Source organism: Scleropages formosus, chromosome 8 (assembly GCF_900964775.1).
Source record: "Scleropages formosus chromosome 8, fSclFor1.1, whole genome shotgun sequence".
Lineage (NCBI taxonomy): Eukaryota > Metazoa > Chordata > Actinopteri > Osteoglossiformes > Osteoglossidae > Scleropages > Scleropages formosus.
Window position 1 is genome coordinate 4610433 of NC_041813.1, and position 72089 is coordinate 4682521.

The 72089-nt window shown below is 43.2% G+C and overlaps 2 protein-coding genes and 1 long non-coding RNA gene across 3 annotated transcripts; 1 reads left to right on the forward strand and 2 right to left on the reverse strand.

Moving 5' to 3' along the window:
• Positions 1–460: 460 nt before the first annotated feature.
• On the forward strand, positions 461–29249 carry fbxo11b (F-box protein 11b). Its single transcript, XM_018724967.2, has 22 exons — positions 461–1306; positions 17222–17349; positions 18238–18319; positions 18530–18674; positions 18901–19030; positions 20723–20806; positions 20968–21103; positions 21191–21297; positions 21484–21595; positions 21713–21819; positions 22407–22544; positions 22861–23078; positions 23688–23868; positions 24094–24216; positions 24381–24466; positions 24832–24908; positions 25489–25632; positions 26781–26891; positions 27057–27164; positions 27401–27509; positions 27642–27740; positions 28071–29249. Exons 1-22 carry the CDS (start codon positions 1219–1221, stop codon positions 28198–28200), a joined length of 2643 nt encoding a protein of 880 aa, XP_018580483.1. The 5' UTR covers positions 461–1218; the 3' UTR covers positions 28201–29249.
• LOC114911049 (uncharacterized) lies at positions 2328–3418 on the reverse strand. Its single transcript, XR_003797860.1, has 2 exons — positions 3022–3418; positions 2328–2527 (listed from the first exon to the last, which is right to left on the reverse strand). It is a non-coding gene; the product is annotated as an uncharacterized LOC114911049 (long non-coding RNA).
• Positions 28608–38465, reverse strand: msh6 (mutS homolog 6 (E. coli)). Its single transcript, XM_018724966.2, has 10 exons — positions 38120–38465; positions 35847–36049; positions 35305–35477; positions 32481–35055; positions 31559–31842; positions 31053–31170; positions 30869–30958; positions 30573–30727; positions 29967–30166; positions 28608–29612 (listed from the first exon to the last, which is right to left on the reverse strand). The coding sequence occupies exons 1-10, from the start codon at positions 38371–38373 to the stop codon at positions 29531–29533; spliced, it is 4134 nt and encodes a 1377-aa protein (XP_018580482.2). The 5' UTR covers positions 38374–38465; the 3' UTR covers positions 28608–29530.
• Between the last annotated feature and the right edge of the window lie 33624 nt (positions 38466–72089).

Below are 72089 nucleotides of genomic sequence, written 5' to 3' on the forward strand. Positions count from 1 at the left end.
TAGAAACAGTATGATACTGGAAGGGATTAGCCCACTGAAGATCTAAAATAAGACAGTCGTGGTATTTTTGATCTCGCAAATGCAAGTGGCGCAACTTCCCTGGATATACAACATGGGTAACATACTGGTTCCATGGTGGATCCTGATCAAATTGTGCACGATGACTCCATATAATGCGTTTATATAAGTGAAGCCAGATAAAAAGTTGATTGACAAAGATTTATGTGTCTTAATTATTCCGAGTTATGCTTTTTAAAATATCCATGTCACATTATTAAACTTACTACACCTTGTAAATTATTAGTCATGCCACAGAAGCCTCAGATTTTGAAGTCAGATTGATTTAAAAGGTTAATTTTTAAAAATATATAGTAAAAACAAAATGGAACCATTATGACATGTACAACAAATTCCTCGTGCCAAATTAAGTTTGCAGAGCGAGATATAATGTGTCAGCTGTTTGGAGTGGTGCCTTTACTACATCTTTATTGCATGTGTCACAGGTACTGCATAACTACATGAATTCCTGTGAATCAGAATTATAGCACACAGTGATAGCAGGAAAGATATTGCAGACTCGCAAAGCCTCTGAAAAACCTTAATATGTAACAGTGACAAATTCTTTTTATTTGTTTTTTTTATCTTTGGGGTTGTATTTCTGTATCCATAATGTTTGGCATTCAAGTCAGGATTTTGCCAGTTATTTGAGATGAGTGGTCCTATTTGTAGCTATATGCCAGAGGTATGAGACGGGCACAACGATTGGCTGAGGGTATTCCCTTTGCGCGTTTTTGATACGGCCACGCCTATTTGTTGTCGTATGCAAGACACATGAATCGGACAAAGGGATTGGCTCAGATTCTTCTCCTGTTATTTTTTAGAAACGATTATTCCTATTTGTAGCTGTTGTGCAAGATTTGCGAGTCGGACGCAGCGATTGGCGGAGGTTCTTCCCCTCTGCTTTTTTTTTTTTGTATGTATCCCTGAGAGTAAATGGCTCCTCCTGCTAGAGAGAGACGGAGCTGAAGGAGCGGAGAACAGGAGGGGAGCGCTAAGAAAAACATAAATAACAGCCATTTGAAATCACCCAGTGTCGCTCGATGACGGCTGTTTTACTATAGGATGCCAGTGGGATTTTGATTTAGCTTCGGATGTTGCAGCTTGGTCTAAATTAGAGGGAAGGGTTCGAGTTTTTCTTCTAGATAATAAACTCCCCAAATGAACTCCGTCAGAGCCACCAACAGAAGACCCAGGCGAGTGTCGAGGCCGCGCCCGGCGCAGCCGGAAAGAAACAACCAGGAAAGAGGTACGAAATATCATTTTCTACAACGCACCGCTTTTAATAACTGTCTTTCGGAAACTTTCTGGGGCTGCGGCTGCCTGACGTGCGGCTGCCACCGGGAGCACGGCCGCTTTCAGGGCGGTCCGTGCGCGGCCCCTCGCCTCGGCTCGGCCAGCTCCGCCGCAGAAGGAAACACGGAGGCTTCTCGGGTAGGAGCCCACTGGCCAGGCCGCGCTTTGTTCACCGCGCTCGGCCCACCGGATCCCCGCCGCTCGGGACAGCTTCTCTCACCACCAGACGGATTTTTAAACACGCGGATCATGCATTCAGTCACAAACGAGGCGGTTGGCGGGCGACACCCCAGCTCGCTGTGTGTTAAGGGTTAAATGTTGTAGCCAACGAGATATCTACGTTCTGGGTGGGTTTTTTTTTTTTTTTTTCCCCCCCCTGTCCACTACCACTAGGCTGCCATTTTCCGTCCAATAATACCTGTTAGCTCACGGACAGAACAGCTGACGTTCGGCTGCCGGGGAAATCACTCCATGTCGGTAGTATGTTGATAACGTCAGACGGACGGGATGGGCGACGTGTTTGGTTTCACACGTACGCGTCCGTGTCGAAACACCCTGCCTGCCGCGCTTCAGTCCTTTGATCCCCCGGCTATCTGCGCAGTTAGGCTGCGCTCGCCGTGCAAACCCCCAGTAGAACTCACATTTGGACATTTAACTACTCCCCCCCTCCCCTTCGCCGACATGTGTGGTGTTGGTGGGGGTCCATACATACACCGAAGGACGGGTGTATCGCGGGACCTTTTTGGGGTCCTCACCTGCGCGGACCGTTCGGGCACCATTGTGCGGAACAGCCACCGACCGGAGTTCGGACGGCGAACGCGCCGCTTCACGTTTACATGCACGCGCAGGTCGTTTTCTCAGCGTCGACGGTCGCCGTGTGAACGTGACGTGTCACGAGCGGCCCAACGGACGGGATGAGCCGTTGAACACGGAACGCCGGAGCCATTTGCGGGCGTATTTATCCTTTACGTCAGTTTTTTTTTTTTTTTTTTTTTTTTTAAATAGTTTATATTAAATAAATGAGCCCAGAGGTGTTGAGCTGGCAGCAGACAGCCTTCGGACGGGCGAGTATGCAGTGAGTTGCCGAGCAGGGCTGCGTACCTGTGTCACAGAGTGTCAGTGTGTGTGACAGCCGGTGGCCTCGGTTCTCTCCCCCTTCTTCTTCGTTCGTGTGCTTTTGGAACACGAATAAATTGCAGTTTAATATCACTATGTCAAGCATTCCAAGGTAGGGGTAACACCGCAGGTAAATACACACTTCTCTAACGTGCTGTTTATTGTCTGGTTCACTGTCAAGCAAAATAACAGGAGCGCAAATGCATTTTCCCTCCTGAATAGAACTGTTGGTCCACAGTGAACCCTAATCCAAAACCCTTGGGGCCAGAAGTGTGTGGGAATTCTAATTTTTTTTTTTTAAATTTCATGAAGACAATTCTGTACATGTACCGTCTATTACATAATACCTTGAAGAATTAATATTTCTGCAGTGATACATGAATTTCTACACTAAGTGGGGTAAATAGGTAAACAATATTACAGTTTTTATAGTAATAAACAGTACAGGAAATAGTGAGAAGTACAGACCAGCGGTATTGTAGTACTTCTCATTTCTGAGGAAAACGTTCAGTAAAACTTCAGACACATACAAGTTCAAATATAGCCAAATACCTGCATGTATACACGCGATGAATGTTCATTACATCTGGTTGCTTGAGGATCTCGGAGGAGAGGGTGGCGCCAGTTTTGCCTTTGTCGTCGTCATCATCGGGTTTTGTTTTTTACAGGTTTGGCTCAAAACTTAGGAGAAAACATTTGGTTTTGAGCTCTTCAGATTTTGGAATTGTAGACCTATGTACAGTTTGCAGAAATGGTGCTCCCCCATTGAAACAGTTAAACCCTGTGATCTGTGGTTCTTAATACTTCTTCTGTTTGACAGGGTTTGCTGCCAGTGCTTGTTTGAAAACAGAACAACTCTGATAATGTTGTCTTGGGGCAGTAGACTTGATTGATGACCACTGTCCAGTTCTGTACCTGCTGGCTGGGTTTTTGCCCCCCAGTTATTTGTCAAGACCCCTGTTGCACCACAGCTGTACCTCTTTTTGTTATGTATACATGTCTTGAGTTAAATGTACCCATGACTTCATAAATGTTCTTGATTTCTTTGTATTGTTTGGTCATTGAATGCATTATTGTACGGATTGAAATGTATGTGAATGTCCTGTAATTGGTTGTGTGTGTGTGATTGAAGGTTTTTGCAAATTTTATGGTTCAAACGGTTTCCGGTTGTTTTGGTGGGGCTGACTGGAATAGGCCCGCTGTGTCTGGACTTGTTGTTCTGCTTGTTGTTATTTCATCGATCTGTTTATTGGCAGCAGATGATGTGCAAGGTCTGGCAGAGCTGGACAGAGCCTGACCATATTTTCTGGCAAGAGGCATTCACGCATTAAGCATGCATTTCGAAGCATTATGGGAATTAATGTCAGGTAAAATGACATGTTCTTGAAGTAAACTTTCAAATATTTAGATAATCCTAACCCTTTTTGTTATTGTTCTGACCTGGTATCAGCAGTCCTTGATATAGCTTTGCATGTAAGGCCTTGTGTTTGCATACTTGGTGATGTGCAGTTGTTGTTCTTCAAAGTGGCATTCCAACCAGGAGTCCAGCAGTGCAAGCAATGTGTGTAATGTGATTTGTTAAATGTAGTACCCAGAGAGCTCTTAGAAATGGATAACCTGCTAGTAATGGGCAACAGCAAGGACCCTGGGAAGGATGGGATTCCTTTACAGCTGTATATGCTTGTCAATTTGGCTTGTGTTTCTCAGGCATGCCTTACAATCATTCACAAGGAACTGAAATTTTGAATGTTTTTCCTGTACCAGAAAAGTACATTGCCAGTGTTTGTTTTTGTATAGATTGTGGGAATTGTCCATAAAAGGCTTGGTATAATAGAATTGTATAATTTTTGGAGGTGGCTGATGGGCTTTAAAGTTGTGACACATGGGTATGTTTTTGCTTAACCCATTATAAGTGTCCACACTGGGCACTTAAGATGTCTCCTCACATTGCCAGTTTGCTAAACTATTTTCCATGGTGCTTGTGTTGTAACTGTCAGGGCTTTTTGGCCTCTAACCCAGGCCTCATTGCGCCTGAGGTGGAGCAAGTATGATTTAAAGACATCTATCGGACAAGGACGTTGGGACATACAGGGCATTAACTCAACACAAGTCGTACTTCATCCAGCAGAACATTTGCCAGTTGAAGAAATGACCAAGAGACAGAGCAGTAGTTGGGGTTTAGACTGCCTCAACATTTTAGACTGGTGGTGTAATGTTTTTTGTTTTTGCACCCTTTCCACCTTATGAAGTCTGTAACTGCGTTAAAAAGGTTATGTTATATAATCTTTTGAGATGTTTAAGCATGGGTATATGTAAAGGGATTTGTATGAATCCTTTTTAAAGACCTTTCTCTTTAATTTGTGTTTAGGGGAATGCCTACAACTGTCAGTTGGATCACTTAACATATATTTTTGTCACTTAGGGTTAGCGCTATCATCAGCTGGTTGCATTGGACCATTGCATTCCATGACAGGCAATTTGTATAGTCTGTTGTGCAAGAATATAATCAAACCAACGTTTTGTCGATGACATTGATTGCTTGGTAAACTGACTAGGTCAGGGTATACAAAATAGATTTTGATTTAAGAAGGAAGAAAATCATGATCATTTAGTTAATTACCGTCATGTAATGTGATGTACAGCAGTTGTCTTTCTTTCTGACAGATTACTGTAACAGCATAAACATGGCTCAAGACTAATAATGCTAAAGTATTCTAAAATTAGGGACAGTAGGTAGCACAGTGATTAAGGACCTGGACTTGTGGCCAGAATAATGCAGGTTCAGATCCCAGGAGTCATGTACTTAACCTGAATTACTTCAGTAAAACATCCAGTTGAATGGGTGTGAAAAGTTAAGCTCTGTGAGCTTTTGGATAAAATAAAAAACCATCAGACTGGGAATCTTAAGCAGTGTAAAATGAGTAGTACAGCTCTCTGTGGTAATGTTTTTTTTTTTTTTTTTTTTTTTTTTTTTTTTTTTTTTTCCTCCCCTTGAGTATGGCAAGCCCTTTCATTCAGGCTGTGGTTTCTTAGCCTCTTCAATGACCGGCTCATAGTACTGTGACTCACTGGATTGAGTTTGAATATTTTACACGATGAAGTGGCATCACAAATGGCACCATTCATATCCTCTCTCTTCATCAGATTGCATCGTAAATGTCTACAGGACATAGAAGGCGCGGTTGGAATGGGTTTGGACAGAATGTGTTCGCTTTGGAATGGGTTCATATGGAATATGTTCATTTAAGTGGAATGGCACGTGTTCTGCCAGTTGAGTGCCTGCTCAGTTCACTTGTGTTTGCAAGTCTTTGTGAAATGTGACATTGTTTTTTGAACTTTGAAATGGAAGTGGTTTACGTCTAACATTGAAAATGGTTTGCTTTGGATAAAGACACTGTTCTTGATTTATTGTTTGAAAGTTGCTTTCTGTTCCAAGTGGTAAAGCTGGTACTTCATTAAATGTTCTTGTTGATTTCTTTGAGTCTGGAGCTTCAATGCCTTTAACCATGAGGTATTTCTTTGCTGGTTGTTTCTTGAAATGAGCTATGTGTTTCAGTTAATAGTGCCTGCTTTTGTCTAAAAGCTGTGTTTTATGTCAGTGTTGCTTCATCTGGTCATGGACCTCTAACTGAAGCCATGCTCACCATGTTTCCTGGCCACCCAACCCTCATACTGTGGCCTTCTAAAACCATGACACCTGACCATCATGCTCAGCAGTTGTCAGTAGTATTCTTGGGGTGCTATGCAAATGTTATGTTTTGTTTCTTGATGTTGCTTGCATAAATATGTTTCTTTTCTTGACTGACCTGGGCCGACTGCTCCACGCTCTGTATACCTGTGAGTAATCGCACGTAATGGGTTTGGGTCTAACCAGATCTTTACTGTTGCTGATTGGTCTCAGTATGATTGAAAACAAACCACTTTGCCATACACCTCTGAACATCTAATGGCTTCAGCAATGCTTTTTGTTGTTCATCTGACGGAGGGCAGGTTTTTGAATGTTTCTTGAACTTCTTGGGTTTTGATGGAGATGAGCTTGAAATTTAAAAAAAAAAAAAAAAAACCTTTTGTGGGGTAAGTTTGGTTAAGTTGATTGTGTGTAAACCTGACACAAGCTCAAATTTGCTGCCTGTATCAGCACTTTAATCTTGAGTGCCCCAAGACAAGAATATTTAGCAGTGAAGTCATGTTTGTGTAAAATTGCTGAGGTCTGGTATTGATTGATTGATTGTGATCTGTTATGTAGTGGTTGTGCTGCTCTGTCCCTCCATCAAGGATACTGGGTGGCTGGTTGGTTGATGGTGGGAATTTGCTTGTGCCAGCTGGGTTGAAGGAGAGAAGAGCAGTTATGCTTGTTTATGTGTTGATAAGCAAATGAAAAATAGGTGCTTATAGTTTGTTGACATGACAACAAATGGCAAAATTAGAGAATTTTTGTGGAAGGGGGTTGGAGCTATGCCTCCTTAAGTAAGAACAGGATTGAGGCTACTGGCCCAGACTTTTCCTTTAGCTTCATATAGCGTGTGAGTGAGAGAATTTAAAAACACAAAGAGAAACAAAAGCTGCCACCATTTCCCAAATAAAAACAAGACCTTGCCAGGGTGACATAGATTCTGGATGTGAGAGATTTGCCAGTTCAGTTACAGAGGTGGCATTTATGGTGACAGGGCAGTAGTTGTATCCCCCTTGTGCATTGGTGAAGGTGCTAAAAATCTGTGCTTGCACTCACATTTTTACGACTCCCCAAGAAAGGTTAATAGCAATGGCTTTTCCTCCCATCTGGGGTAGAGGCTTTGGCATGACCTCTGACTTTTATCTTGTTTAAGATCATGCTTTGACCCTCAGCCTTGGATGCTGCTGTTCATGAAGCTTTTCCTGCCTGTTTGTATTATGAGGCATAACTGTGGCAATATGAAGCTACTAACTCCCCAGCCCCTCTCTGCTCTTATGTGTAACCATCTCGGTCTTCTTTTGCTGTTTGGTATCACCGCTCTTGTGTCCCAACTCCTGTTTGTCTGCATCACTCCTTTTGGGCTCGCTGACCAGCTTTCAAACATTTTACCTGTGTATGTCTTCTGATTCTGGTTCTGGATGTCTCAGTATGTGTTGCCTTTGATTATGTAGTTTTGTTGTGGGATAGGAGGTCAGTAGAAAGCTGGCTGGTTGATTTTCTCACTTAAGAATCCTGGTTAAGTTTAATGTTGTGAGTACTGGGCATGTTAATCCTAATTTGTTTGTCTTAATCTGTTGTGCTGGCTTGATGCTTGATACTGGCGGTGCCCACGTTGACCGCAACCGGTCAGCCTTCTTGATTCCGACTGACTTTAGAGGCAAGTGCATGTGAACAAGCCATGGCAGTGAAAGAAGCACTGCTTTTCATTGGTGGTAAACTGTATATTTCCCCGAGACTCCATTGCTGTTGGATTCAAGGTTGACTTTGATTACTTATCGCACTGCTGAGCTAATTCAGTCAGTTTTTATTGAGCCGAAGCTGCTTTTGACTCATCAGGGAGGAACTCTTTCATTCAGTTTTTATTCTGGTCAGTAATTTATCAGCATCTTATGGCATAGATATTTCTGATGGTTAGGGTCCACCTGTTTACCTGAAAGATGCTTTTAGTTTTATTGTTGATATGGGAGCTGATGATGAGCAATTTTGCTGAAGTTGGGTGGGTTTCATTTTCTTCAGTCTGCGGTTTATTTATAGTCAGCAATGACTAGCTTCCTGTTGGAAATAAATTCATCACTTTCCTTACCCTCTTAAGTGTGATAACCCTGCCTGCACTAGAAAAAGCAATCCCATGGACTGCGATTAACGTGAATGTCAGGACTGTTGTGCTGCTTTTGTGGTTGGGCATGGGCTCCGTTCTGGACTTTTACTCTGTAAAGGGCAGTCATTCTTGTCACATCCACAGATGCAGCAGTCAGGCGGTGGTATGAGTGTAGCTGTTTGCATTCAGCAATCTGTGGATCTGTGCGTATGTCTATGCGTTTGCTGGTTCTTCTGACTTGGTATAGATACTGTGCAGAGGGCCACATGTGTTAAGAATGTGCATCTGCAGCAAGTGTGTGCCCACAGTTCACCCACGAGGATGCTGTTGTGGCAGAACAGTTGGCCAGACATCCTCAGTGTTTGTAGTGGTTACAGGCCCAGTAGCCTGGGAGAGACTTTCTGCTGCCTGAGCAACAGGCATTGTGTTGCCTGAGCTCTTGGCTGCCTTGGGCTGAGGTTACTCGCAACAGAAACACGGTAGACACAGCGCAGCACGACCACTATGAGCTTGCAAGTTTCTCCAGGTAAGCCCATATTCTGAAGCCTGCTTTAAAACACCAGATGTTCCTTAATCTCCTGTTGTGTTGTGAATGAGCTCATTGTTTAATAATGCCTTTCTCTGTAGTTACTCTGCTGTCTCCCTTGGGTGTGTGGTCTCTGCAGAGCATCAACAGCAATCATGGAGAACAGTACAGAATAGCTTTTATCAGTTCCCTCATTAAACTGGGAGGTTTACCACTGCAGGTCTTAAAAGGATAGGGGAAAATGATGCCCACTTTCTCCCCACTCAAAATTTTGTTTTTTTGTAATTATAACTAAATTTGTATTTTATCTGTGTAATGTCTGGCACCTTATTTTACCTTAAATGTTTTATATAATCAATGATGGCATTGTTTTGTTATACAGGAGACATTTTGCAGTATAATACTCAGTGAGCATTATCCATGCTGCTGCTGTCAGAGTGGCGTGTCATTTTTATCATGGCCTTTCTCTCATAAATTTCATACTGACGTTAACACCTGTTGGCATGTCCCTGCTGTTAAGCCATGCACTGATTATGATAATTAGGTGGTAATTCTAGTTCAAATGGTACCTGAAAACAAATGTTCTCCAGATGTACTTGTATCAATTTTTGTATTGTCAACAGAAATTGTGAGGTCTCTGGGATTTATCAGAAGCTGGCAAGATATTTGGCAACTGAAAGTATGTGTATTGTCCAAATGATGCAGTACCCCCCAATCCTTTTGTATGTTCATTTATCAGTAACAGTGGAATTAAATGTATGAAATGTTTATACCAGTTGCAACTTTAAAAAAGAAAAAAAACCTACAGGACTTCAAATCAAATGATAAAATGGATATAAATAGTAAACTTGATTCACCCTGTTAATTCAGCAAATGAGAACTAATGGATAAAAAATGCCAGTACATGGGGGGTGAAATGTCTCAAATGAATAAATGTTTGAATTCAGAGAATCCTACACTTTGATAGTAAGTGCTTTATCTCTAAGAGATGGGGTCATTGACACCACTTTGGAGTCCCACATGTCATGTGTGCTAGGATACCCTGTTTGTACTGTGTGATGACCAGTTAGGCTTAATAAAAGCAAGCCATGTCCCAGTCATGTGCTGAAATATAATTTTTTATAGTACAGTCATGTATGGTATTATTTATAGCACAAATTGGCTCGTATATATTTGGTAAATAGGAAAAAGATGTCAGAATAACACAAAACTCGCGTTGGCTGAATGCAGCGGCCTGCTGAAGAATATGCATGGTGCTCAGTTCTCACATCTGCTTTGTTTTGCAAGTGTTGCTTGTGAGGTTCTCAATTTTCTTATTTTCACTAAATCTTATTACCATAAATTGAGAAAGCAAGGTGACAATGTGCCTGAATGAAAGAACATGTAATATCATTTGATTACCAGTTTTAATAATGCTTTGGTTATGAATTTTAGGTTTTGAATAGTCTTCTCCAACCTCATTTTCCCCATAAGCCCAGGTATTTTTGTGTGATGTTCCATAATGCAGTGTTTTACAGGAATGAATCTATGGAGTTATAGCAGAAATTACTGTTTCATATGATCTTTTCTGTAACCTGTCACTGCCTGTCCTACTCTCCACACTGCTTGGAGACAACAAGGCAGTAAGGTTGTACTTTCAACCCCCAGATGCCATAGCAGTCAGTGGTGGTCATTTATAGTTTGCCCTCCTGTTAATTACATTTATAGCTACATCCTCCTTTATGTTGCTAATCACTCCTGTCACAAGCTCTGCTATGCGGTCTTGCATGGTCATTAAAGGAATATGTGGCTGTGCTTGTGTGGACTGACATGTTACTTCCATAACTTTGAATCATCATGGAGAACAACCACCAACCAATGATCTGGTTTTAACTGTGGTAGCACTCAGCTGTTAATAAGAAATATGGAACAGAAAAATGGTTGGGATTTCTTGCACCACATAATTTAGCTGTATGAGATTAAACTTTGGCCTCTAAAAGTGTGTACTTATGAGGTTGACTAATGCAGCATTGTGTGAATGAAATTTTCCAGGACTACTTGTTTATCTGTTATTTTCTGAACTGCTGTTGTCGTTCTTTATGTGACACTTTTTTTCAAGGTGACTTAAAATGTTGCACTAAATAGGTGGGGTTCAGGGTACTTTGTAGCAAATGGGTTTTCTTCATCATTTGCAGTACTTTGTATCAAACCGAAGATAACTGGCACTTTGTAAACCCACTTGCTGCATATGTGAGATTCTTTGTCTATATTTTGTCTAGAGCGATATCAGTGTCTGCTTTTATTGTCCTGTTTTGCAGTACCAGTAGATGACTGGACTGAATTGGCTTCCTCTGATACATGGGCATGTAAATGTAACCTTTGGGCTTTTTCTCAGTTTGTCATCTTTGAGCTCTCTTCTGTCCAGTATTGTTCATTTTAGACTCTAAATATGCATATTGTGATGCTTAGTTTCCAAAGAGCTTCTTAGGATTTTTTTTTTTTTTTTTTTTTTTTTTTTTTTTTTAAATAGTTGTGAATATATTTGACATCTCCCACTATTCATAAAGAAATTCACCCTTCCCACCCCAGAATCTGCGATCTTTAAACCCATCAAATTATTTTTTTGGTATATTAAGTTGCTAAAAAACCCACTTTTTTTTTTTCCTTGTCCTCCAGGGTTTAATTTGATATCCTTGCATTAAACCATCTTGTCATATGTTTCACATTGTATGTTTCATGCAAACTGATCACATATATTGATCTTATCCTAGCTGTTCTTGAGAATACAAGCCTTGTTGTTTGAAGTTCTTTGCTGCTTGACAGATGGATTGTACTGATGTGACTAGTTACATTCCCATCTGATGCGCATTGACCCCCGTTACAGCTGCTTAAGCGAGTACAGATAATTAGAACTTCTTCAACAGCTTGTGGCTTTTCTGTGCCTTGGCATTGCAAGGCATTATTAAGCCCAGATGCACAACAGCTGCTGAGTTGCACAGCTTTCCATTGTTGCTCAGTCCCCCCCCCCCCCCCCCCCCCCCCCCCCCTAGTTGCTAAAATGTTAGAGATCTCCATCCTCTGTTTTTTTACATTAAGCACCTCCCTCTGCTTCAGAAAGCTATTCAAGCACAAAGTGTTGAACAACGTCAGCAGTTAATCTTGTGCGGTTGAACACAGACTTTACAACTGGTTTAAGTCTTTGCCACCCCCTTATTGAAATAGTACCAGAATACATACGCCTTGGCACCTTTGTTGATAAGTTGACTTTGGAGGAAAATGCAGATATATCAGCATGTCTGCTGCATTTATTTAGTGTATTTTACAGAGCTCCTATTGAGGTTTTTTCACTTCCTGCAGTTTGTTAAATACACATAACAGAAATAGACCAAGCAAGATGCTGAAGGTGGCCAGCAAGCTAATAAGTGTACAAGAGGAGCAGCTGGTAGATTTATGGAGTAAACTGCTAGTGTGGAAGGCCACAGTAATTATTTGCTATAGTAACCATCTTTTAAATTAGTTTCTTCCATCAAGACAATGGTTTAGGTAACAAATCTGTGGGTAATAGAACTAGGTTATATTTTATGCATGCAGTCTATCTGCATAAGTAATTAGCTCAATTAACTTGCTCATCTGATTTTGTTTTGTTTGTTTTTTATGTTTAATTATATGAATTGTATGCATGTTTTTCCAAAACAAATTTCAATTGTGACATGAAGTTCAAGCTGAAGAGACTTAGTGAAGCAACCTTGAGCTGGAAATATGAATTGCTTCAGGAGAAATAGTGTTATACTAACCAAAAAAAATATTAATTATAACAACAAAGTAAAGCTAAACGAAAATGCTCCTTGTCAGATGTCTTATGTTAATGCTAATTGCTCATGCACTGTGTTAGGTGTGGTGCCTTCACGTTATTTGGATACACATGTATCTAGGGAGAACAGTGAAAGAGCAGGAGAATGCTGTGTTTGTAATGTTAATACACAGTCTACAACTGCTTGTCCCAAGTGGGGTCGCAGGGAGCCGGAGCCTAACCCGGCAACGCAGGGCGCAAAGCTGAAGGAGGAGGGGACACACTCCAAACGGGGGGCCAGTCCGCCAAAGGAGGACTCGAATTGCAGCCCCACAACAGAGCAGGCCCCGGCCAAGCCCACCACGCCACCCTGCCCCCCACGTAATGTTAATAGTGCAAAAACTCTTGTCTGACAAGAACTCAAGGACACTGAATTTAGTGCATACCTTAAACAGTGGTAGTGAGGAGTGTCAAGGCTACCTGTGATCAAATAGTGATAGAAATTGGGATGTTTCAACGTGCAGCGTACCTCTGTTCCTTATCTCGTTTGCACCAAACAGGCATGTGGAATGCAACTTTTTGTGCCAAGAAGGTGTTTCCTAAATTGTACTAAAGTCTGGCTCGTGGCCAACCATGTTCCAGGCACGTGGGCAGCTTGGTGATATTCACTGGGGTTTCAGTCTGGAATTGGGATGGGTTGTGGCAGGATGCCCACCCTTTTCCCTCCATCTGAGCGGTGTTGGCAAAAGCTAGCCAACGGATGACGACCGCAGTGGATTTGTTTTTATCGTCAATGTTTACCCAAGGAAATTCCCTCTCTTCTCACTCATGTGGGATACATGGCAATCCCTCATGTATTCTAGCTATTACTTGTTCAGTGCTGAGTTTAAAATAATTTCTCCAAGTCAAAAACTGAAATGATCATCATGTTTAAAAGAAATTCAAAACCTCATTTGAATAATATGGAGGTCTGTGTTGGTTATTTAGTAGATGTCACAATTTATCTTTATGAAGAACAAGGTTTTACTTGGATGAGTCAAAAGATTCTGAAACAGAGAAATAAGATTTTCCTGCTGCTGCTCTTTGTAAAGGGTGGTTGCAGACAGATGGGTGTTGGCTAAAATGCCTTCTCAAATGTGTATCTGTCTGTAATCCAGGACTGAATGGATAAGTAGCATTACTGCATTCTAATGAAGTTATCCAGGAAACCTGCAGTTCTTGTTTAACTGTGTGGATAAATGACGTTGCAGTTAATGCTATGCTTGCACAAGGCTCTACCCAGGTTTTATGTTTTCAGTCACATTATTGATGCTTTTTCCTGTGATCAGGCAGCACAGTGGTGCAATGAGTAGCGTCTCGCAGCACCTAAGTTTTGCGAGAAGTGGATTCTCATCTGTTCGGAGTTTGTGTTCTAGTGATGTTCGTGTGGATTTCTTCTGGGTGCTCTGGTTTCGTCCCACTGTTCAAAGACTATTTTCACTATAAGTCATGGTTCTAAATTGCCTGTACTGTGAGCATGTCTTCCTCTGCTGTATTGCTGCATGATTGACTGTAGGTAGTGTTTCTAGCATTGTAAATCTCCTTAGGTGAAAAAGTAGTATTCACTGTAACTCTAGAGAAAAGTGTGTGCCAGATGATTAAATGTAAATGACTGGTCATATAATGTTACTCCTGGCAATGTGCTGGGGTGAGTGTGGGGGCTCTGGAGCATGTCTGTGCACCCTTAGGCTTCATTCTTCACTTCACTGGCTTTAGTAAGAGCAAGTAAACGGGTTACTAACTGTGAGGTGCTTAGAACCGTTTGCATTTGTAGTTCTTTGGGATAAGAAGGCTCTGTTAAGCAAAGAAATTCTAAGGGGAATACTGCTTAATATCAGTACAACTGTTCAACCTTGGTGCAGCCAAGAAAATGACTCATTTTTATCTGAAAAGGTAGCATATTGTGTCAAATGAAATATAGCGGGTAGAACATGTAGTAATGTAAAGTTTCCAGGTTTAGATCCAGTAGTACCCTTCAGCAGGGTACTTATCCTCAACCATTTAAATAAAAATACTACCTTTTAAAAAGGTGACTTCACATTGTAATTCAAATTTGTGATTTCTTTTTAGAATGAAATTAAGCAGTGCTGTTAATTATTTTGAAAAGATATGTTGAAGTATGTCTCATGGACATGTTTTGGCAGATGGGGTATATATTTAAAAATACTGGCTGGTCATTAGGTAGCCTGGCAGCCTGATGCATGAAAAGTTCATATTCTTGTAAGCTGCTTATAGATGTAGAAAATGCCTGATGGTATTTGCTGGTTAGCTACATGTTGCACACATTTTTTTAATGAATGGCTTAAATACAGAAAAAGAAATGCTAGCCAGAGTTCAGGCATTTTGACAGAATTTTATTTACCATGTATTTCAAGGGTAAACACTGTCACTGTAAAGCAAGTTAATAAATAAAAATAATAAATCCATCTTGCCATTTGTTTTCCAGTTAAAATTCAGTGTTGCTCGGTTATGTAAATTCTTTTTCCTACCTGTCAAAAAATGCAGGTGGCTGGTTAGAATTAATAAGAGTAAAAACACAAACTTGTCAAAATTTAAATAGTTTCAGATAAATTTTATCTAAGGGAGTACAAAACAAGTGTGCTTAAAATGTGTGTCAGGTTTACTTGCCTTTACTATGATCACTTCTGCACGGGATATTAGCAATAATGGTACCATCCAGGCAAAACTTAGAAATGGTCTTTGCATTTTTATGTGTTCCTATGAGATACCACTCGGGGGCAACTATTTAGAGTTGCAGCCTTCATTTGGCTGCATGACTCTCAACCCTGAACTTCTTGACTAAAGCATCCAAAGTTCTTCCCATCACAGACCATTCATATGGGTTATTTTTTTTGCTTTTCTTCACATGCGGAATCTCTTGCCATGTTTGTCAAGTTAACTGATTTAACTGGTTGATTTTGTTAATTTCTGTAACAGGTTAATATGGATTGTACAGTGCGTGTTTTAACTGATGACCAGTTATGAGGAAAGGATTTTAATTTTAAGAAAGTGACAAACTTGAGCTTTTCCCTGAATGGCTTTTGTTACTGACATACTTGTTTGTTCTGTAGCTAATGCATAGATAGTTAAGTGTTGCTGTGCCTGTAATGGCACATGGTTAAGGCTTAAGCATCAGGCATACAGATGGACAGCCTGCAGGCAAGACAGGCCCCCTCTTTTCACATGGCCAGTATTTGCATGAGCTGCTGACCTCAGTGCAGAACTTTGTGGGTTTGTCTTTCTGTGTGTGTTTCTATTCTGACATTTCCAAAAAGATTCCTGGAATGCCCTTCTGTGTGGTGTTGCCTGCTGTTTTCCATGGTACAGATTTAGAGTTACCTGGAAAGAGCCAGAAGGTTTACAGTAGTGGATGCAGGTTTACTTCTTCTGTATTCAAATACATAAACAAAGTTCTCAACAATGCATCTGCCCTTTCCAGCATCCATGCCTTTGTGTTGATACAGCTCTGACAGAAATTGGAATTGGATTTACACAAATACATGTATCAGCTGGTGCTGTAATTTATGTGTTTTGTTATGATTGTAAGGGGCTTTTTATCACTGGTTTGGTTTGAAGCAGTAACCTAGAAATGTTCTCTCTGGCAGATCCGAGAAGGAATTTAACCAGCCAGACCGATGTCTTTTTAAAAGACTTGGAACTCTGAAATGCCCTTACAGTAATTTCAAAGGAGCCGCAAAATGATGGATTATGTTTGCAACAGTAGATAATTTTGAATTGCTTAGTCACTAAAGACAAATGAGAACAACATTGAAATGTCAGTTTACAAGAACATTTAAAGGTAATACTGACAGGACAAATACTGACCAAAAAGAATGAGCTCTAGATTGAAATGGCTGGAAAAAAATTCTTGAAAATATTGACTAGAGTGCTTTGCTCACATGGTCTTCGGGCGTACTCTGTCAATACTCTGTGAAACTGAGTTTTTTTTTTTTTTTTTTTAGGTTGCCGTTTTGATTGTCAGATACCTCTTTAAACATCTGCGTTAGTTTAATTTATCCAGAGAATAAATCCATGTACGTGTCTATGATTACGTTTTTTCGATTGTACAGATCAGGCAAACTGAAAGTCAACAAATTTTGACAAACGTTGCTCATGCCTGTGTGATGAATCGGTTCCATTGTCATGCCAGTTCTGTTTTGTCCTTAGTAGCAGATAATAAAAGTACCAGTTATTTAAGGTCAAACACTTTGTAATAAATTCTTTCAATGTTATCTGTCATTACATTGCAGATACTCTTTCTGCAGTCCACTGTTTAATTCACCTATTGCACCTGATATGCAGGAGAAACACAGTACTGCCTTAACATGTATAAAGCAGAACACAGTACTTTGAATAGGAGGTTATGGACATTACATTTTTTTTTTTTTTTTTTTTTTTTTTTTTTTTTTAACTGAACCCAACTTTTGAGTAAATTGAGCAATTTCTGTAGTAAGCTTATACTAATCTGGTTCACATTGTTTGTAAGTTAAGGTCTCAGTGTTTTGTGGGAACGTGACTGGAAGCATGCACAACTTTCTCTGAAGTATCTATATAATGGAAACTAATAACCTCAGTAATTTATATTGGAGGAGCATCTTGCTAATTGTGGAATTTTTTGGTTCTTGTGTATATGTTCCTGTTCTTCAGATGAGGATGTTCCTGCAGATATGGTTGCTGAAGAATCTGGACCAGGAGCACAGAACAGCCCGTATCAACTCCGCAGAAAGTCTCTGTTACCCAAGAGAACCGCGTGTCCAACTAAAACCAGTATGGAGGTAAGCGTGGTAGTGTCTCTGTCTCGTTAAGTGTGTAAATGGCTTCTGTGAAGTAACAGTTTCTAGTCTGGTATAAGAAAGTTATGTAATGTGGAACCATTTGGAATATGAACAGTGCCGGTGTCTGCTTTGTGTTAAAGTATGAGCTTTCCCCACCTTTATGAAATGTTCTGATCTATTCTCCAATACTCCTGTTTTGTACAGAATAGGCTTGGTTGGCAGACAGCTAATACATATGTAGCTGTAATCACGCTATATCCCAGTGTCATGTGTATGGAACATACAATTAACATAAGCTGTCTTTGTCAAGCTGATTTATTTATATATGCAAAAAGTGTAATGAGTATTCAACCTTGTTAGAATCTACTGTCCAAGGCTGTTGGTCTGTATTCCTTCTAGCCCTTTGTAAAATGTATTAAACTTGCATTTATTAAACATAAGTATGATTCATTAGGCTCTGACTTAATCTTTGAAAATTTGCTGAAATATTTATTTTGTTAATTTAAGAGTGACACAGATAATTGTGACCAAAAGTGTATTTAATGTTCTGCTGTAATGGTATGTAACCTTCAGATCCGGCAGCCAGCAGATGCACGGTGACTACCAAAAAGCTATGTAGTTGGTATAATGAGGACTGCGAATGTGCAGCATTCATTTAATGTATTTACATTGCTGGTGAAGTGATCTGAAGAGGGATGACACACGTGGCTCAAACAATGTTTATTGTTCAAACAATTATTAATGTTAATAATTCTTTCAAGAATAAACATTATTAATCTTAATGTAATTAAGATGGTGCTCTGACAGGTATTTGCCTAGTATCTGCATGTCATTTCGGTATGGAGAAATGGAGTAACCTTAAACTTAGTGGCCTCAACTCCCCTCCAGGGTGCCTCCACATCTAGCACGGAAAACTTTGGACACCGTGCCAAACGTGCCAGAGTATCGGGGAAGTCCCAAGACTTGCCAGGTAAATAGGGTTGTCCATGCAACACTTCAGTTTAACACTTATGCTTAACACAGCAGGATTTAAAATGAATTTATAATTACACCAGTACTTCCTGGTCAAGTATACAGTGCAGCAGACATTTTGATGGAAATAATGTTGAGTATTATGGTAATTATCAAAGTTGCCTTTTGATGAAGTACAACCTGTCAGAGAGTTGTGTGTTCCCCACAGCTGCTCCGGCTGAACAGTACCTTCAGGAGAAGCTGCCCGATGAGGTTGTTCTGAAGATCTTCTCCTACCTTCTGGAGCAGGACCTCTGTCGTTCTGCCTGCGTGTGCAAGCGCTTCAGTGAGCTTGCCAATGACCCCATCCTCTGGTGAGAGTGGTGGCCCATATCTGTTGCCCCTTTGCATGTTGGAACTAATCTGGTTTGATTCAGTATCCAGGCACTACTGCATTCTTCTTATCCTTAATCTCCCAAGATTATTTCTCCAAGATTAGGAACCATTGGAGTGACTCGAAGAAGAGAGGGAGAGACTTTTCACATGCTACTATCCATGACCTGACTCTGACCTGAGCGTTGTGGTGTCTGGGTCTTGCAGGAAGAGGCTATACATGGAGGTGTTTGAGTACACACGCCCAATGATGCACCCTGAGCCTGGCAAGTTTTACCAGATCAACCCAGAGGAATATGAGCAGCCAAATCCATGGAAGGAAAGCTTCCAACAGCTGGTATGTCAGTGTGTCTTCAAAAACTGTCATATGGGTTGTTAAAGCCCTTCTGAAAGCTCAGACTTTCTCCAATAAATGCAAACAAACTGACAAAAGGTTTGTTTGCAAGACTGCTCTGTGTTTGGATATGATGGATGTTTTCAATTACTGTTCGGAGTTGGACTAGATTTTTTTTGCAAGATTTGTAACTCAAAAATTTCAGTTGCCACTATGCAAAAAATATCCCAAATGGCTATATTTTGATGCATGGGGCTAGAGGTCTTGTGGATGTACTTGGAGAAAATGCAGTAATTATACCATTGGAAGTCAGAAACACAAAGTCTGCCACTAAGAAAATTGCAAATCTTGCAACAAGAGGTATGTCATAGTGAAATACTGATGATACCAGTAAACGCTCAACTAGTTTTCCAGAATTCGGTGAACTGACTTAACATTGGTGTTGGCTAGTTTTGCTTTTCCTAGGAGCACATTTGTATTTAACATTTATTTTTTTAAATGAAAGCATATACAGACTTTCTTTGATTAAAGACAAGGTTCCTTTTCAAAAATAAGTATTTAGTTGGAAATATCGTTCTTTTTGTGCATATACTGTATCTGAAACATTATTATGAACATTAATTGGTTATTTTGGATTATAAGAACATAGAATTTTAAATCAATGTTTGCATATTTGGGGTGCGGTGGCGCAGTGGGTTGGACCGGGTTATGCTCTCCAGTGGGTCTGGGGTTCAAGTCCCGCTTGGGGTGCCTTGCGACGGACCGGCGTCCCGTCCTGGGTGTGTCCCCCTCCCCCTCCGGCCTTACGCCCTGTGTTGCCGGGTAGGCTCCGGTTCCCCGCGACCCCATCTGGGACAAGCGGTTCTGAAAGTGTGTGTGTGTGTGTGTGTGTGCATGCATATTTCTTGAAACCACATAGCTAATTTTCCATTTGTACAATTTAATGGAGCCATTGAAGAAATGATATTCTGTCCGGTCTCAAATAAATCTTGTACTTGGACATCGCCAATCTCAGCCCACACTAATATATCTTAGATCCTCCAACTGCCTTATATTCATATGTTGTTTATAGATTGATTGGCCATTGAATGGTGTATATAATATTATTTTCAGTTTTATTCTATGGACTCCATTAGCCTTTCAAAGTCTGACCCCCACCCCCCCCACTGAAATATGTCTACAGGAATTTTTGCTTAAGGGAGTTTGGTGTAGGTTTCTTGACTGTCATGTGTGATGACTAAATTGCAGAATTAATTACATGCACATAAAGATTTCAAGAGAATAAGTGATACATAAAATGCCTGTTGTCATTGTAAATGAATGTATGTCAATGTGTAAGTGCATATTTGCACTTTGGTGTTATGTAATACATGTCTAGTTTTTGAGGACTTGATCTGTTGGAGCAGTGTGATCCTTACAGCTTAATAGCACTTTTTCTGAAGACACTTGGTTTTTCATTGGTCAGTGTGGGATAGATTGCAGTGACATCAAGGAACAGCTGACTTATGTAAGAGAGAATATACAAAACATGGAAAATAGAGAAGTCTGCACTGCATGCTGTGCAAATTATGTACTGTGTGAAGTTTTCCGTAGAATAGAATACCTTGGCCCTCGTTGAAGTTGTTTAGCGTGTGAATAACTGTACCAAGTTACTGTCTTGGCCGTTTTATTGGTGATGTATTGATGTATTTGCAGTACAAAGGAGCACACGTTAAGCCTGGCTTTGCCGAACACTTCTACAGTAATCCTGCCAGATATAAAGGAAGAGAAAACATGCTGGTAAGAGCCTTTTTTTCCTCTCTGGGAAAAAGTCAACTTTCCATGATGGTAGTTAATTTTATTTAATGGTGTATTCTTACAATTCTTTCACTTTGAAAGGGATTTTGCTTTGGTCAAATGAATAAAATAAAAACAAATCTTTGTCCCCCTTCACCCCACAGTACTATGATACCATTGAAGATGCTCTAAGTGGGGTTCAGGAAGCCCACTTTGATGGCCTCATTTTTGTCCACACTGCGCACATCTACACAGACGAGTGGATCTACATAGAGTCCCCAATCACGATGATTGGTGCAGGTACATCCGCCCCCAGACTTGTGCCTCCCTGTCAGCTACTTCTATCACCATAGCGGTGAATTAATTCTGTTGTATTATGCCATGCAGCACCAGGGAAAGTTGCAGACAAAGTGATCATTGAGAACACCAGAGATTCCACGTTTGTTTTCATGGAGGGATCTGAGGATGCCTATGTGGGTTACATGACAATAAGGGTATGTTTCCGGGGCTGTTTTCATCCCCCAGTACCTTGTGGGTGACCTTTAAAAGTGCGGTTTTGTGCAATTTGTAAATATTTGTTGTGTCTTGAATCATTGTAAGTGGACAGCCTTACTGTTTATCTTAGATCATGGATGTAGGTAGTAATGGACTGTTTGTTCATGTGTCACCCTCTGTTATAGTTCAACCCTGATGATAAATCAGCGCAGCACCACAATGCTCATCACTGTCTGGAGATCACAGTCAATTGCAGTCCCATCATTGATCACTGTATCATACGCAGCACATGTACAGGTAAACTCCGTGGTACTTTCTGCATGCTGCTTTGTAGGCCGTGTTGGCTTTCTGTCTGAGCCTGATACTGGGTACTGTAGTGCTTGACCCGGTGCATGCTTTGTCTTCTTACTGCAGTGGGCTCTGCAGTCTGTGTTAGTGGTCAGGGAGCCTGTCCGACCATCAAACATTGCAACATCAGCGATTGTGAAAATGTGGGCTTGTACATCACAGATCACGCACAGGTAAACAAGTATTTTACTCTGGTTTTTATTACTCTGTGATAAAAGTAAGAACTGCTTGCTAGACTTGCAGAGATGCATTGTAACTATCGAACGTTACAAATAATAATTTTTTTTATTATTATTAAAAGTGTACTCGCAGTAATGATTAGACAATAAGGCTAAGTGCATAAGAAATACACAAAGTATTTTTTTTAATGGTTTGGACATCCCATGTTTTCTGTCTCTACAGAGAATCTGCTCACTTTTTGTCTGATTTGTCAGATGTTCTTGTTAACTGGTGTCTTTGTGCTCAGAGTGTGCATTTGTTCAGTTTTATGCAACATTTTATATTTTCTTTGTTTATTCATCCCAAGTATCCTTAACTGACTGAACAGAAAGATGAGTAATTACAGAAAGTAATTTAATATCACCGTCAGTATTAACATTTTCCATATATTTTTTTTCTTATGGGGAAAATCATTCCCACTATATTTTGTTTCATTCTATATAGAACTGTTTTGGTTAGCATTGTAGAGTGAGGACCATCTGTACAGTATATATGCCCAGGTAAATCTATTCGTGGCTCAGTTATTCTTGTTTTCCCCCAGGGCATATATGAAGACAATGAAATCTCAAACAATGCGTTGGCTGGGATCTGGGTGAAAAACCATGGCAACCCAATCATCAGACGGAACCACATCCACCATGGCAGGGATGTGGGTGTGTTCACCTTTGACCATGGCATGGTAAATACATCTCCCCCAATTTTGGCCTGTTAAGAGTATGTGAAGTATGAGGTCTTGGTGCTCATCTGTTAGATGTCCACTGCATCACCCTATTTGGAGTTCTTTCGTCTGTCTTTTGGCTGAGCAGGTATATTTGCAAAGCCACTCCTGCCCTCTTGTTACATTAGTTGTAGAATCTGAGGCCATGTGATTTGAAGTCATATAAATGTGTGCACATCCATGTCCTCTCTTCTGGCTTTTGAGTGCAAGTACTGTTTTCTGCAGTGGGGATTGGAGGTGTGCATGGATTCATTTGGCTCTCTGTCTCCCCCTGCAGGGCTACTTTGAAAGCTGCAATATCCACAGGAACCGGATAGCAGGCTTTGAGGTGAAAGCATATGCCAACCCCACAGTTGTGCGTTGTGAGATCCACCACGGCCAGACGGGGGGCATCTACGTGCATGAGAAAGGCCGTGGGCAATTCATAGAGAATAAAATATACGCAAACAACTTTGCTGGTGTGTGGATCACATCCAACAGTGACCCCACAATCAGGTATGTGTACTTGTTGTTGTTTGTTTTTTTTTTTTTTTTTTTTTTTTTTAAAAAAAAAAAAAAATCCATAAATGGGTACAAAAATCAGTGTAACAAAAAGGGTCGAGATGATCATGTGGAGTGCTCGAGAGGAGGAGTTTTATTCGAGGGCAGATGTGTCAGCGGACAAAGGGATGGGGGGAAAAGGAAGGCACAGGGAACTGGTGTCTGGAGGGGGTGCTCGGGATGAGGGTTCGGGGTTGGGGATGCATGCAGGCTCGTGCTCTCTGACGCCTCGGCGTCGTCTCTGGCGTCAGTTACTCACGCGCGCTCTCTCTCTCTCACTGGTCCGACCGAGGGAAGAAATAGAGGTCTTGATTAGACTCAGGTGCTGTTGTTCTATCCCGGGCTCCGCCCCCCCCTTCAGCCCACCCTGGCGTGTTACACTCAGATGTTAAGTTGTCTTCAAGGAAATCTTCAAAGAGTTTTGTCATTTGCTGAATTTCCTCAAATGTAAATGCAACCATTGTTTAAATACTGGATTACATCAGCATCTAATGTACAGCTGTGTTTGAGTGATTTTATTTGCTAGAATCTGATTGGATCCTGTTGCTGATTTTCTAAATCTAGGGGTAATGCCATCTTCAATGGTAATCAAGGTGGCGTGTACATATTTGGCGACGGGCGAGGCCTGATAGAAAGCAACGACATATATGGCAATGCTTTAGCAGGGATCCAGATCCGAACAAACAGCTGCCCAATTGTCCGCCACAACAAGATCCACGATGGGCAACACGGGGGCATTTATGTGGTGAGTACGAGTCTTAAACTGTCAATCTTTCTTACATACGTGGAAACGGTCTGTCTTGAAGATCACTCATCTCAAGGTAATGGATTAATGTGATGTTGATGGGAGGATAAGACTCAGCTTCTTATGAACTCCAGACTGAATCTGTTCTAGAAGTTTCTGTTCCCAGGCCAACATTGCCAGGTGACAGATTGCTTTGAAAGTATTTTCTGTATCTGTGTCTCCCAGCACGAAAAGGGGCAAGGGGTGATTGAGGAGAATGAGGTATACAGCAACACCCTTGCAGGGGTGTGGGTGACGACAGGAAGCACGCCGGTACTGCGGAGGAACCGCATCCACAGTGGCAAGCAGGTATGCAGGGCAACTACCTGCACATCTGTCACCTGTTCTTGCTGTCCTTTTCTTGAACAGTTGTACTTATTATGGCAATGGTGATGATTTATTATCAATTAATGAATATTATTATAGATTTATTTATCATTGATGGAAAATAGAGTATGTTTTGGTTGAAACAGGTGGGAGTTTATTTCTATGACAACGGTCATGGAGTACTGGAGGACAATGACATCTACAACCACATGTACTCCGGGGTCCAGATCCGGTGAGTCGTAGATGTAACTCTTGAGATTTGGGGGCAGAATACCTATAACTTTGCACTGATGAGGATGTTCCATACAAGGCCTTCTATTGCTGTGTATGTGCTATTAAATGCTGTTTCTCTGCATATTCCATTTTTCATGTATGTTAAAGCTACAGTTTGTAATTAGACATACACTGGTGTGAAAGTCCCATTTATTGTGCATAGTCATGTGCCGATGAAATGGAAACTCATGTGGGATACATGGGAACACTAATTGTAGTTAACAGCTGCCTTTACTTTGTATTTTTAAAGCCTTGCCCTGCAAAAATGACTCCTTGCTGTATAGCACCATTTCTCATTGCCACTTCTTGTCTCCTTCTGCACAGAACTGGTAGTAACCCTAAGATTAGAAGGAACAAGATCTGGGGCGGCCAAAATGGTGGCATCCTGGTCTATAACTCTGGTATGGAGCTGGAGCTTATTCAGTAGTGATTGTTCATTTGGTGAGACTGAAGCCATGTCCATGTTAATATACACCACAGTCTGTAATCCGTTCGCATACCTGCAGTCTTTCAGGGAGCGTGGCAGCTTGAATGGAATTTGAACATTTAACCAGAGGGAACTGATTCTATTGGTCTTCTTTTTAATAAACCCCCCCCCCCAAGTCTAAGAGTATACATCAAGACCAGCATACACTTAGCTTTTAAATAACACGAAGTAGTCTAAATATCATACATCAAGTCAGGGAATTGATAGTAATCAGAAATGTTTAGGCGTCTCCTCTGGCCTTGCTGACTTATATCTATAATTCAGTGTGAAGGATATTAAAATTTATTTGGGGAAGAGTGAAGAATTGATATGCTGGTAAGCTCCATAGTTGAAGTTTTTATATTTTGAGTGGCAGTCCTTCTCGAAGATTGGGGCTGAGGATCACATTTGCAGTCTTTGTGCTGTGACACATTTTCCAGATTGGTGTCGGTGTATGGTGCCCAGTTATGCAGTCTGGGGTCTTAACTTATTTTCTTTTTGCTCTGCTTCACCAGGCTTGGGCTTCATTGAGGATAATGAAATCTTTGACAATGCCATGGCAGGCGTGTGGATAAAAACGGACAGCAACCCCACACTCCGGAGAAACAAAATCCATGATGGCCGGGACGGTGGAATCTGCATATTCAATGGGGGTCGAGGTAGGAACTGGATTATAGATCAGGAGATTTAATTCATACTTTTTGTAATGGTCATTATAAATGCTCCATAAAATGCATGAATGAACTGTATCACAAGTTTTGGATCTTCATTTCCTAGTCCAGATCAATACTTTTGGACTGGATCATGTTTATTGGTATTTTCTCGATATGGATGTTGCTTTGACTGATTCTGTTTCTGCCATGACCGTTACAACTTAGGATAAGGTGTGTAGTTATTGGCCTGGGTGAAATAGTTGCTCTCTGTACTCTAAAGGACCTCAAACTTCCTTTGTCTGTTCTGCTCAGTGCAAAATCCGCCATAGTAAAGATTTCTACAGATTTCATTAGCTTCATTGGGGAAAAAAAAGTGGAAATAACCGGTCAGAAAACGACAAGGAGTTGCTTCCCATTTGTCGTTGTTCCAAAACAAGTCCATTTGTCATTTGGTTAAGGTCCAGTATGTGTAGCAGTCTCTCACTATTTCCTGTCCTAAGCTCTGTGTAATTAATTTTCTTGTAGCTTTTCAATTTAGCTTGTAAGGTCAACTATTTAACATGCAAAAATGTGGGTTGCAAGTTTAGAATCAACTTTGCAGTTAATTTATTGTTAATTTTCTTTTTGTGTCTTGTGGGAATAATAATTTTGATATTAATGGAATTTTGTTATTCTGTTACATAATGTTTATCATAGAATACAGCAGCCTTTCTTCAAAATGCTAACAGAATTAGTATTAGGCATTTTCAGCTCTTTTCAGTGTCCCTGTGTCCCCCACCCCCTCCAACTGGGAAGAGAACCTTTTCATTAAACCACACATTTTATTGCAAGGCATTACTTTTAAGTTACTAGCATAATATATTGAGATATACAGACTCTCAATAGGGTTGTTGAAGAACCTGTTGGATGGGGGTGCAAGAGCTAATGATTTTTTTAATCAAAACTTTATTACTTTATATATTAATGAAGGTTAATGCAGCTAATTGCTTGCAGCTGGGACACTGCCTCCTGAGAAAGACATTCCAACCATTTTTTGATGGCAAAAACGCCAACCAACAATAGGTATTAATATAGTCTGCATCCAGTTGTGTACCAGTGCTCCACCTGCTGGTCCTACATGGCAACAACAGCCTAGCCTCCCTGTTTCTCTGTAGGGGTGTTGGAAGAGAACGATATCTTCCGGAATGCCCAGGCAGGTGTCCTCATTAGCACCAACAGCCACCCTATCCTGCGCAAGAACAGAATATTCGATGGATTTGCAGCAGGTGGGTAGAGTGGAGTTAGAGAACACTTGTATAGAAATGCCTTGTGTGTAGTAGTGCATCATGTAATTAAATTTGTGTGCATGCATGTGTAGAATGTTATTTATGAGCACACATTGTAAACTTTCAGTCTGCACTAACGTTCCTTGTTTTCTTTGTGCCTGTCAGGCATAGAGATAACGAATCACGCCACAGCAACTCTAGAAGGCAATCAGATTTTCAACAACCGCTTTGGAGGATTGTTTCTAGCATCTGGAGTCAATGTTACAATGAAAGGTAAAAATTGAAGTGCTGAGCTGTTGTCCCTTACACTGATGTGGAGGAACCAGGTGACTTAGAAATACATCTAGATTCTTGGGGCTTTTGTGTTAAAAGTATTTAGAAACTTTAGATTGAAGACAGCATATTTCTTGGGGGCAGAAGCACATTTTGTCGATTTAATTTTTTTTTTTTTTTTTTTTTTTTTTTTTTTTTTTTTTTTTTGGACATTGTGGTTTTTAAATTATCTTCAGATAACAAAATACTGAACAATCAAGATGCCATTGAAAAAGCAGTGAGCAGAGGTCAGTGCCTCTACAAGATTTCAAGTTACACCAGCTATCCGATGCACGATTTTTACAGGTAATTGTCACCTTTGGTCATCTATTGTGATATGTCTTTGCAGACAAGCAGCATCCTCTTGTATCCTTCATCTGACTTTTTTTTTTTTTTTTTTTTTTTTTTTTGGTCACCGTCGCCATTCCCTTTCTGCAGGTGTCATACATGTAACACAACAGACCGCAATGCCATCTGTGTCAACTGCATCAAGAAGTGCCACCAAGGGCACGATGTGGAGTTTATACGGCATGATAGGTCAGTACAAGACTGCTCTCTTTCTGATGTATTCTAAAGCGGGGCTGTCCAACTTTTTAGTAAACTGGTCAGAGGGCCATAGGCATCCAAATCCTAGTAACAATCTTAATTTTCTAGAATATTTTTTGGTGGTGTCTTAACTATAATGTTGTAATTCAATAAATTTGTAGTGTTTATGGTTCATATGTTGTGTTGTTGAATATGTTAATCTACAGATGTACTTGCAGGGTACATTATGAAATGGGAGGATGCGTGCAGCACTCATGTGCAGTTGGACACCGCTGTTGATATTAGATAAGCACTGATGTGAATTCTCATTGCCCATACTAGGTTTTTCTGTGACTGTGGTGCTGGGACCCTGTCGAACCCTTGCACGCTGGCAGGAGAGCCGACACATGACACAGACACTCTGTATGACTCGGCCCCCCCTATAGAGTCCAACACACTCCAGCACAACTAAACTGGGATGCCACCCAACCCCACAAGGAATTGAGGTTCTGCCATCCTAAACCCAGAGACTCCAGCTGTAAGATAAAATGGAAGTGGAGAGGGGAAAAAAATTTTAAAAATTGTTTAACTTAAAGGAATCTTGGACAACTTGCGTTGCCACAGCTTTGAATGGAAATACTGATCTATTTAAAACACTGCTCAGCTGTCTGTGGACATGGTGCTTTTGTTTTCTTCTTGCAACATTTGGACAAAGAAGATGGAATAATGTGACTGAAGAGGCACACGCTGAAGAATAGTTAGCATGTTGACTCAGGATTCTGGGAAAAGGAAGCGTGTCCTATTGTGGGAGCAGGGCTGCATGAGACTGCCTGTAAGCCCTACGAGGGACCTGGAATGGAGAAGAGTCAGAGTGCAGGCTTTTTTTTTTTTTTTTCCTTTATGCAAGTGGAGCCATAGCCCTCCTCCTAACAGCTGTTCCTGCACCAGACGCAGAGCTGCACCCAGACTGCTGCCCTAGGACCTGTTCATGGGCAAATGTTGCGGTGGTATATATATGTATGGTAAAATGTGACCTAGCACTTCGCTTTTTTTTTTATTTTTAAAAACATTGAGATGTTTGATTTTAATGCTTTCTCATGTAGTTTTGTATTTCAAGCAAAAATATTACTGTACTTGAATGTCCATTATATTTTCTTTGAGTAGCGCATACCCTTACATTTGCTGTAATTATACTCATGTCCCAGTATCTAAGTTCTTTCTGTGAAAGAGGATAAAGTTTAAAACATAACACTAATTTCTTCCAGCAATGTTACTGACTTTAACTGTCATGATGGCTGTTTTGCAGGAGCCTGGTTTCTGTAACATTTGGTGTCAACAGGAACACCTTGCAAAGACTCCTAAATCTGTGTGGAGGGAAAACTAAAGCCAGTCTTGAGAACTATCCTATGGTTTAAAAGTAAAGGCAATGGGGGTTTTTTCAAGTGTAAATACATTGCTGGAGATGGAGCTTCTTGCTATATTGAAGCTAAGACAAGTACCTATACAGCTGTATACAGTTTCATAGCTTTTTTCATCCATGTGTATTGGTGACTGTGGGTTCTCATACAGCCTGGATTGTATGCATGTACCATAACATCTAGACTTAATATATTGTGGAGTATTCAATAACCATTATGTAGATGCTAGTATGAATTAAAAGTTTAATTTCCTAGACAAAGGAAAAAAATGGTCATTTTTAAAATAAAGTTTATTAGTTCATTTCAGTAGTGAACCATTTTGTGAACAGATAAGTGTGTTGTGTAAGGAAGATGAAAGGAGAGCGAAACCAAACCACTATGCTGTCAGATTTCACCCATCTTCCGAACCAATGCGATGAAACGTCCAGTGTCAGCCTTGCAGTTGTCAGCAAATGCACAGAGTTGCCTGCAAGGAGATATGAGCAAACACCCTTGTGGAAATGGAACATTAACTTCAATGTTGTGGGGAAAAGTGTTAAGTTTCAAAAACTCAGGGAACACGTCACTTTTCAATTGGTCCCAGACTATGCTCATTAAATACTGCAGCATAAAATGTACAGAGGTAAAGATGCTTCCCTTTATTACTAGCACTGGCCTCTAAAAAAAATGAGTTTAAACTCTTCTGGCATTTTAAATCAACTGCATGTTTCTGTACTGCTTCGGGGAAAATTAATGAAATTTACAATTGTTCCAAGTCTGCTACATCGCCACAGTTTATAGCAGCGAGGAATTCAGTCAGCTAAAAAGGGGGGTAACGTACTTGAAAACCCGAAGGGCAATGGTGCTCCTCTCAAACTCCCTGGCCTTCTTGTGTCCCAACTGAATAACCTCCTCTGGGATGCGGGCCAACCGGGCGGCATTAAACCCGTAGCTTTTGGGGCATGCTCCCGGAATGAACTTGTAGAGGAAAGTGATGGTCTCCTGGCTGGGATCCTCACATTCGTTCTCCACCATGCATGCCTTGTTGGGGCGGGGATACAATAAGTTAGATGGAGGTAGGATAGTACATAGTATACAGGTCAGATGTCATTTCACCTTCAGGACCTAGTTTTGAATCCCACCTCCTGCTGCAATACACTTGAGAAAGGTACTTATACTTAATTGAGAAATTTAGGGTATTACCTAGTGTTTTACCCTTTTATTCAGCTAAATAAACAATAGAAATGAAGCATTTCAAACAAAGCATTCTCAAAGGTACAACAGGAACTCTTAGTAGTTGGAGCAGAAGACTCTCAAACTAGAATTTCAGTCACTGTACAATGACAAAACCCTTGGTCAGATGCTACATGATCCACTGAAAACAAACAAAAAAAAAAAAAAACTTGCAGCTTAGCAACAAGCAGATAAGATAGGGGCTAGTCCTCACCATGTGACCCAGCCTCACGGCAGGGTCCTGGGCATGGTCGTCCACTAGGGAATGGTAGTGGGTAGAGAAGAGTGTGCGGCAGTGAATGTGTTCGGCCAGCTCCTTTACCACCGCACTGGCAATTGCTGTGCCGTCGTATGTGGCGGTGCCCCTACCTGCCAGCAAGGAGTGGGAGAAAACAAGTAAGACAAGGACTTGACTTAATGCCAGCGTATCTCCTTATTCACTTTTACATGACTGCACACTCAAGGAGTGCAGTTCAAACTTCACTGCATTGTGAAGGAAATAAATGTTACCTAGTTCATCCAGGAGCACCAAAGAATGTCTGGTGCCATGGTGCAGGATGCTGGCTGTCTCACTCAGCTCTACAAAGAAAGTGCTTTCACCTGGAATGAAACAAAAAAAGAAAAGAAAAAAAAGTTTCAGAATCCAGGACATTCTGACCAACCAGTGCAACCTACGCCATCCCCCGGTGCTCACCTGCCATGATGCGGTCTGAAGCACCCAACCGGGTAAAGATCCTGTCCACAGGGGTCAGGCGCAAGCTTTCTGCTGGCACGTAACAGCCCAATTGCGCTAGGATCACCACCAGCCCACACTGCACCAGAAGCATGGAGAGATAAGTACACTATGCAAAAGGGAGATCATTCTCTGTAGTCTAAATGTGCAAAGTAGAGAACTCGTATCCCACTGTCTCACTGATTGTAATGTTCAAATATCACACAAGAACTGCAATAAAAGGAAATGGGGGGGAGGGGGTGCTGCTGTTATAATCCACACCTGCAGCACCACATTCTTCCTGTCAGAGACCAACAGCTGCTGCTGCGGCGGCGGCGGCACCACCGCAGAGGGAAGAAGCCGCAAGTTCACTATCAGACTTTATTTGCAGTATGGTACTGGTAAGGGGGAGGTGGCAGCACCTCTAGGCTGTTCCACCCCCCAGAAAGGCTATCAACCCCACCAAAGGGCAACTCTAACTGACACACCTGCCTCATCAGGGTGGACTTGCCCCCCATGTTTGGCCCAGTAACAAGTACACAGGATGCCTCTCCCCTCTCTTCATCTTCATCCTGAGTGCCAGTGCAGCCAATAGCAATGTCATTGGGGATGAAGTCATCACCAAAAAAGGTCTTGGAGACACAGGGGTGGCAGGATCCCCTGAGGTCCAGGAAAGGTGTGGACCCAGGAGTGTCTGATGGAAGCAACACTTCAGGCCGGCTCATGGGCCCATCACCGCCTTGGCTGTACCGGGACAGGCTCAGCAGCACATCTGTAAGCCGGAAGGAGGAAAGCATGGTCACACCAAGAAATGCCTTGCTTCTCCCATAATCGGCACTGCGGCCAAAATACTGCAGGTTCGGTAAAAATACACATGTAAGGAATGCAGATACCAGAATGTTTACTGAGCGCTTCACTTAAATTTTAACAACAAAAGCAAAGGGGTAAAGCAAAACAAGAACATGTTTCTCTATGAAATTCACTAGCAACAGTTAAACTATATGAAATTTCTTAATATTTACACCACCATTAAAGTGACCTTGAAATTCCAACTAGAAACCCTTGGGAATAGAAAAATAGTGTGCTTTTTATAGGACTAAAACATAGCAGCCTAATTCCTAGTAGTAAGTTCTATTTTTTTCCTGATACTTATCAAAATCCTGTGGAAAGGACACAGAAGATTTCAAAACACACTGTATCCAGGTCAGATGACAATTCCTAATCTGGTGCAAAGCATCTCGATGCTCATTTCTGGGTTTGATTCTATAAGTAAACATTACAACAAAATTGTTCTTTAGGTACTCTGATTTTGACTGCGACCTTCTACTATTTCCAGACCTATTGTGTATTTTTGGGTTTAAATGCAATGTGACCATGATAAATGCATCTTCCCTGAGTGTTTCGACTTACCCACTACAGCCATGCACTCCACTGCTGTTTGCCAGTCTCTGTAATTCTTGTCGAAGTTGTAAAAGAGTCTGCGCATGCAGTCCTTGAGCGCAGCATCCCTCTTCTCCTCCCAGCCCTGTAGCTCTGAAAAGAGCCGCTCAATCTCCCGTGTCCAGTACCGCTTCCAGCCCTTCCTAGTGGACTTTACTTCATACTCCTCTGGGATGTTGCGGTCTGACACACTATCAGGCACCTCCATCTGATAGCGGTTTCGACCAGTGCCCCAGTACGTCAGGCTCTTACAGCCCAGCCGCTTCTTCTGCCGATCCAGGTACTCCTGAAAGGCCTGCTCGCTTTCCTTGATTCCAGCCAGCGCCTGGTCATACTCTGGGTCAAAGCCACTCTTGGGGGTTATGACACCAGTGTTGCGGGCCTTCTGGTGATCAAAGGCCGTGTCCCACCGCTTGAGCTCCCCAGAAAGGTCTGGGAAGAGGCCTTCTTCACTATCAGTCTTCTTGAGCACCACCTGGCAAAGCAGTTTAGACCGGAAGCCCTCAGCCACTGCTCCCAAGACTGACACAATCTGTTGCATGGTCTTAAAGCCCTCTAGTGCTGATAAGAAGTCGGCAATCTTGCGCTTGCTGTAGGTGATCTCTTCGTACAGAACTGCACGGCTGTCAGGGTGGTCCTGGCCTTTCAGAGGGGTCCCCATGCTGTGGATCTTACTCAGAAGTCTCTCCAGGTCTGGAAGTTTCTTCAGCAGCTCTACAATCTCACTGGTTTGAGCTGGTACACCCATCAGGTCTTCTAGGGCATCAAGTCGATCCTTGATTGAGGAAGGATTGCAGAGTGGGGCACAGAGCCACTGCTTCAGCAGCCGCTTGCCAAAAGGGGTGCAACAAGAGTCCAGGCGTTCGAGCAGGGTCCCCTCCAAACCCCCTGTGGAATTATTCTGAAGGATTTCCAGGTTGGCCAGAGTCACCCCATCCAGAACCATGCGCTGGCGTGTCTGAGCAAAGAAGCTGGCTGGGCCAGCTGTCTTCTCGATCTCCACGTCCACAGGGACATACTCCTCAAAATTGGCCATCGAGAGCAATTCCTGGTCAATCAGGCATTTCTTCAAATAGAAGACACAGCCACCCAAGGCAGAGAGGGCCAGCTCATAGCCCTCACCAGGTGTGAGGCCCAGTGAGTCACTTCCAGATGTCATGGCCTTGAGCACTGATGGGAGGAACTCACCAGCTGTCCCTCCACTTTTTGACCCACTTTCTGTAAAATAGTCCTCCTCCGACAGCACCTTAAGGGTTTTGGGAGCATCCCAAAATTGGGTCCCAGGTACAAGCCCCTCCTGCAGGGCTGAGGACAGGGAGGACTTCAGCAGTTTGCGTGTCTCAGCAGAGAGGCCACTCCTCTCAAAGAGCACCTGAGTGGGAGGAAAGTGTGCTACCAGCGTGCGGAAGCGAGAGCAGTGGCGGTCGTCCTGGAACTGGCCTACACAAAAGCGGCCCACAGAGGTGTCCACAAAGCACACTCCGTAAGTGCGCTGGCAGCCTGAGCTATCCTCCCCAGCCTTCTCCTTCACACTGAGGAGGTACTTGCTCTGGGTCTCAGAGGGGGCACCGTCCAGCACACTGTACGTCTGTGTGCCCCGTGTGATAATCCGGCAGACCTCCCGCCGTACCACACGGTCAAATTTTGTAGGCCGTACCATGGTCTTGCAGCGTGCCTCCATCATCTCTGGTGTCTCTGTCTGCTCCACACGAGCTACCTTGTAGCCCCTCTGCACAAGGACATCAGAGAAGCGGGAGAAACCAATCTCAGGAAAGCCAGAGTGTGCCCAGGTGCCTTTCATGAAGGTGAGGCCCAGCTCATTGAATCCTATCACTGCATCCATGTGGTAGAGCTCGTAGAACTTGCCCACCTTGTAGAAGATGACTGTGTCAAACATCTCTGACTTGAGCTGCCACCAGCGCCGCATTCCAGGTGTAGACCTGTTCAGAAAGTCCTCTGGCATGTAAAGGGTTGTGGGGTCATAATCCTCATCAGACTGTCGCCGCCTTTTGGCATCCTTCCTCTTGCCATCCTGCAGCCACTCAAGCTTCTCGTGGTCCCAAACATTTCCTCCACCCACAAATCCCCCTGTGCTATTCCCCTGGCTCTCAAAGCTCTCTGGAGCACAGAAAGCTGACAACTTGGACTTTGTTTTGGCTGAGACGGAGGAGAGACTAGCCAAGGCACTTTTGGGGGATTCTGATGGCGCAGGGGTAGATTTAGCCTTTGGCGGTTTCTCAGATGGCCGTTTTCGCTTTACAGGCTTGACAGGACTATCTGGCTCAGATTCTGGCTCACTCACTTCTTCCTCCTCATCCACCCCACTGCTGACATCTTCCTCTTCCTCACTGCTGCTACCAGCCTGGTCTGGCTTGAATTCCTCATCGGAGCCTTCGCTATCAGATGCCACCACAATCCGACGTCTCTTGGGCTTCTGCTCTCCCCCCTGTCTGCTCCTGGTGGAACATCTACTGGCTTTTGCCTTAATTTCTACTCCCTCCTCCTCCCCAGTCAGCTCTTCATCTGTTATTGTGGACTTATCTACCTGTAAGAGAATTACATCAAATACGTTAAAAAACCCATTAGGAAAGCACTAAGCTAGTTATCAACAGCAAATAAATAATAATAAAAAAAAAGTCAGACTTTAAAACAAAACAAAAGCTATTCTAATTCACTTTTGAGTTTGAACTGTTGAAAGAAATGGTCTATAATGCCACCTGCTCACAAACAAGAGCCATTCTCATACTACAAATTACAATGTAAAAATAACTGGACCACTGACAGAGAATCCTACCTCCATTTCTTCTTCTTCCTCCTCTTCATCAGAGGGATCTGTGCAGACCGTCATCTTCAGCCTCTTCTCTGGGCTGTCAGCAAGAGCTTTGTCCGCCAGTTCCATCGCCTGGCGAATCACTGGTTTCCCACTGAAGAACATGCCTCCGCTCTTTGCATCAGGGCTGTTGGATCCTGTAAGCAGGTGAAATGGAAGTGAGGGCAGAACCCAGCTTAATGTCCCAATCAGTAAAAACTACTTAATCTTTAGTTTTATCCTCGAGTGACTTTAGTGTTAGGGCTAAACAGACTTAAGACAACCACTGGAGCATCATATAGCAAACAGTTTTAGAAGTTAATACCTTTAGCCTCAGCCATAACCACTGTAAGAGGCTGCATTTACAGTGCAAAGTCAACAAAGTAATGTTCTATCTGCATTTGACCTAGCAAGACAGATTTAGACTTTGCAATGTTACTATTCCAGATATTATTCTTAGTACTCACCACAGGGACACGTACCCCTCAAATGGATTGGAGGAGACTGCTGCTCAGCCCTATACTAACCTTGATACTCCTTGACGTACCGGACACTGACCCAGCCCCGTGTTGGAGGCTTGTCAAAGAAGTGGACGTGTAGGCGCTGCTTCCGGCCGTGGCCACGCATTTGCTGTCCAGTCAGGGGCTGGGGCACCACCATGCATGGCCACCAGGGGTGCCCTTCCAGCTTGGCCCACACTAAAGCTCCGGCACTGAAGGCACATGATGGACTACGGGACAACAGAACAGTGGCACTGTCAGTACTGGCAGTGGTTCTGAGAGCCAGACAGTCTGTCAACTTTCACTGCCAGGAACTGTGAAATTCATCACTGCACAGTTCTTTATAATTGACTATAGTAGTAACAGTTTCTCATTATCAATTTAAAAAAACACTTTAGGGTGGCACTGAATACAAACTTAGACCATTACCATCCCTAAGAAGGGCGGCATCCTAAATTAAAGAAAAACTGCAGGAACACAGATTAAATCACACATCCACTACATTTACATTCAATAATAAATTACATTTATTCAATATGTGAAGCTTTTCTCTAAAGCAAGTCACAATGTTAAGCTACTTGCAATTATTTACCCCTTTATACAGCTAAGTATTTTTACTTACTTAAGGGTACTAAAGGGTACTCAAGCACAAAGGTTCTTGAGTCTAACTCTGATGTGCTAGAACGACCTCCCCCCTCACTCAGAACTGCTGAATCTCTGTCCACATTTAAAAAGGGTCTTAAAACTCACTTGTTACAAAATCACTTCTCCCATGATCTTTTAAGTTCATGTAAAGTGTAAATGCTCATGCTCTATACCTTTGAGATCATAGGAAATTGTGTGACATTCGAATAAACCTTTATACAGCTACTTGTGTGATGAACATTGGTTCTTATGGTGGAAAGTAAACTAACTAACTGCACTTAGAAATCATGAGTCTGCATCCAAGTCTCTCTTTCTGGCAATGCAATACCTTTACCATTGTAAAAATAGCATAGTATTTTCTATGAAATGTATGTCGCTTTGGAGAAAAACACCTGCAAAACGAATAAACGTAAATGTTGGAGGTGTGATTCAAACCTGCAACCTCTGGATCCAAAGACACCAGTTTTAACAACTACACTCCCAGCTGCCCCACATTCCATCTGAAATTTGCGTACTGCACATGCATTCATTTTGCAGATGCTTTTCTCCACAGCTCCGTACAGTGCACAGTGTGGTACAAAACACCACAACTTGTGTCCAAGATTCCTTACATTTATTCATGATTTAGCAGACACTTTTCTCCAAAGCGATGTCAGAGAAAAACGTAATATAGTGAAATGGGTTTTTAAATTAAAAAAAAAAAAAAGTAGAAAAATGTTCCTTCGGTCAAAAGGACTCGGGTCAGCTTGTGATGCTGAAAAAGGACAAAATTAACAGAGAACAACTCCTTTTCACACGGGTTTCATTATCCTAACTGAATGGTGAATGCATTACAGTGCAGCAGTAGGCGTGTACTCGAAGTTCGAATCTCGTTGCTGGAGCGAGAATGGTCGCGGCAAACAATTGTACGTAGCAAACATCTGCTCATGTGTAACCAGATTTACCATTAATCTTCATCTAAACCGCCGAAGCGGTAAACTCTGAACGCGGACAAGGCTTAAGCTCTCAGTTTCGCGCCCTTCCCTTATCCGTCATGTTGACGAGCGGGACAAGATGGACCCGGTCTCGAGCGCCTGCTCTCCCGCCGCCGCCCCCTCGCCTCGCGCCAAACGAAACACTGGTGTTAAATTACATCCCCCTTTTCCCGCCACGCTCGCGGCTCCAGGCCCGCGCAGTTTTTCTGTACTTCCCACATACCCACCTCAGTACAGACCCAGTCTAGTAGAGACACTGACCGGCTGACTATTTCTTTATCTTTATAAAGTTTATGCTTTGAAAATAAAATTATTTCAGCCTATTAGTTCTTTTTTACTCGCCCCGACACTCACTCCCTGCCTAGTATATATATTTAAAATATTATTTTCGGAAAATATCGCGTTAGACGAATGTGCAAGGAAACTGTTATGTTAACCCCCGGCCGACGACGCAGAACTTTTCGTTTTCCTTGAGTTATAACTTATAAGTATAGGAATGACTATCAGCCCCAAATTAATTAACAACCAGCAGCAGCAACGAGTACGCAGTCAGGCAAAAGCCCGCGTTTTTCTTTTTTTTTGCATAAAATCTAGTGAAATTAGGCTTCAGTAGCTCCGTAGCATGATGCTAACATGTAAAAATGCTAATACTGCTCGTGTGGTTGTGCAACTACCCCTCACCTTTCTTTAGTAGAGTGCTTTTTGTCGGTGAAAAGGTTGCTGATGCCTCCTTTAGCCGGTGTTCTGTTCAGTTTCTCCAGCGGCTTTTTAGTGTTCTGTGGTGCTCTTAGCTTTGCTTCTTCTTTCGGGGAACAGTTGGATTTACCGGTCGATGACGGCAAGTCTGCCTCGGTCGGAGATGGGCTAGGTTTTACTTTTGAAACGAGAGGCGGAGATTTAGAGAAAAAACTGAAAATGCTGCTTTGCTTAGACATTGTGACAATTCTAAAGTATTTTACTGAATCCTTTCAGTTACAGTCATACTTTCCCTCTTCGGCGAAATGGTCGCGAGACACCAGCCCGTATTGGCGCTCGCGGGACAAAAAATCACGTGGTACAGAAGGCTCGACTAATGGGCGTAGCCGTACGGACGCAAAACCAATAATTGCGCACGTTTTGCAGGCGTATTGCGTATGGGCCATTGATGGGCGGAACTTTACGCACGGACAGCCAATAATTGCCCACTGATTTGACCACTTCTGTAGTGCGACAGGGTCATCGAGGGGAGGGCTATTACAGACGCACAGCCAATAAGTGCACAGCTTTTCAGCAAATACTGTACCGGAGAATCTCTTTGGCGGTGGTTATGCTGATTTGCATATTTTCCAAAAGCCCTCAGTAAGTTATTTAACTGAGTTCTAAGCAAGTTGTACGCTATGTGTACCGTGCAGTACATTCAATGTAGTATTTATCTTAAAACTGAAGGACTCTCTGGCATGAGAGCACATTAGTCTTAATCTACTGGAACTCATTCCTCAGAATACAGCACTGATTTTCCAGAATCATATCATGTATCCAAGCCCATGACTGCAAATATTGTACCGCCTTGTTGTCAAAGCTTCAAATAAAAGCGCACTACTAGCTGTAAAACTACACAAACTGCCAAATAATTCAGTCAATATCACAAACACACAACATATTTGTTGCTTGCAATGAGCACAGAATAATAAGACGCTGTGCTGCCAAATGTGAATATTCTCTCATCAAAATGAAAGATGAAATAAAAATGCCCCACAAAACCAGCTGCCACAGAACAACTTGTTTTATTTACATTTCAGAATCATAGATCAGAGTTTGATCACAGTGGCCCCCCCAGAAGAACCCATCCATCCAAAAACATGCCAAGACATGCATGCAAAAATACATTTCTCATATGCTGTATAATCATAACAACCAGCATGAATAATCACTTCTCCCAAACTGGAACCTATCCCAGGGGCAAAGGGCACACCCTGCATATGACACCAGTCCATTGCAGGGCCACAACTAGGTATCCAGCCACGCAAAGGTACTGGAGCAATTGTAGGACAAGCACCTTGCTCAAGGGTACTTCGGCGGGAGGCGGGGATCAAACCGGCAACATTTGGAAACACAGGCGGTCACTCCAACCACAACACCACCAGCAGCTAATCATAACAAAGGAAACAAAAAAGCAGTAGGAGACAATATCCTGCCTATCATGTGGATTTGGCCGCATCTTCTCATAACATCGCAAGTGGCCAAACAGCGAAGAATGTAACACCTACAATAACGGGTCCATCCTTGACAAGCCTCCCAAGTGATATCATCGCAGACTGTCCTCGGATCGGAACCCATAACCTCATTATCACTTGCTGGTATGGGTTCCGATCAAATACCTTTCATCGCCAACTGGAAAATAAGTCTTCAACTGGACTGAAAAATGGGGAGGTAGTGGGTTGGAGCAAAGAAGATCATTTGAATTTCGGCACATTGTGTCTTCTGGACATAGGAAAGCCAAATATTGTACAACACAAACTTGGCTGCAGTCCTTGGCCAGCTTTTCACCATGTTTTTACTGTACCCGAGGACATCGTCAACCAGAGTAGCTCTGATTTCATTTAAAATTCCCTCCTCGTCCTCAGTGTCCTCCTCTGCCTCTACCCCCTCAGTGCTCTTTGTTCTTCAATCCCCCCACCTCTTTTTTCCATTTCCCTGAGCCCCTTCATGGGTTTTTATACTCAAGAGAATAAAGAGAACAGGGTGTATAATTACAGTCCATTGTGTTTCCGCAGATGAGGTATGTTTCCGAGCATTAGCAGATCGAATTTTGATGGGTGACTCATGTTCACGCAAGGAAGACTAGCGTGCCCACAATGAAAAGTTGTGCGCAGACTTCCGAAAAGGCCCTGCAACAGAACCGCAAGCAACGCTGGAGCCATGACAATGTGTTTATAGTGTTGGGGACGCAGTATATCAATTTGGGATGCTAGCATGAGCAACTGATCACTCTGTGTATTCATTCAGCGCCAGTGTGTATCCACATGAGAGAAAACTGTAACGCTGTCAAAAAAAGGTGCCATGGTTTCCCGTAGTATCTGCAGCCTGTTTCAACCACTAGGTGACGCATGTGAAGCTCTCAGCTCTGACCTTCTCTTTCCTTCTCTATCGGTTTGTTAAAGTGCATAAAAGCAGTGGAAAGGGTACAACATATTGAGGGCAGTGATCGTTTGTATCAACGTGGATTTATTGCATTCCACTTAGGGACCTTTGGCAGGAAAGTAAGCATCAGGAAAGTTAATTTGTACAGTAAGACAATTAAAAGCAGTGCTGTGGAGTCAGAGTTAGAAGCAATTATTGGGTTACTGGAGTCGGAGTGAGTAAAAATGTATCGACTCCAACTCCGACTAAATGTACCGTATATGCCGCCGTATAAGTCGATCCGGCGTATAAGTCGACCCCCAAAAATTAGAAGTGTACCATAGTTTAGACCTATATTCGCCGGATAAGTCAACCCCCAAAATAATGTGCTACTTTTGGGCAGCGATGTGGAGTCGGAGTCATGGAGTCAGAGTCGGAAGCAATTATTGGCTTACTGGAGCTGGAGTCAGTAAAAATGTACCGACTCCAACTCCGACTAAATGTACCATATATGTTGCCGTATAAGTCGATCTGCCCTATGAGTCGACCCCCAAAAATTAGAGGTGTAATATAGGTTTAGGCCTATATTTGCCGGATAAGTCGACCCTCAAAATAATGTGCGACTTTTGGGCAGTGCTCTGGAGATGGTGTCGGAGGCAATTATAGGGTTTCTGGAGTCGGAGTCGAAGGTTTTGTGTACCGACTCCACAGCCCTGATTAAAAGTGATCAGAAGTGCAATTCAAACTGGGTAAATGTTCTGCTTGGAGAATGCAGCATGTCTGTTCCTGGCTTCCTTACTGTGCAATTGTTGCAAAGTGGAATCTCACAAAAAGATTCAAACGCATCTTTTTCCAAATAATTAAAATACTTGAGCTCAATACTGATATTGGGGGCGTAGTGGTTAGAGCTGCTGCCTTTGGACCCAAACATTACAGGTTTGGATCCCCCCTCCTACTGTAGCACCCTTGAGCAAGGTACTTACCCTGAATTGCGCCAGTAAAAATGCCCAGTGGCTTTGGAGGAAAGTGTTAGATAAATGTATAAAGATGTGATCATATTGACTGGAAAAATAAATTGACAGTTTATATTGATTTGAGATCAAAATTTATTTGCTCTATATCCTTCCAAATGACATTTTTAAAAATGAGAGAATATTATTATCCTTGTTTGACACTTCATTAGTCACAGCCCGTCTCCCAAGCATCGAAGCATCTCTTTGTTCCGTTGTCTTTCTCCCTTTCTTCTCACCACACACACACACACACACACACACACACACACACACACACACACACACACACCTGCCTGTTTTTCTCCACCTCTTCCACAATAATTAAGGCAACACTTTTCGCCCCTGTATTTTCGATCCAGTGCTATTCACTGTAGTGAACGAGACCAGAATTTTGAGTCCCCCCACCCACACTGTACACTGTTCTGAAAAGAGCTGGAGCAGGTATGTTGAATATATTTTGCATTGTTATGATAATAATTATTTTTTAGTAGGGGGTTTGCAGCCACCACAGCAGCATTTCAAAGGTTTAAGATGAAGGAAAAAGGGCCTCAGGTGCTTGGTGATGGCAAGAGTGTAAGAATTATATGTGCATTTGTGCTTTGCCTGCTTGCATCACTCTCAGCTCCCCAGACTACATACTGTAGAGTACTGACACATCATCATATGGAAGAACATCTGCAAAGCACCCTCGGAAAATGGTTATCTAATACAGAAATAGTGCGCATAAAACGCAATTATTTGAGATATTCCATCTAGACGAGAGCTTTTGTGTGTGTTCTGGCACCACAGCAACACTTTTTATGAGCTCCAGGTGATTGATCCCTCACTTTTTATGAGCTTCACTTGTAGTGAGGGATCAATCACCTGGAGCTCACCTTGTCCTCTGAACTATGCATGAAAACTTATAAAGGTTCATTTGGCTCACTCTTGGACTGTCATGAAGACAAACTTTAGCTTATCGGTTTAAAAAAAACACATCTAAAATACAGAAAGACACAGCATGCATCAAAAATGTCCATATTCTTATAGACTAAGAACAACTGAATTTCAACAGTAAATACAGTAAGACGTTGATCAAGACCAGGGCGATTTAAAAAGACTAATTACCATTTTATCTCAAAGCCACAAAGGATGCTTAAGATTCCTCATGTAAAATAACACTTCAGACACAAATATTGAAATATTCACAACATACCAAAGCTGTAACGTAAGTGTAGTGTGCTATTTTTCTCATTCTGACACACTGATCCCTGTGTGGGTGCGGCAGCTGTTGCTGTGGGTGGTGGCTTTCCTTGGAGACCTCTGCACACATAAACACCGAACCATGTGCAGTACGGTGCTGCATTTCTCCGAGTGTTGGAGGCGTCAGGACTGCTCTCAAGGTGATCCTGTAAATAAAAGTAACCCTGAGCTCTGCTGATGTGCCCCCACCCCATGCTGTCAAAGTGCTTTGCTTTATGGTTCCTTCATTAAGTTGTGGTGCTCCTTTAGCCCTGCAGCCCCTATTTTTCCACTGACAGGTTTCATCTCCTCAGCACCATATTGTTTTTTTTGGCCAGGTACTGAATTCAGACCTGGATTATATACATCGCCCCAGGCTGCAAAGCGCTCAGCTACTCCCGAACAAATCACAGCCTTCCCAGTGCTGCTATTTTGTCAATAGGAACGTTTTGGTATTCTGATACCGATGCTGAAATGATGTCAGCTAAACTCATAACTTAAAGCTGGCATCGCTGGGACCTCTTTTGGCTCGGGAGTGATCAAAGGCAGGAAAGTGGAGCAGTGCTCTCAAGTTTTTATTTAGCCTACCTGGCATTATGCTGAAAAAAAGTCCAGGAAAATCAAAGTTTAGGATATAAATAAAAGCAACTTTTCTGGTGCAGGCTATTTTTAGGCTGCAGTATAATCAGAGAGGGGGGCACGGCGGTGCAGCGGGTTTGGCCGGGTCCTGCTCTCTGGCAGGTCTGGAAGTTTTGGTCCCGCTTCGGGTGCCCTGCAGTGGACTGGCGTCCCGTCCTGGGTGTGTCCCCTCCCCCTGCGCCCTGTGTTGCCGGGTTGGGCTCCGGCTTGCCGCAACCCCGCTTGGGATGAGTGGTTTCAGGCAGTGTGTGTGTGTGTGTGTGTGTGTGTGTGTGATCACAGAAAGGTGAGTTAAGAAAAGACACAACAATTCTGACAGCTCCTGGCTTTCCTTCCTCTCAAATCCTTTGAGTCTATAACTGTTGATGATTTTGTCTATGCATGGTAGGTATGAACTAGATGGCCACCTGTAAGACTCCTCCCTTGTCACAGTGTGATCACGGGCCCATTTGTCCATCCCTGGGAAGGCACCGAACCTTTGCCTGCATACATAAAGCATAGTGTGTGTAGCTCATTCTCTTCCCTTTCCCAGCAGCTGGTGTAAAGGCTCTCAGGTTGTCTCACTGGGTGAGACGCTGTCAGCAGCCCCTTCAGTGTCATTTATCAGCGGGACTCTAAGACACCACAGTCCCCTTTATGGGCTCTTGATGTTCTTATGGCAGTTTTTGTCTTGTTATTCTTACACCCATACCTCCTTATACAAACATGGAATATTCACTCATTCATATAGCTGACGCTTTCCTCCAAAGGAACCTACAACGTCAAGCTCCTTACACTGATTTACACATTTATACAGCTGGGTCATTTTTACTGGAGCAATTCAGGATGAGTAGCTTGCTTAAGGCTGTTGTAGCAGGTGCTGGGATTCAAACAGTGGCTCTAACCAAAATGCTACCTTCTGCAATTTACACCACTCATCTCCATACAAGTACGCCATCCCTGCTTATCAGGACTTTTATATCTGTGGGCGTATTATCCAGACTCATATGAGTAAGATGAACTCGTAACAAGTCCTAGCGGATAATCACACATACAGTACATCAGCCGCGCGGTCAGACTGAGGATGTCGGGAATAGATACCAGCTGAGTTTATTTTGACCTGATTCATTTGTTTTTACATTGATGTACAACATTGGTAAATTCTATTTAGCTATGAGAGAAATCTTGTTCCAGTCGAAAAAATAATGTAACGCATGTGCTGCAGAAAATATTTTCCTACTTATTTTCAACCTGTGACAACATTCGTAAGAAGGATGTTCTCTACAAAGACCACAATAATGTTATTAATGGCTGTATACTGTATATTCTGGATTATTTTTGAGTGAACTTGTGTCAGACAGGAATAGGGTGAAAATTTTTCCAATAATTAATAATGGGAATGTCTTCTTCAGGATCCAGATACCCTCTGCCACGCCCACACCTTCAGACCAACACGGAACACCTGTGACTCAACGCAGATCGCAGCATAAAAGGCTGCGTCGGACAGCCAGCTGATGCGGAACCTTGATCTGCCTCCTAGTTAGCGACCATCTCCAGCCCTTTACCTGTTCCTGAACGCCTTCCCCGAACCCGTACCTCGTTCCCCCAATCTACTGCCTCCTTTGGATTATCGACCTCTTGCCTGAACACTGACCTCGCCTTTTGGATCCTCCCTGTGACGACGTTCGCACCTCGAAGACCTTTTGCCCGTCCTCTGACCTCCGTTCTTGGATTTCCCCGAAGACACCACGATCAGCGCTCTGCACTTGGGTCCGCCGCCTCCCTCTGACGCGACCATGACACCCTCCTTCTCAATGGATTTTCCAGAATGAATTAGGTTCAGATACCTGGACATGAGTGTATGTTACGTGTATCTACATTTAATATTTAACCGGTCAGTGTAATTATTGGGGGGGTGTGGTGGCGCAGTGGGTTGGACCGGCTCCTGCTCTCTGGTGGGTCTGGGGTTCAAGTCCTGCGTGGGGTGCCTTGCGATGGAGTGGCATCCTGTCCTGGGTGTGTCCCCTCACCTCCAGCCCTTTGCCCTGTGTTGCCAGGTTAGGCTGCGACCCCGTATGGGACGAGTGGTTTCAGATGGTGTGTGTATGTAATTACTGGTGCGGATTGCAAAAAGAAAAGGTGAGCTGCTTTTCCCCCAGGAAATCAAATAAGATGTGATAGCACTTTTTGGTTTGTACTGTTTGTTGTTGTTTTTTAAACACATCCAGGTAATCAGTCTTACAATACAACGTACTCACACCTATTTTGTAAACCTTGTAATTATTGATAATGTGTCTGACATTGTCTTTCAGAGCTGAGGTGTATAGATAGCGAAGTTTGTGGTGCTGGAATAAAACAAACTCGATTTAAGAGGATATCCCAGGAGGAGAACTGCTGTCTCATCATTGAAACTGCATTGTTACAATAACATACCCAATCTGGTAAAACGGTGACGCCTGTCTGTTGCCTTAGACAGCCAGCATCTGGCAAGCAGGTAAATAATTAAAAGGAAAAAAATGTTAAACTTTATGGCTGAAAGTGATCCATGAGCTGGAAGGGTGCAGTGGACGCTGGAAGCATCCTGACACCATTCAATGAAATTCAATTTATTTTTCTAGAGCGCTCTTCTCGCACGGTCACACAGAGCACTGAACAAAGGCATAAGACAAAGAAACAAATAAGACAGTTGACTATATACTAGAGTCATACATTTTTCATGCAGTTATTGAAGCTATAAGTATGCCTACGAGCCACAGAGGAAAGGAACAAAAAAACTCCCAACTCAAAGTAAAGGGAGAAAAATAACCTCTGGGGGTCCAAGTGCCAGTGGCTCCCCCCCACCCCCACCTCTCCTGGGCATTCTAGATTAAAAAAGACCTTTAATCCAATTTACAACTAATAATAACATTGTAGATGAGTGTTAACCTGATGTCTTGTCCATCGTGGCAGGTGGTCATCAGGTCGGCCGGCCGGCCTCCTCAGGTCTTATCATAGGGAAACAACGATCAACAAGAAAGGACCATCTGGACGAGAGGAGTATGGCTGGGTCATCAGCGTCAGGGCTGTGCTGGAGTGTACAACATGTCGCCCTGCCCTTAGTTTTCATTTGCACAGTAGCGTCTTCATTCGACTCACAGTCAGGTTCTCTGCTCCGACCGTTCTGGCTGCCCCCCTGATGCACAACTGTGGTGAAGAAGAAAAGGCACTGATTTCTTGGGGTTACAGGGGAAGGGAGTGGAACGATGTGCGTGTGTCACTGATAATACAGTACATTTGTACTCTACGAGGCACTTTGAACGCATTGCTCCCAAGCAGCTGCCTCTCACCGTCACCCTCCACTCCGCACTTAAAGCCACTTCTCTTCCCTTTGCTCTGTCCTGATCTCGTCTTCCCTCCTTTTTCACCTGCAATCAGGTAAAACATCTCTACGAATGGGTGATATAGGAAAAGGGTTCTTTGTACTCACTAGACCTCAGGCTGTCTCCTTGAAGACTTTGAGATTCATGCTGAACCATTTCACTGACCACCATATCACATTATTGTCTGGACTATAGTGAGTCTCCATGCCCTTTTCCTCTCTCAGATGCCTTTCTTGTCTGATTTAGTCTTTTTGCTTCTGCCTTTTCACTCACCTCTACATCTCACTGTTTGCTCCCTTTGTTGGACAGCAACCCTTGTCAATCCCTATATGTATGCTGAGAAAAACAATCTGTATAATATCTCATGTAGCTGTAATTGGATTGGGCTGCTTGTTAAGAGGATTACACCTCTTGAGAAAGAGTTAAAAAAAATTTGAGCTCTGTCTTTGTTTCCCATAATTCATTCTGGCTGTGCTCAATATGTATATTGATGTCCTTGACACAGGAAAAGATTCAGAAGTCTTGGTGATCGCAGAGTAAAGCATAAAATTGATTGACATCTCCAGACTAGAACACAGAGAAAGGGAGAGAGAGGAATGATGAAATTCAGGAAATGCTGTTTGGACAGGTTAATCTGTCCAAAGCCACACACTCAGATCAACTGGCAGACAAAAGAACTCCCTGCAGTTTTAATGTTATTGCAGCTGAAATACAAAGCTCACATATCGGCTTCGATACATTGATACCCTAACCCAGTCCTGCAGATAGGTTCTGGATATCATCTGCAGGTTGGACCCTAATCTTACAGCCAACTCTATGCAACTTTTGGTCCAGGCTATGGTGTGATCCCACCTGGACTACTGCAGGTCTCTCTTTTCTGGTCTTCCAGCCTCTGCTATCAAACTTCTCCAGCTGATACAGAATGCTGGTACATGAGTTGTTTTTGACCTGCCAAAGCAGTCCCATGTGTCCCTTAATTGTCTCTCTCTTGGCTGTCTACATCAACTTTAAGACCTTTGGGATAGCCAACAAGATCACCAATGCATCCATTCCCTGACACATATAAGACCTGAGCTCTCATGATGCCTAAAGTCAGGCTGCTATGCTCCTCAACCTCTGCCTGCCTGGCGTTTCCACGCCCAAAAAGTCCAAAGTCAAAGGCCCGGAGGTGGTGCTCCAATGGGTGAATGGTCTTCTCTCACTCGGAACTGTTGAATCCCTCTCAACACTCAAGAAGGGTCTCAAAACACATCTAGTTTGGACTCGCTTTTCTCCGGATCTCCTATCCACTCCATAAATTTACATTGCATTATTTGTCAGAATTACCTTTGTATTTCCTATCAATTTTTTGTGTCGCTACTCATTTAATGTCATAGCTGATGTTATCTCTTAATGTTTTATACTCCCTACCAATTCTATAGGCAGCTACCCTGGCAATGTATGCTGGTTTAAATGGTGGCCTCAGATAAACGGATTGTTCTTTGAGAATCATACGTCTGCATCTACATCTCTCCATCTGTCAATGAAATGCGCTTTTATTTGCTCTGAGTCATACATTACTTAGGAGAAAAGTATCTGCTAAATACATAAATGTAAAAAATGTAAATGTGAATGCAAATACTTCTTTCTACCAAAACAGATAAAATCAAATGAATACTATCCACCCTTTCTGCCAGTGCAAAAAAATGCTTAGATCGATTTAGCACCTCTGTGTACTGAAGTATATTGTACTTGTGTCCATTGTTGTGCAGCCTTGGTTTTGTAATGAACATCTGAACCTTGACAATTTCTAAAGAACAGAGACTCATACCAATAACACGGATTAAAATAATTTAAAAATCAATCAAGAGTCAGAGACAGTGAGCAACAGTACAAGAGCAAAAAAATTAGATTTAATAATGCTGAAGTCAGATGTTTATCTGGATGTTACTAGGAACAGAGGAATTGGGTATTTCCGATAAAGGAACTAATCAGGATTCATTGCCTTGAGCGTCCTGAGAAGAAACATGCATGCAGCGAAATAAGATAAGCTGCACTTTCACCTTTACTGAAAGACCGTGTTCCAGATAATCACAAAATAATGTGCTCTAACTCAGGCTAATTGAAGTCTTAATTAAAATCGGACTCCTGCACCAGCTTGCTTTTTTCTTATGATCTCCTCAACTACACGTGCGCAGGCACAGCTGCTCTCAACCCAGCGTTGCTCACCGAAATAAAGGTTCTTTTTCCTAGTAATGACACGACTGGACCTTCGGTCCGGTAATGGGGATGTCACTGTATCAATTGATCCATCTTTTGCAATCGTTGCAGGTGATTATGATGGACGATGACGTCGAAAGCGCTATTCCAGCGTACACCGGAAACTGAATGGTCTCCTCGGTTCCGTTTCAGAGAACCGGACGCTCTATTTTCACCCGCTGCAGGAATGTCAAATTGGAATCGAGTCAAAGTCTGCTTTACTGGATGAAAAATGCACTGAATAACGGCGACATGCTGTTCTAGAGTTGGTGAGCTGAAAAGAAAAGGTACTTGTCATGTAGTCTGGGGTGTGAAGGTTGTGCATGTTGAGCACAATGCCAGAAACAACCAAAATGTCACATTAGTAATCCAGGACTATGGAAGTAATTTATACCAGACTGGAACATCACAGACCAATTTAAATGACAAATGATATCTGTAATGATACAGGCATAAGTATCATACAGCTTATTACACTACAGTCTAAGAAGATTTACCTAAACTCTGTTTATTTTAAAGATACGTAGGAAGACTGCTATGGAGTGACATGCTGTGCCCGGTGTGCTCTGTTTCTGGGATAGGCTCCAGACCACCACAATCCTCAATTACAAGTGGCTCATGATAGTGAGTGAGTGAGCAAATAAGATTCTCAGAAGGTTTTGGCATTAAACCATTTTCAGCCAGCTTGTACGGTCAGTTTGGAAATATACGGCTCAATGATTTTTTTATGTAATTTCATAATAATTTAATGAGGATGATATTTTTATCTTATTTAAAAAAACTTTTAAGAAAGGTTAAAATGCGGGACCTTAGTTTAAAGTAATTTGATATTTGGAATTTCATTTTTTATGAGAACTGTAATATCGTTGACAACGTTTGACATAATAGAATGCAAGGGATGCTGAGCTCCTGAATCGTCTTTCAGTCTGGACAGCAGTTCTGTTACTGGTCTGCAGTTATTCTTGGGAATGTGGGCAAGGAATCCAGGCTTTGTAAAATGAAAGTCACCGAGGAGCAATGATCAGGGTGGCAAAGGGATAGTAGTGTCTGTGTGTGGAAGTGGGTGAAGTAGAGATGTAACCAGTATGTAAAGTGATCTGGGCGGAAGTGTGGAGTACGACACAGTCGCCTTTGTGGTACAGTAACTGATTTGGAATAGCGGTCAGTGTACAGTAGTGATCAGGATCAAATACTGCTAAAGGTGGAGTCTTTGTCATTGTGGGATACCGGTTGTTCCAGTATTATTATTACTGTGGGATACCAGTTATTACTGGGCGGTGCCGTGGCACAGCAAGTGATGCTGCTGTCTCACAGCGTTGGGTGATGAGAGAGGATGTGGGTTCGATCCCCACTCAGTCTGTGTGGAGTTTGCATGTTCTCCCCATGTCTGCATGGGTTTCCTTCAGGTGCTCTGGTTTCCGCTCACAGTCCGAAGACATGCTATACAGGTTCACCCATCGTGTGTGTTCCACTGATGTATGGATGAGTGACCCAGTGTAAGTGGTGTATCTAGCAGTGTAAGTCACCGCGGTGAATAAGGTGTGTGGGCTCATAACACTACATAGAGGTCCATTGGAAGTCGTTTTGGAGAAAAGCGTCTGCTAAATAAATAAGTAAATGTACTATGGTATGAAGAAGTGATCAGTGTGGAGCAAATCACAGGTCCGGGCTGAAGGGGAAAACAGACGGATTAAAAAAATGATCTGTGTTAGTGTACCTTGCTGCAGTTTTCAGACAAGTACAAAACCTTCAAAGATAAATCTTGCTGAAATCACGTGTTCCAGGATTCCAGTAAGACTTTAGAAAAAGACTTTCAAACAAAGACTGAGAATAAAAGCAGCTATAAGATTGGTAGATTTTACACCTAATACCTCTGGTAATCCCTGTGCTTTAAGCTGGCGGTTTCCTGTAGTGATATATTCAAATCCACCAGCTGGAGTCAATGACTTCTCACCTCATGATTAACCCCTTTTCTCTCTAGAATGCAGAATTGTAGTCCTGAATTAATGTGGATTTGCGCAGTTGGTTTCTGGGCTGTGAGGTGAAGCCCTACTTTGTTGTCACCCAAAGGCAATTTGCTCTTATGATTACAAATGCCATCTCAGTAATAAAAGCAATCACATGGAAAACTTCTTTTCACTGTCCGTATATCTTCCAGTGTTTGATAATGAATCCGGGGTGTCTTCTATGATTGAACTTACTTCTGTCCCATTACTATGTCATTTGACATTTGTATAAGATGCTTCAAAGCAACTCATGCAAGTATAACACCTGAATCATTGCTTGGTGTTTTCAAATAGGTCTTATATTAGTGGAGTAAAGTCAGTCTTTTGATTTGTGCTGATCGGCAGGACATAAAACCCAATTCTTGATAAATTTATGAAAGATCGTGATGGGCTGATTGACCTCCGGTTTGAGATAATCTTAAGTTCTTATGATTCCTCACATTGCTGGATATATTAGCGAAACAATTCAAGTCAAGCGTCTTATTAAGGGTACTACAGCAAGGTCTCTGTTGGGAATAAAACTGGGAACTTTCAGGCAACCAGTCAGCATCTCTAAGCACATAAAATATCGCCCAGGATTCAAAATCAGCTTCCGCAACACTCAATCCCTCAATAAATCGTCACTGTAGGTGTCACGCAACGAACAACACCTCCGGTGGACTAGTCCAGAGCATCTGCAGGATATTGAGGCGAGAAGCATAAAGGGAACACAGCCTCACAGTCCATCGCCAACAGCCACCTGTCCTGAGAAGGAGCCTTACCTGGCAACAAAGGGCACAAGGATGAAGGGGGAGGGGACACACCCAGGACAGGACACCAGTCCAACACAAGGCACCCCAAGCAGGGCTCAAACCCCGGACCGGCTGAGCTCACCTTGCCCCCTCACCACCTCATAGTCTAATTGCAGAATATCCTACAAACACACACCATCCTTGCGATTGCTTCCTTGTTACTTAGTGAGAAAATTCCCAGCTTCGGTCTACCCTTGATCTGGATTTCGTCTTTGTCCTGTGCTTGTGTGAATGACCACCGCTCCGACCTTGACCTGAGCTTAGACGTACAACCACGTTTCTGAACATCGGCTTTGACCACGACTTGGACCATGGCTTTGATCACGCCCCTGCCTCTGAACACAGAGTGAGAGAGAACACCTACCCCTTCTTCATCCTCCCCGGTGCTCCGTCTTGCCTGCACAACGTCTGACATCCCGGCGTCGGTCTTCTTTGCGAACCACAGCACCCATAGTTCATCTCAGTAAACGTTATGATTGGCTCCAAACCCTCTTTTGCCCAAGTCTTCTGTGTGGCAGTAGGACTGTTTAACCTGGGGTACCGCAATCAAACACCTCAGCAGAACCTGCTAAAATATTGACCCTCCTATTCAAATGGAATGACATTAGTGTATGATTTTAAGCCTCCCATCGAAAAGGCTGAGAAATTCTGCTACTTCTTTGGATGGAGAAACTTTGTACATATGTGAGACACAACTTACGTGTTTTTGCATTAACTTTATGTACATTATGTTTCCATGTCGATGTTCTCACCGAGCAGCCGAAGCTCGAAAAGTCCAATGGATGCCAGCTCATCTGCCATTCGCGGCAGGGTTCCAAATGCAAATCCAGTTGGAACGGATCGGGGTTAATTTAATTAGTTTGTGTATTTGCTTGGCATGCAGTGGGGGTCTTTTACAGGGAACTGCGCTAATTGAAGGTGCAGCCTAGGTTGTTAGCAAAGCTAAGAGGTGCAATAGGTCGGATGCCAAGCGTAGACCCCTTGTCATCCCGTTGAACTAATGTGTACTTGACAAGTTTGGATTGAAAAAGACTGAAGCCCTATTTGGCAAGAAGAAATAACCAGCCGTAAGTGATCATGATACCTCCCCACCGTGGTCCCCATACTGATGGTGGGCATGCTAATGAACCCTTGGCAGCTGTTCGCTGACATTCATTCAGAGCACCATTTCTCAGTGTGGATTACAGCAGAGCTGTTCGCATTTGAAATGTGTTGTCTTGCTATAGGCCATTCTGAAGGCTTTTTACTATGGTAGCAGCACAGACGTTGTCTGCTAACTGTCTGCATCTGTCTGATTTTTTGCGTTTTCAGCCTCTGACGCAGCTTTATAAAATGCGTCCATGGTTGTGGGGATGAGGAGACTGCATTTTATGCAAAAATATTGCATCAATTACATCAATACAAATGGAAGCGCTTTGACTTAATTTACAGGCACATCCCTTAATGTCTTGCAAAATTTCTGTGTAATTATGGAGACATTTATTTCAGTCTTTTGCATGCTATCCGTCAAGCTTCATTAAACTTTTATTGTCGCCAGTTTTTCGCATTTTGCTGTTGCACGAATGGTAACTGCAGGCTTATTGTAAATATACAGTAACAGAGCAAAACACATATAAAGTACAGGTCGTCCCCGACTTACGATGGGGTTATGTTCCGCTAAACTATCGTAAGTCGAAAATGCATTTAATACACCTAATACACACCTCTGCGTGACAGACTGGGAGATGCGGATCGCACTTCAAATCACTTGCCCGGGAAAAAAAAATCAAAATTCAAAATTCGAAGTACAGTTTCTACTGAATGTCATCGTAAATCCGTGATCACCTCTATGTATCATAGACAGAGTAAAAGATTCTGCTGAATGAAGAGGTTTTTCACTCTCCCCACACTGTGGCAGAGAATAGGGAAGATCAATCACACGATACACCCTATTCCCCCAGGGAGCCCCCTAAAGCGTCAGGTGAAGAGTCCCCTGAAGAAGCCTGCTTCATCCCTGTGGAAATAACACGTCAGCATGCTACCTTTCAATTATAGATTCTTGGAATCCCAATGGCAAGAGGGAAAAGAGCGGTATTACTCCGATAAGGGGCATTAACTAGTTATCCGGTCCTCGCTTGTTACATGAAATCGCTGCGGTAACTCAGAGTTTCAAGGGCACTATGACAGATGTTACATGTAGAAGATCACGATTCTTGAACATTGAAGATGAGATCAGCCTGTGATCAGAGGACTGCAGCTGCTTTATCTTATGGCACAGATGTCCATGTCATCTCTGATGGCAGGAGAATGTCTGTTAAGAGCTGACTACACACATTGTGGCTGAAATATAGATGCTTGAGCAACAGGGCTGCTCATGATTGATAACTCCAGAAGGATAAGAGTGGGCTGTCGGGAAGGACTGGACTTGGTGGGACAGGCGACTCACCTCCTCTGAGTTCACAGTGTTATTGACTCGCAGTACATTGGATTGTCAATGTGTGAAAACAGTTTGGATTGGAAGTCTGTTCACAAATTGCCTTGCTTTTAAATCTGAAGTCACTTTCGCCACTATGTTACAATCAGTAAAAATAATAATACAGAAGCGCTTAAGGTGAGGTTTTTACAGCTCTGTATGACTATTGTTGTTCTTCGTTAACTGGAAATCATTCTCTATGTTCTGTGTTTATGTGAGTTTCCCTGGAGTGCTCTGGTTTCCTTGCACATGTGTGAGTCTTAGTTTCTTTCCACCATATGAACCAACTTTATCAGAATATCAACGATTTCTGATCACCGTCCTAGTAATATATGTACATATATGTATATCTAAAATATGTATGCCTATATATGTATGCACATACTGTATATATATATATATATAAATACAGTATATACATATATATATGTGTATATATATATATATATACATATATACCCATCCATCCCTATATATATTTAAACATTTAAGTTACATTACAGGAGCAGCTGTGTAAAGGTTTATCCGGCATCATCTTAAAGTTATAGAGCATGAACATTTAGACCTTACATGAACTTAGGAGATGATGGGCGAAGTGAGTCTGGAAGAGGTGAGTTCTAAGACCCTTTTTAAATGTGGACAGAGATTCAGCAGTTCTGAGTGAGAGGGGGAGGTCGTTCCACCACAACGGAGCCGGAATCTGCGGTCTTCGTAGAAACTTGTTATATCTTCTTTCAGTACAGCTAGTAATGAAAAGAAAGAGCATTCAGAACAACTGAAAATTAAAAAAATGGAAATCATCTGGTTCATTCATACAAAAAAAAAGTCACCTACAGTTTGCATTAACTGCAAATGAAATGAATTGTTTCAAAGCACGGTTGCCTGAAGTAAAGGTCTAACTTTCTTCAATTTCCAAACCAATTTCAAGGTCCCGAGGTGCATTCATGCAAAATTATCATGATAACATACATTTTGACACAGACATTAAATCCAAGGTGATGTTATACTCCCAGTTCTCTGACAATTCCTCGTTTCAATTTGTCATTCTATCATCCACTCTTAGTAGTATGACATTTATTGCATTGTGGTGTGTTCTGATTTTGGCCCCTATAGCACACACACACACGCAGACACGCACAGAAACGCACACACACTCAGCGGCCGCTTTATTAGGTATACCTACCAAGCGTTGTAACAGGCAGGTCTCACTTTTGCTTCACGAAGAGTCTGAGTTCCTTGAGGCATGGATTGAGCAAGGCGCTGGAAACATCGCTTAAGGATTTCGGTTCATGCCGACTCTATAGCATCACATAGTTGATGCGGCTTTTTCAGCCAAGAAAACATTCCCCGCACCATTAAATCACAAGCAGTCAGTGCCTTTGACACAAGGCAGAATGAAGCCATGGATTCATGCTGCTGATGGCAATTTCTGACCCTATCATTAGAGGTAGTCAGAGTAGTCAAAACAATTATGATTAATCTCAGTGTTCAGTGTAGGTAATAGTCTCAATGTTCCTGTATCATGGAAATATTGACTATGAGGCAGAAAGCAACATGGAATAAATGCGTTTACTTCATTGTCTTTCATTAACATAAAGCAACATTAAAGTGTACTTTAAAACGACAGAAAAAAATACACAATGTGCACCATCTCCTATACAATGTGCCGAGTTCAGCTTCATACACGCCGAGCAGTGTATAATGGTGGAGTTGAGAAAAAAGAGCGTGTTGGTGTGAGTATGAAAGTGTTTTGCCTTAAAATCCTCACTGTTTTACCAGCCACAAGGATGACACAAACTCATCACAAACATATTCAGCAGCATTCAGCCAGTTTCATATTTGTAATCAAAAGGATTCGCATTGTGACGGACATTTCTATTTCTATTTATCTTTTCACTGGGTAGTTCCTGTAAATGTTGGTGGTGTAACTATAATTAAATAGAAATAAGCTGAATGAAAACTGGGGGGGGGGGGGGGGGGTGCAGTGCAAATAAAATCCATCTGGAAAATCCACAAGGCACTGTGAATAGAACTCTTTATCTTACTATTATGATGTTACGAACATTAGCGCGTGCGCACGCACACACACACACACACACACACACACACACCATCTGAACCACTTGTCCCATACGGGGTCGCAGGGAGCCAGAGCCTAACCCGGCAACACAGGGTGTAAGGCTGGAGGGGGAGGGGACACACCCAGGACGGGACACCAGTCCGTCACAAGGCACCCCAAGTGGGACTTGAACCCCCCCACCCACCAGAGAGCAGGACTCAGCCCAACCCACTGTGCCACCACGCCCCCCGTCAAACATTAGCAGCATTGTCCAAATTAATAAAATAGGAGCAGCTTGCAAAGAAACTCAGTTAAAAACGACTAATTCCTGCTTAACTCTTATAAAATTTTATTAATATATTTAAAGTCAGGCTATCAGGCAAGATGGGTCAAAACCACACTTTTATTAATTTTGCCAGCTTTACTCAGTGTCTGTGGAAGCATGGACAGCTGACTTTACGGGAAAGTTGTCTATCTGCAAATTACCACACGAGCAAATGTGAGAGACTTTAATAACACGACTTTAATGACATACATATCCGAGCTCTTTCCATTTCTCCAAAGTCAGTTGACCTGCAGTTTCACATCTGCTCTGGGAAAAAGGTTGATTTGTCCAGCAGGGTGACACAGCGAGTAGCGCTGCTGTCTCACAGCGCCTGGGCGGTGTGAGAGGGTATGGGTTCGATCCCTGTTCAGTCTCTGTGGAGTTTGCATGTTCTCCCTCTGTCTGTGTGGGTTTCCTCCCACACTCCAAAGACATGCTGTTCAGGTTCCCCCCAAGTGTATGAGTGACAGAGTGTGTGTGTTCCACTGATGTGTGGATGAGTGACCCATTGTAAGTAGTGTATCAAGCAGTGTAAGTCACCGCGGTGAATAAGGTGCGTGGGCTCATAACTCTACATAGAGTTCATTGGAAGCCGCTTTGGAGAAAAGCATCTGCTACATGAATAAATCTAAATCATGCCAGCAATTAATTAAGGTGTGGCGAAATGTAAATGCAGTCCTTTTGACCATACAGCCCTTATCAATTATGAATTTATGCTCATCAGTCACACAGAGAACTTCCACTGTTTAGCAAACATGACATGGGATTGTGGAGGTGTCTGTTCCTCCTGTTATGGCTGTAGATGAAACACCGGTCACATCCAAGAAAAAAACCTGTCTTTTATGGATCTGAGTCAATGGTGCATGCAAGTAAATCTTGTGAATCTGTAATCTGTATGGCTCTCACCACTGAAGGACCTCAGTTATATACGCGCACACACTCACACACACACTTTCTGAACCGCTTGTCCCATACAGGGTCACGGGGAACCGGAGCCTAACCTGGCAATTCAGGGTGTAAGGCTAGAGGGGGAGGGGACACACCCAGGATAGGACCCCAGTCCGTTGCAAGGCACCCCCAGCAGGACTCGAACCCCAGACCCACTAGAGAGCAGGACCTGGTCCAACCCACTGCGCCCCCCTGTTATATACGCAGAGCCACCATCTATTGCTCAGCCGTTATGTCTGTGTGTGTCTAGTGGTGCAGGTGGATTGCTGCCATTACCGTGGCTGCAAAAAGAAAACGCACAGATGGGCTTCTGCTTACTTCCATATTTCAATTCTGTTAATTAAAAACAATGCTTCGTTGGCAGGAAAAAACATTTATTTATGCACTGGTAATGCACGAATGTTGCTAGTGCATAAATACATATGTTTTTAAGCATTTCAACAGCATAACAGCAGGACAATGACCGAAAAGACAATTAACCGCACAGCGAAATGACAACTGTAAAAAATGAATATAAAAAAGAAACAGACTGAACTCTGTAAGAAACTAAACTGAGAGGAATAAATCTGAAATTAACATGGTCCCTAATGAATTAATATTAATAGTATAATTAATCTGGTTCAAGAGGAGCCAGAGTTAAGTGCGCTGCATTGGGGTCCGTTCTTTCCAACACGTCCTTTCCAGTGATGGTAGCTTTCTGTTTTACTCGCTCAGCCTCTTTTTTGCCTCCGAATTTTCCTCTCTCTGCAGCAATTAAAGAGCTGTTTGAACTCTCTGAGTGCTGGTAACTGTGCTGCAATAATGGAAGAATTACGGCACACATTTCTCCCTAAATGCTTTTCATGCTGATGAGGAATTATTTCCTCCCGCCTCTTCCTTGTATCTACCAACAGCAGCGATTTAAGCGCGGCAGATGGTGGGCAGTGTCCAGAGCAACCTGCCTCGGATGCGTTTATAAGAAAACAGCGAAAAATTCGCAGGACACCGGGGTAGCTGGCAGCAAAATGATTTGGAAGCTGGATTTCTTCTTGTTCCTCCTTTATTTCCGGTTTGGTCGTATCCAGTTGCTCAGTTCTTATGCCCTCCCCTCCCCCCCCATCAAAACGCAGCACCTAAACCAACTCAGGAGGGTTGAACTCAAACACACCCTTCTTGCAATGCTCATGCTTTCAGTCTTATGCTGCTTTTCATTCGACTGGCTGGAGGCTTCATCAGGTGATGCAACGCACTTTGAGGAAAGCATTGTTCACCCCACTCGGCCACAGTTCAATGGGCGTCTGACCGAGCATAGGTTTTACCGTGGCAAAAGAAGGGTGAGGCTCAAAAGAGTTTTTTTGCACACTTGACCCGAACAAGTACAAGAATGAGATGCAATGAGATGCTCGTGGTGTCCATGGTGGAGGGCGAAAAGTGGCTAAGGTATCGATTGTTCTGAAATGTAAATCTTTTGTTTTCCTCTCCATCAGCATGGATGAACTCCCCCACCCATCAACGCTCCAGAATTGGTGCTTTGGCTCCGATGCGCCCGTCTCGTCCGACACCCACGAAATCATTTATCTTCATGTGATTGTTTTTTCTTACATCATGCAAATTACTCATGTCTGATTTTCTCCAGTAATTAAATTACTACACTCAGTATCTTCACCATTAAGAGCCGAAAGTGCTCAATTACAGAACTGGTATACAGACATCCCTCGACTTACGCAAAATGACCGTCCTTCACCTGCTTAGTATGTCGAAAGTAACTTACGCATGTCAGATTCCCCCTCCTCCCCCACCATTCAACATCTTTATGTGCTCCTTTATACGTGCAGCATCCTTCACTATCGTATTTATGGTCAATGAGGTTAAACCTATCCCGTGCTATAGACCATAATCTTTGTCCGCCTTCACATTTCCTTATTATATTCAATTTCACGTCCAAATCGATTGCTGTACACTTGCAAGACGCTTCTCGTTTTCCCTCAAGCACACGTTAACCACCAAGCACTGTAAGTAATGAGAAAGGTAAAAACATGGGGAAAAAAGCACTACACCAACGAGACGAGATGCGTTCATGGCTCAGGACTTCTTGCCTTGTCTGGTTACGCCGACTTAAGCTCGACGTATTTCAGATGTTTTGTGTAAAATAAAAGTGCTCTCCGTAAATAGTCAGTGTGCAAAGTAGCCCCATGGGTAGTTTGGGTTTGCTTATCCATTTCCCTCTTTCTCCATTCCAGGCAAAACCTTTTATTGCCGCTGTTAGGATTTGAGAATGGAATCACTGGGAAATTAACACGCAAAATCACAGCCTTCCAATATATAAGGCGAGGAATGATTTTAATGTCAGTTCGTGGCTTCATTCTGTGTCTCGGGCTGCGTTGGTTAATCATGTCCTAACTGCCATCTCCACGGTTTTATCTTCGTCTCACAGCAGGATTTGTAAGTTCTCGGAGCTGGTGAGGTGTGGAAACTTGGGCTCGTGCCGTGAGAATTCGGAGCAGGAGGTGTCCCTCTTTTGGCAGTGTGCAAGAACAGAAATCGCCCCTCTGTTTAGCTGAACCGGCAGCTCACGGGGAGTGTGAATTGTTAGCCAGCAAAGCCAAGTAAAAATACCCATGTAAGCTTTCATTGCTATTTATATAGCATTTTATTGCAAGTTTTTGTAACGAACGTCTCTATCGTGCAGCAACTTCAGTGATGGGTTATGTGCATTCCTAACCATATCGCAACAGCTCAGTATGTTGATTCAGGTGAGATGTGTTTCGTCACAGGTGTCCTAAATTTACATTTGTTAATTTAACAGACATGTTTCACATTTATTTATTTAGCAGATGTTTTTCCCCAAAACAACTTCCAATGAACTCCATGTAGTGTTACCAGGCCACACACCTTTTTCACCATGGTGACTTACACTGCTAGATACACTACTTACACTGGGTCACTCATCCATACAGCAGTGAAACACACACACTCTCTCTGTCACTCACACACTATGGGTGAACAGCATGTCTTTGGAGTGTGGGAGGAAACCAGAGCACCCAGAGGAAACCCACGCACACACGAGGAGAACGTGCATATGAACCCATGACCTCTCGCACCACCCAGGCGCTGTGAGACAGCAATGCTACTCGCTGTGCCACCCAGATCGAGCAAAAGCGTATTTCACATTTCACATCAGGCGAAGAGTTTTACATGCGAACATGTGAGCGTCAAAGCACAGCAAATTTCTCCACCATTTTTGCCAGGCTACAGCTACACAGTTAGCTGCATATAGAGTTGAGCCAGACAGAGAGTACAAAGATAATTGGGACAGATGATGTGATGCAAGTTTATAGGGCAGTTAGGAGATGAGGAGAGCAGCGAGTCCGAAAGAGATGTGTCTCGAGCCCCTTGCTGAATGGGAATCGGCAGGTCTGAGCGAGAGCCCCTACTTGCTGTCATTGACAGTGACCTTCACCCAAGTGACGGCATCATGTATGTGGAATTGATGAAACGGGCCTGGTCATCTCCAGAGAGCGCAATTTCAGCCTCTTTACTTGGAAAATTGACTCATGAGGACGTGGCAGCTTAGACCCGTGTAAACCCCTTTATGTGAATGTCCCGTGGCTCCAGGCTGCCTCTGCCTCCCTGAATCGCAGCTCTAGAGTGCAGAAATCTGCTCTTTTGTTGCCAGTTTAATACTCTCTTTCTGTCCTTCTTAATGGACTCTACCCATTTCTCTAGCTTTCACACCCTACTTACTGTCAGTTCTTATTTGTTCCCCACTCCCCCCCCTCCCCTCCTTCTTTTAACAGAGAATCAGCTCACGGCATATATTTGCAGGCCAATTTTTGGTGTCGTCCTTGGTAATGATGAGGACATCCTTAGTGACCCCCCCCCCCATCCCCCACTGCTCAAGAGTCCCAGATGTCATGCTCGCTTAGGAGAACAGGCTACGTGACGGAGTCCCGTACTCCGTTTCTCATTCAATCCACTCTGAGGTTTTTGGTTGCAGGAGAGGAGCGCACAGAGCCTCCTGCCACCTCCCTCTTCTCTCAGCAGCCTTTCTGGTGAGGGGGAAGAGTCTCGCCACCGCAGAGATGGCAGTCGTCACGCTCAGCGTGATCAGGATATTACTCATCAATCTGCTGAATTTGCAGCCCGTGTAGCTCTTGGACTGCCCGCTAGGCTTCCCGCTGAGGTTAGTTATGGTGCTGCAACCAAATTGGCCAGCAGCTTATCTACCCTCTGCTGGTTTTGGACTAATGTTGCTAGAATTGATAAGAATGTAGAGTCATAATTTTTTACTAAAGTGTTGAAACAATTTTTGTATATAACGTATGGGTGTCTGTGAAAGAATTTGTATGTTTGTGAGATAAAGGGACACTGAAAAACAAGTATCCTGGTCAATAAATGGAAATTATTTATACATGTACAGTATATATGGGTGTAGTGTGTGTATGTGTGTGTGTGTGTGCGCTGTATGCATATGTGAACAATTGCTTACCTCTTCCATCAAGGAACGTTTTACTTTGCATGCAATGACTGAATTTAGAGTCCCTAAAAATGAGCAAACTATTCACTGTCTGAAAACATTAGTGTTATGCATATTTTGTGTGGTGGCGCGGTGACACAGCGAATAGAGCTGCTGTCTCACAGTGCCTGTGTGGTGTGAGAGGATGTGGGTTTGATCCGTATTCAGTCTGTATGGAGTTTGCGTGTTCTTCCCGTGTCTGCGTGGATTTCCTCTGGGCGCTCTGGTTTCCTCCCACACTCAAAAGACATCCTATTTAGGTTCACCCTTAGTGTGTGAGTGAGAGAGTGTATGTGGTCCACTGACATATGGATGAGTGACCCAGTGTAAGTAGTGTATCTAGCAGTGTAGATCACCTTGGTGAATAAGGTGTGTGGGCTGGTAACACTACACAGAGTTCATTGGAAGTCGCTTTGGAGAAAAGTGTCTGATAAATAAATAAATGTAAATGTATGGCTGTGCTGTCTAGTGAAGCTCTGGCCTCTTGCCCCTGGAAACAAGGTTTCTACTTCACAGACTATATATGAGACTTTGGCTGTGCTTAGAGATGAGCAGGGAAACTAGTACCTTGTAAACACCTATGAGGCAGTGTATTTGTTGCGTAATATGTGCCACTGTGTGATTTCCTCCATGGACTTGACATAACAGGCTTATGCAAAACCCAAAGAAAGCATTTCACAATCTCAGCGGCAATTTATCACTCAACATCCTAGAAAATTTTTGCTGGAATAATAACGTGTTCTTGTGAGCCATTTGCAAAATGTGAAAATAGTAGAGCAGAATTACTGTAATGGTACAGTAGAAATTACTGAAACAGTAGTAGAAATTATAGTAGAGTAGAAAATACTAAAATAGAGTAGAAATTACACTTTTACGACTACCACCACAGCTTGTCTTTTTTGTTTAAAATCTCCAAACCCCCCCCCCCCCCCCCCACACACACACACACACACACACACACATTTTCGGAACCGCTCACACAAAGATTTAGGGAACGGCTACTGTTAAACATTAGATTCAGTTCTTAGTGAGTGTTCATGGGTAATAATAATGAGAGAACGGCCTGGGTGACTGACAGGTTTTACCAAGGATGGGCAGAGTCAGAGAAAATGTTAGGATCAGCATAAATGTTCCTCCTCTCACCTACTGAAGCAAACTTCATGAACTATGTATGATCCCCCCCCCCCCCCCCCCCCCCCGACTGGGAATAAAGGTTAACAGTTCGTAAAAGGTTCTATGGTGTGACATATGTTTCCGAAATGTTTATAAAACTTGAATTTTCATTCTCTAAACCGCTTTGAGGGGAAGTGAATGTGAAGAGAGTAGCATGTGGAACATTATAATAGAAAATAATATTCGGTCTCTATGTGTCTGCATGCGAATTTAGGTTGAGTGTTTTTATGACGGGGGCGCGATGGCGCAGCGGGTTTGGCCGGGTTCCGCTCCCTGGCTGGTCCGGGGTTCGAGTCCTTCTTGGTTTGCCTTGTGATGGACCGGCGTCCTGTCCTGGGTGTGTTCCCTCCCTCTCCAGCCTTGCATCCTGTGTTGCCAGCTTGGGCTCCGGTTCACCACGACCTCACATGAGATGGACAGACAGTGTCTTTTTTATCACTGTGCCTGCATGTGTGCTTGGAGAGAATGTTTCGAAACATGCACAGTGTGTGTGTGTGTCTGTGTGTGTGTGTGTGACCTCAGAGATCGGGATGATTTACTAGCTGAGACAGAGTCCCCATTTCTGTATTGTTACTCATTACTCTGCTTAAACGGTGAGTTATTGACATTGATTCCCGACTAATGACAGTGAATCCGCTCCGCTTGTGCGCTGGACATACAGTCAATGAACCTGAAAATTGAAGTCTCTTTATGTCTACCGCAGGCTGACCTAAGAATCAGACGCCGCAGACGAGATGCGGTACCACGTCTAACTCTAAAATCTCTCCTGGGACCGTGTGTGTTTGTGCATTTGCTTTGGAAGCGTTGCGGTAGTAAACTCTTTCTAGGGATTTTCCTTGAGTAAAATGATTTTTTTCTGACATCAGCTCCCTTTTAAAGGGGGAAAAAAAACACTTACATAGCAACATACTAATGGAGGGGCTGTATCCACTGTCCTCTTGACAAGCGAGACAGTTTTTAATAACCATATATAGCTGCGAGCGATTGCACTCGATGCTCTTTTTCTTGGGGGTTGTGGAGGTGAGCTGGACGGCCCATTATTGACCGATTCCTGGATCCACATCTCAAGCCTTCTGGCACAGCGACTCCCGGTAAGCATGAGTGGCAAAATCCCCTTGGTGTCACAGTCCCTGGTGGTGTCACGCAGAGGACACGGTGCACACAGGTTTCTCACAAGCAAATAATTGCTTGACGCCGATGTTTCCCTTTAAGGTCAGTAAAACTGCTGACTCAGGAGGTATTGTGGAGCGGTGCAATGCGTGTGGTTCACCATGTGAAAGGTTATGGTGCTTCTCTGTCTTCTTCCTGAGGTCTATTTTTTTTTTTAGGTAGAACCACTTTGCTTCTGTCTGTTATCTTGGGCGACTCATCAGTTCCCGTTGAAGGAGATTGTACTCAGGGTCTAAGTGGGTACAGTGCATAAAACTTGTGTTAAATGTGAAGGATGTGCGCCTCGCTAGTTATCCCATAGGGTGAAATTATCAGCAGTAAAATTAATTCCGCTAGACCACAGTTGCCGCGGTAACACAGGCACCGCACAACAATGTACCTTGGATGACAGTAAAACCGTGGAAACAATTTCTTTCACCTGTGGTATTTCTGCTTTTAGGGGTCATGAGTGTGGCACGGTGCATCAGTCCAGACCACATGACTGATAGTGTGTCATTCACCATAAATCAGCCAAATTAAATAAAATCGAATTTGTCCCAGGCCAAGCAAAACACAGCTGACACAGAACAGTGGCAGGGAGGAGGAAACACCAGCACACTGTGGAATCAGGAGACCTTCCCAGATCTTTAAATTTCCTGGCATGTTCGAATCTGCCTGTCAATGGCTTTGATTTTGTGGTTCGAAACTACCGCACCTGAAGCTGGGAGAGCCATGGGTAATAGCTAATACCTAATAACAGCTCATAATTGGGGGCACAGCGAGTAGCGCTGCTGTCTCACAGCACCTGCGTGGTGGGAGAGGACATGGGTTCGATCCCTGCTCAGTCTGTGTGGAGTTTGCATGTTCTCCCTTTGTTTGTGTTTCTTATGGGCGCTCTGGTTTCCTCCCACACTCCAAAGACATGCTGTTCAGGTTCACCCGTAGTGTGTGACTGACAGAGAGAGTGTGTGTGTTCCACTGATGTATAGATGAGTGACCCAGTGTAATTAGTGTATCTAGCAGTGTAGGTCACCGCGGTGAATAAGGTGTGTGGGCTGGTAACACTACATAGAGTTCACTGGAAGTCGCTTTGGAGAAAAGTGTCTGCTAAATAAATGTAATACTGTTAGCTACTATTAACCGAATGGATGCTAACATATGTATCGTTAAAGTGTCAGCTCATATACAAAAGGCGTTTGGACCAGGTGCCTGCCAAAAAAAATGAAAGCACAGTTGCCACCAAGCTTCAGGAAAAGTTTTTTTTTAACAGTATGCATGTTGACGCTGGTTTACAATTGTCAAATGGGCCTTCTGTAATAGACCTGCAAGCAATGCCCATACTTTCACTTAGACATAATTCACCACCTTCCTAAGTGAAGTTTGGAGGACCATTACCATTTGACCTCTGAGGATTTTGGAGTAAATGGATGGAGATCGCTTTCTGTGCCTATTACTTTCCTTTGCTGAAGAATTGATAGATTGCCACATCCAGATGAGCACAGACTCCCCTGGAGGAAGAAGGTCCCCCCAAGACACTGCGCTTGTCAAGCCCATGTGTAGCTGCGCTATTATAGCCTGGCCCCTTTTTCATTGCCGTCACCTACTCGGTGACAGCAGCTAAATGGTGTGCAGGTTTGCTCTGTCTCCTGCTGTCTCCCATATAACTGAAAATTTCATTTAGTCATTCCTTGTGCCTTGTTGGTTCTGCTCTGGGGTTATACAGTGTTAATTGGGCTTAATGAAGTTGTCCTCAAGCCTGCCAGGCATGAGTGCTTTGAGAGAGTTTCCTGGTTTATCACTGCTTTCTTCAACCACTCACACAGATAGAGTCATCCATACAACACTACAACTTCATTAGAGGTTGGCTTCCTTCTGGCTTTGATCAACGGCTGGAGAAAAGAAGACAATGATGTGAAGTACCTGCACCCTGGCCTTCTTGTAGCGTACACGACCAACGACTACGCCCCTGTATCTGACATGGCAGCGCTAGCGGCAGGAAGGAAAATTTTGGTGTATCCTTTACTGTCTACATGGATGCCAGCTCTAATGAGCGGACGCCATGCCAGCATGGCCGTCACATGACCGTGGTACCTGTTCAGGTGAGCCGCATGCAAGGCTGGGGTCTAAGACGTGACACGTCTCGCATGAATCACTATTGAATTTTTGTTGAATGTGCAAGCTGAAGTGCTGAAGGGAAGTATTAAACCGCTGCTACCCTCAGAGACAACCTGTCCATCATAAATAAAATATTATAAATCTCGTAAAGCTCTATAGTGCTGCATATGCAGCTAGTATGCCAGTTCCAGCCTCTCACCTCCTACCTTCTGTCAAATACATCCCAGTGAGGTGTTTAAAAAATGCCCAGCAGCAATTGCAAGCCCTCCAGTCGATTCGAAGGCAAAACTGAAGTTCAGCAAGCATTTCCCTCCAGCGTCAATCACAGCATAAAACTACTAATTACTAATAATGTCAGAAGCGTTATCACCGAAGAGCTGAATGCAATCGGTTATTTGTGATATGAATTGTTTGCGTCATTACACCGCAGCTACAAAAAAGTATATGTTTTGTCTCTTAGGCGTGGTTATCACCTCTCTGGTACATATGACTTATACCTCTAGCCAAAAAAAATGCGAAACAGCATCATTTCATTATTTCTAATTCACCTGGGGAGATGAGAGATGCCAAAGAACAAATGAATAATAAACAGTATGGAACAGAGGTTGAAAGTGGCTATAAGAAGCAGCGTGGTTAAGTGTGGTTATGGTGATAGTACAGATTATTGGTGAAGGCAGCAATCTGGACAGGTAGTGATGAAAATGAACAACGTTGAACCTCCCTCCTCGGCAGTGTGTGGAATGTAGACTGACAGCAAATGTAATATCGGTGATTTTTTTTTCTTTATTCAATGCAACTGGTGTGCATATAAATGGAAGAGAGATGTGCAATATAAATGCATCTGCCGGGCAGAACAACGATGATGATCACATGAGTGTGTACAGCTTATTTAATGTCCCCCAGAGGCTACAAAGGTCCGAGTAACAAAGTCTTTGTGGCGGTGGAATAGAGGCCAGTGGAGAGTCAATTACATAGCATTTATTCCCACCCCCTAGAGACAAGAGTCAATTATACAACCTTTTCCTCTCAGGTGACATCCACAATCCCAGGTGGTTTCACTGTTCCAGAGTTCATCCACGCAAGTGTTATGGGGGGTATTAAGTAGGATGGGTAGTACAGCTGGTAGTGTCGTGGTTAGAGCTGTGGCCTTTAAACCCCCAGGTCACAGGTTTGGTCCCCCACCTCTGGCCGCAGTACACTTGAGCAAGGTACTTACCCTAAATCGCTCCGGTAAAATCAGCCAGCTGGGTAAATAATTATAACCTTGACATTATAAGTTGCTTTGGAGAAAAGCATCAGCTGAATCAATAAATCTAAGTACGCAAGTGCGGGGCTTCCTTTCAGGAGATCCCAGCTGTACCGGCACAAATTATTTTGCCACCTAACACCAACAAAGCAGTAAACTCCAGCCCGCAGCTCTATCAATAACAGTTTTTTTATAGCTGTTTTTTATTTGGCCTGTGCTGCTTGCTTTTCACTTGGTGCTGGGCTCAGGTGGCTAAAGTTTCTTCACCTGTTGGAGGGCACGAGATGAATAGGATCTTCGGCGGAGGACAGGAGACAGGGACATTTTTTAGGACACTTTTATTATTGGAAACCTGCACCAGTATGTCTCAATTCTACAAACCGTGGTGTTGGTGCCCCCAGATCGTCCCCTTCAATTGCGGCGATTTTCCTCCTTTTATTTGGCTCTGCGATGTGTGCAGATGTTGAATACAAGTTTTATTTGCTTCCCTCATTACACTAAATAATTCATGTCTTTAGAGTGTATTAATGCGTCGCCAAGTTGAACAGCACAATTGGTTCTGTTCTTCACATTGTTATTTGTCGCTTTCAAGTTTTTGTAGAGAAAGTAATAATGGAAAAGAATTATATTTCAGAACATAAGCAGAACATCAAAACGGAAGACAAAAGGAAGGGAAATAGAGAGACAACAGAAAATGGCTGGAAGTTGAATTTTTAGACCTTTATTGCATTTTTAGTTTTTAACTTTTTAACTTTTCAGGGTTGAGACATTGCAGAAATACAAATAAAGACAACCATCCAGGAGTGTGTTTGTGTACGAGTGTGCTGCCAATATTTTTTATGTATATGGTATTGATTTAATATGCTATGTACTATATATGACATTTTTTACCTATTTGACACACAACTAGTTTCTTGGCTACTATCAATGAAGTGGCATCTCTCCTTATTCCCCGATGGCCAGTGGAGGTAAAGCATGGTGTTTGTGCAATAAAATCAACCTCCTGACATTTGCTTTTCCTTCTGCAATGCCATCTGCCACACCTCCTGTGACTATTAATGCTTGATGCGATACAACCTTTGGGACTTGTCTTCTCTTTCCTCTTTCATGTCTCTGGCATCATTCAGCCAACACCTGCGTATCCAAAGCCCTCGCTTGTGGGCCAAAGGAAGGTAACCAGAGGCATGACGAGTGTGTTTTGGATGATGTATCTGGGCTGGGCAGACATGCCAGCTGCCTATAAATGGTGCAAGCGGTAATTAAATGCAATCATTTGCGTTCATGAGCTGCGGGTACTACTGATGGTTTTGAGTCTCTTACAACTGGCCTCTATTGAAGGGGAAGTATTACATTACATTTACATTTATTCACTTAGTTGACAGGGGGGCGCAGCGGGTTTGGCCGCTGCCCGTTTTTTGGTGTGCCTAGGGTTCGAGCCTGGCTTGGGGTGCCTTGTGGTGGACTGGTGTCCTGTCCTGGGTGTGTCCCCTCCCCTTTGGCCTTCGCCCTACATTGCTGGGTAGGCTCCGGCTTGCTGCGAACCCCCTCAGGACAAGTGGCTGTTGACAATGACATGACATTTAGCTCATGTTTTTCTCCAAAGCGACTTACAGTGTTAAGGTTACAACTATTCACCCACTTATACAGCTGGGTAATTTTACTGGAGCAATTTAGAGTAAGTAAAAGGGTGGCACAGCGAGTAGCGCTGCTTTCTCACAGCGCCTATGTAGTGTTATCAGCACACACACCTTACAGGTAATTTACACTACTAGATACACTACTTACAATAGGTCACTCATCCATACATCAGTGGAACACACGCACTCTCTGTCACTCGCACACTATGGGTGAACCTGAACAGCATATCTTTGGAGTGTGGGAGGAAACCAGAGCACCTGGTGTGGGTGTCGAGCGGGGATCGAACTCGCTGCTTAAACATATTTTGGGGAGTGTTTATGTGCTTCTTCTCTCTGCTGTTTGACATATTAGAAAGCAGAGATTTTCTTGCTGTTCATGTTCCTCCTGTTTTACTGGACGACACCATGGGACGTTGCTGCTGCACATGATTTGATGCAGTCACACCATCAGTGCAAGAGCTGGTGGGACTCGGAGGAAGCAGATGAAGCCTGGTGTGTTTCTGTGGAAGCGCTGTGAGGAGCCGCTGGGCCAAGCAGCAGGGCCAACAGCAAGGGATGGCAGGGAAGAAGAGCTCATTATAGTACTGTCTCCCAGCAGGTCTCTCCCAGAAGCCATTCCCTCCCTCTCTCCCATCTGGTTATTTATTTATTTATTTTATTTATCTTTGTGCTGAAGTTGCAACTTGCTAACTAATCCTACCAACCACCCCCCCCCCCACACATTCCACCCCTCCTCCAGCCCGCTCCTAACCCAGCAACAGCGATAATAGCTGGGATGGAAAGAGAGGCTGCATTCGCAGCAGACATTATTCCAATTACCTGGTAATCACATTTGTGTATGTAAGTGCTTTGCGGTGGATAATTTTATTAGGCTATCAGAGCGTTCAGTACGAAGCTCTTCCAAGGTTTGGTGTACGATGCAATTGTTACTGGAAGATGGGACTGCTTGCATTGACCTAATGAGCCAAACAATGTATCCCTGTGGTACAGAGAAGCTTCATGCTGGGCTAGAGTTTGCTGTCCCTGCACTGTCCTCCCGGCTGTCAGTCACGGTACCTGGCAATTGGTCTTCTGGCTCCCATTATAACAGGCCAAGAGCCAGGGTCACGATGGAGTTCCCCTACCCTCCTGTGTTAATAAGGTGTTGCGTGTGTGTGTGTGTGTGTGTGTGCGTGTGTGCGAGTGTGCGAGTGGGCAGTGCCACTGCAGAGGCAGACTCGGTGCTATCAGGTGTGTCACATGCTTCACTGCAGTGCACCGCTGAAATTGCCTTCATGTCCCCCCCCCCCCTCCCCCTTTCCCTTCTCCCTCACTTCTTTTCTTGCTACTAGTTTATACCAAAAAATGCAAGTTCTACTCAATCTGGACTACAGGATTAACAGTGAATAAGGAGAAGCTGAATATCAGATACAGGACACAGATTTATTCATAAATGTGGAAAAAAGAGACGCATGTGCCCTCTCCTCCTTGCTCCCGCACGATGCTCCGTGGAACACCCACAGCGTGGCAGCGAGTTGAGCTGGTGTTGCAGTCGTGCAGCAAAAGAACAGAATCTTGTTAAAGTGATCAGGATTACAGGCGAGGCTTGGAAATGGATTCACTGTGATGGAATGCTGACTTCGTCCTTATTTACAGACATGCCGTTCTACCCTCCCGAGTGCCTCCTTTTCTTCTGCTGTGTTTATTTTTTTTTTCCAGCTGCTTCGGTGCAACAAAATCCTATCAGCTCAGGAGAAACACACTTTAAAAACTCATTCATGTCTCACGGAAACACACTGTTGAATGTGAACCACGTCGGATTTTGAACAAGAAATCCCTAGAGCGGCTAGTAGGATTAAAACTCATCAGCCACATAACTTCGCAACCTGGTCACAAATCCTTCTCCTACCCCCACCCCCCAAGTCGAGTACCGCAGGGGCTCAAATCCGTCCGAGGATGGGCTCCCTTTGACTTTACGGTGGATGAAATAAAGGACCCCCGTTTCTCTGATGCAGCCCTGTGCCGTCTTTGTGCACTCAGAACAGGATCCTGCGGAGATCTCTGGAGACTCAGGTTTCATGTGGGAACTGGTATCTGCTTATGATTGTGGGGATACAAGGAGCCCAGGAGAGATGGGGAGGTGACAGCCAGGAAGCACGCAAGGGAAGAGCGTACTCTATAAGATCGAAAGAGCAAGAGAAGGTTCTCGAGAGGAAGGAGATGGGTAAACAGAGATGAGTGTCCACTTGAGAAGGTGATCAATCACGTGGATCAATAACATACTCTTATGTTATCCTTTCTAGAACTGCGTCTAAATGAGGCTTTATATTGATTTTGCGACATCTTGGAAAAGAAGTCAATACGTATTTTAAAAATAAGTGCTAGGGAAACACTCGCAGCACTTCTTATTGCCCGACTGGACTGTTTCGCCCAAGCAGACCGAATTACCCAGCAAATAAAACCGGTGATCTTTCTCAAACGTTGAATTTTAGCACAAGCGAAAGGGATTCGTCAGACGCGGGACTGATGCTGAAACACGAATCCCGAAGGCTTTCACGGAACCTGCGGTACGGTCGGCTTTCACATTCGGTGGTGCGGGTGCTCATTCCAACCCTGACTATTTCAAAATTCATTGACGAACCGTGAAATGTGGTGCTTTAAGGGACGCGCAAAACGCAAGCATTCATTAGGAGCCTAGGAGGCAGGTACCACTTGTGAGCCCCTTTCT

Coding starts and splice junctions, on each gene's coding strand:
- msh6 (XM_018724966.2), bottom strand. CDS start 38,373: ATGTCTAAGCAAAGCAGCATTTTCAGTTTTTTCTCTAAATCTCCGCCT. Junction 35,056..35,304: donor AGGAAGAAGAAGAAATGGAG/GTAGGATTCTCT, acceptor ATTCTCTTACAG/GTAGATAAGTCCACAATAAC. Junction 31,171..31,558: donor AGTCCACCCTGATGAGGCAG/GTGTGTCAGTTA, acceptor CTTCTGGTGCAG/TGTGGGCTGGTGGTGATCCT.
- fbxo11b (XM_018724967.2), top strand. CDS start 1,219: ATGAACTCCGTCAGAGCCACCAACAGAAGACCCAGGCGAGTGTCGAGG. Junction 26,892..27,056: donor ATTCGATGGATTTGCAGCAG/GTGGGTAGAGTG, acceptor TGTGCCTGTCAG/GCATAGAGATAACGAATCAC. Junction 27,510..27,641: donor CCGATGCACGATTTTTACAG/GTAATTGTCACC, acceptor CCCTTTCTGCAG/GTGTCATACATGTAACACAA.